The following is a 72,089-nucleotide window of genomic DNA, read 5'->3' as shown; positions in this document are numbered from 1 at the left end:
ATTCACAAATTAAAACTCTAATACCACATGTAAGATTTAATAATACATGTAATCATAATAATAATGCGGAATTAAACTTTACAGGATCTTGAATTCAATACAACTCAAGAATAAAACGAATATACATTTGTCAGCCATTGAATTAGAGAAGTTGAGAAAATACCCCTTAGAGTTGAACCTTTAATTTTGGCTCACCCTCTTCTCTCTGTCTCTCACTTTATTAGGATGACTATAAAACTTAAAGTGATAGAAAAAAATACTCATGATATGAAAGGGGAGTCACCCATCCTTATATAGAGGAGAGAAGAGGGCCAGATAAACTCTATCAAAAGAATTCCTAATCCATCAAGGTTTCCTTTTTATCTTAGAAGAGTGATTATATTAAAATTCTATTTACTGAACTTGATCTCAAATATTGGCTTTATCTATTTGTGGAGTCCAAATAAATTAAAACATGTAGAAAATATGTAGGCTATTGGGCCACACTAGAAAAATAAATCCAACATAGACATCAACTGCACTAACTACTCTACTTTCATATTATGAACCAAGAACCAAACCAAGAGGTTTTTAGGACTGTTCTGCTTCTGGATCTTCTGGTTATGCTACTTATGGTGACCTGAATTTGCTAGAGAAATTGGTCATGAAGACCGATGCATGTTACATTATTGTGGTGGAGAAGGTAATCTACTTCTTTGAATCCCTCGTGAAAAACTTATGAAAGTTTTGCCAGTATTGATGCAAAATGTGTTGGAAATCCTTGGATTTGTTCAGCATGCCATATTCCAGCGGCTAAAGGATATCCAGATATTGCTACAAGGTAACTTTTAAGTTGTTCACACTCAAACATTTGTTCTGATGCTCAGTCAAAGCATCTTCCATCTATTCGTTTTAACTTTTTGGTCCTTGATAGTCTGCAGTTGCTTGAGATTATTATGACCATAACCCAAAAGTCCTGAATTCCAAACTGGTTTCTTCTTTCATCGAACAAGCAGCTTTTCCTGATTAACTAGTATGGATGGCTTTTACATCGTCACCGCTTTAGATTTATAGTACCATCACCTACCAAGTAACACTAGTACGATATGAGTACGTTAACACGGTAAAATTTAAAAAAAAGAAGAAAAAGAATACAGGTCGGCTCGGTACACTTGTAAAAAAATATTTATTTTTAATTTAGAGTAATGCAAAAATTAATTAAATGGTTTAATTTGTTAAGGTCTAACTTACAATTAACATTTAATACCACAAATAAAGGTATAAATCAAAATTGAATGTCAATATATTAAATAACTTACAAACTATAGTTTAATTTTAAAATCATATTAAGCATAAAAAAAAAAAAAAAATCTAGTGAAAGGCGTTTTATTACTGTAATAGAAGAAAACATTATTTCAACTAAGTTATGGTACGACTTGGGTATATACTAAGTATTCAAAAAATTAAGAAAAAAAAAATTGGGTACGTATTTTGTGTACCCGGTACATATGTAGAAGTACTACGAGGTACCATACGACGGTAAATATCCGGTACGGATACGACATATTTTTCGAAGTATCCATGTTTCATAGACGATCACTTATTCATATTTTTTCGACTGTGGAAATTTTTCAAGGAATTTGCATTAGATCTATAGTACCATCACTTATTCAAATTCTTTGAGTTTATGTTACTAACGGACTATTTTAGTAATTTTTTGACTTTTTGGTTAAAATATGAGATAAAAAAAAATTAGTATCTTTGGAGTAACTTTTTAACTTTTTACAAAAAGATGTACAAAAAGTAATGAGAAAATGAAATTTTTGACTTTTTAATATAAGTTATGGGCTTTTAATTTTTTTAATAACTTTTTAATTTTTAGACTAAAATAATTACTTGTCAGACGAGACCTAATAGGCTAAATTTATTACTTTGATTCTTTTCTTTCCACAATTTCTCTCTATTTTTGTAGGTCCACTGTCCAAAGTAAATTATTCAAGGATGTTGGTTGACCAAGGTTGCAGAATTAGATGAGTTTGAATGACGTTATGGCTTGTAAATATTTCTGATCAAATTAATTTTTTTTTAACATGAATTGGGTTACTCTAAAAGTAGCTGAAGTTTTAAAAATTGGGTATTGTTATGGTTGTTTCTATCATAACATTTTATAATTGAAACAAGTTCAGAAATCTTTATTTACTTAACATTAGCATAGCTAGCTATAAAGACACTTTTAAATGTTTTAATGGAAGCCTGTGATATGTTATACGTGTTAATTTTAATTTATCCTAAATTCAATTATATAAGACCCAATTTTTTATTTATCATAAATTCAATTCAGTTATCAAATACAATAGCTTACTCTGATAAAATGTGTGCGCATGGTGCTCGGGATTATGAATTAAGAAGAGATTACACTATCAAGCCGCTTGTTGTGGTTGGCTTCTAGGTTCAATTTAAGTCTAAGGTTCATTTTTTCTATTTGTGGAGCTTCCTGAGAATTGTGCGCTATCTGATGTATGTGTCTTCTTTTCCTAGTCTATTCATATAAAGAATCCAATATATATATATACTATTGTCAATTATGAGTTTCATATTGTTTCATATAGTATTAGACACATAGAATGACGCAGATACTTATGAAAGAAATACACTACATATTAGAAGTTTTATTTTGCAAATATTATATTGTAATGGACTATTATGGATAGCTTGAAATTTCAAAATATCATTTATGAGTGAATAACAGACTCCAAGTAGTCAATTTGAAAGCAATAATTGGATTTTGATTTCACAGAGTGCTTCATTTATTTGCATTTTGATTTCTACACAATTGGAAAGCAGTGAAGTGAGAGTGCTGATTGTGCCATAGCAACGCTCAGGTAAAGGATATATTTTGACTCACATGTCCCTTCAGTTACATTTATATTTGACAAACATATAAATGCATAAATGATGAAATTGTATATTGTACGTGTACGAAATAATTCTTCTCGTATGATTCTGTTGATTAAGTTTGCACAACTCGAAATAACGTTGCTTTGCCATCTGAAAACACAAACGTGAACTAACCGGCAGGTGTGTGTCGGAAACCCCCCCAATGCTTAAGTCAGTAACTAAACAATAGATAATAAACTCTGTGTATTCTAGAGTAAGAATTGGGACACTTGTCTATAAGTCTGGTCATAAGACTTTACTTTGGCACAATCCTAATAGGATTCCAACTCTTCCTATGAGAGTCCTCCTAGGAAGCATACACCCTACTCACTACCAATCAAGTGAGATGGTTTTGCACAATCCTAGTAGGACTCTACTCTCCTTAGCAGAGTCCTCCTAGGAGTCATACTCCTACTCACTACCAACCAAGTGAGATGGTTTGCACAATCTCAGTAGGACTCTAACTCTCCTTAACAGAGTCCTACTAGGAGTCTCATCACTGCAAGCCAAGTGAGATGGCTGAACCCTTTTACCTCGGTTATATATTCCTGACCGAACTGCCTTATCTCGGTCCCCTGCCATTCGGGCCGTGTGATCGAAAGCCGATCAATCGAATGCAACCCTACCGAGCTATACACAGCTCGGCCCTCGCCATTGATGTTACCTCGGTTTGCTACAGAATTTTCTTTACTTCGGCTGTCATTGTTACCTCGGCTCTGTGCTCAACTAAGTAATGGAATAGAAGCATCGACCGAGCTATACCTAGCTCGGCCATCTTTCTTACCAAACACCTCGGCCATCTTTCTTACCAAACACCTCGGCCAACCCTTGGGCCTAGTATTTAGGTAGCTCGGTCAACGCCCATGTCCAGTTTGGTACTCAGATAAAAAGGGACTGAGCTACCCGTCGCCCATACTCCAGCCCTTATCTCGGCCCATTACGCGGCCCAGTTCCCAAAGAAGACTCTTCCTAGCTTGGCCCAATTTGTTTACAAATTACCCTCTCAATTGCCCCTTAATTCCATCTACGTAGCATGATTGAGATTATTTTTCCTCCAGCCGAGCTAAGAAGGCCCCCAATAAGCCTTGTCAGTTGCTCAACATGTCCTTCCACTAATTTGGTACGACGTCATTCCCAGGATACATGGCGTGGCCCCAAAATCCTCGTTCTCCTGTTACCATCGTCATACCGAAAATTTGAATAGCCTTGCTTTTTTGCGTTCAACGTATATATCCTTCGAGTTTGCAATCGTATGGCGAGTCGTTCTTTCTGTGTCTCGCCGAGCAGACTAACTCAGTTTATACTAACCCTGCCAATCTGCTTTGGCTGAGATAACCATCTCGGTCCAGGAAAAAATTTGTTGGTCAAACCTGCTAACCTGTTTCGGCCGAGGTAACCATCATCCCGGCCAAAGAGTTCAAAAATTTGTTGATCAAACCTGCGAACCTGCTTTGGCCGAGGTAACCATCATCCCGGTCAAAGAGTTCAAAAGATTGTTGGTCAAACTTGCCAACCTGCTTTGGCCGAGGTAACCATTATCCCGGCCAAAGAGTTCCAAAAATTTTGTTGGTCATACCTGCCAACCTGCTTTGGCCGAGGTAACCATCATCCCGGCCAAAGAGTTAAAAAAAATTTGTTGGTCATACTTGCCAACCTGCTTTGGCCGAGGTAACCATCATCCCGGTCAAAGAGTTCAAAAATTTGTTGGTCAAACCTGCCAACTTCCTGCAGCGTAGATCCTCATCTCGGCTTAGGAGGGCTAAATGTTGGTTATTCTTGCCAACCTTCTTCAGCGCGGATCATTATCTCGGCTTGAAGAAGAGCTAAATGCTTGGCCATTCCTGCCAAACTTCTTGATTGCCTCCCCAGTAGGGCAAATACTTGTTGGTCAAACCTGCCAACTTCCTGCAGCCTAGATCCTTATCTCGGCTTAGGCGAAGAATTGGTTTTTTCAGCCAACCTCTCCAGCCCAGATCCTAATCCTAACTGAAGGGAGCTCAAAGTTGATTATTCCGGCCAACTTTGAGCGAAGTGTTTGATTTTTTCAGCCAAACGTCCTGCAGCCTGGATCCTTATCATCGGCTTAGGAGAAGTGTTGGTTTTTCCAACCAACCTCTTCAGCCCAGATCCTAATCCTAGCTGAAGAGAGCTCAAAGTTGGTTATTCTGGCCAACTCTGAGGGAAGTGTTTGGTTTTTCCAGCCAAACGTCCTGCAGCCTGGATCCTTATCCTCGGCTTAGGAGAAGTGTTGGTTTTTCCAGCCAACTTCTTTAGCCCAGATCCTAATCCTAGCTGAAGAGAGTTTAAAGTTGGTTATTCCGGCCAACTCTAAGCGAAGTGTTTGGTTTTTCCAACAAAACATCCTGCAGCCTAGATCGTTATCCTCGGCTTAGGAGAAGTGTTGGTTTTTCCAGCCAACCTTTTCAGCCCAGATCCTAATCCTAGCTGAAGAGAGCTCAAAGTTAGTTATTCCGGCCAACTTTGATTTTATTTAGAAAGAGTTGGTCAATTCTGCCAACCCACTTTGCCCCCAGTTGGGCAAAGATTTTTTACTTGGTTAGTCTTTCTTGTCAACCGTGCTAACTTTTGTCGAAGGTGTTCTTTTCGACATCGCTGTTTGTGTCGAACTCCGCCTTAGTGTTCGTTGTGAATCTGGTCACAAATGCCTCTACTAGTTGCGCCCACGAAGCTATGCTACCTTCTGGCAACCTCTCAAACCACGTTAAACCCAGGTCACCAAGGCTGAGGGTAATGGTGCGGTCTCTATTGTCGAAACGAACGGTGAGCTCTGCAACCTTGTTAACGCTTTGTCTGCTGGTTCATAGGCAAGGCGTGGCTCTGGAATTCCAACCTCAACACTCCTATGTGTTCTAGGAACCAATCGTTGTAATGCAGAGACTTTGTGGGGGTCGCGAGCTTGTGTGTCTTTTCTCCTTTGAGCCCTTTCAGTCTTCATTCTCTCAGGCCTGGAGTAGCGTGTCCTGGAAGTCTTTGATTGTGTATTGCTCGACCTGAGGCTTCTACTTTCAGTTTGTGATAGTGTGACTTGTCTGTCACGATCTTCTGAGTGGCAAGAGTGTGTATTGCCTTTTATCTGGTGCTTCATCGTCTCTATGTCAGCCGCCATTCTTCTTATTACTTCGTCTTGCTCCCTTACACGATCTTCGAGAACCTGAGGATCCATCTTCCGCTTCTGTCTATCAGGGCTTTGAGAGCAGTGTGGACTTGAGCCCTATCTTTCTCTTGCTTCTCTCCGCGGATTCCTTCGCTGGGGATCTAATTCGCAATGGGTGGGATAGAAGGTAAACCTTCACGCCTCTCACCCCCTTCGGGTGTTTGCCCATCAATAGCAAATTGCGGCAAGTCTTCATTGTGCGCCATTGCTTTCAACTAGAGAGAAAAACTTGATCAAGAGGTTTTGCTCTTTATAAAATTCCAACAGACGACGCCAATTGTACGAGCACGAAATAATTCTTCTCGTATGATCCTGTCGATCAAGTTTGCACTCCCCTAAACAACGTTGCTTTGCTACCTGAAAACACAAACGTGAGCTAACCGACGGGTGTGTGCCGGAAACCCCTCCGATGCCTAAGTCAGTAACTAGACAATAGATAATAAGCTCTGTGTATTCTATAGTAAGAATTGGGATACTTGTCTATAGGACTGGTCATAAGCTTTTATAGACTTTACATTGGCACAATCCTAGTAGGATTCCAACTCTTCCTATGAGAGTCCTCCTAGGAATCACACACCCTACTCACTACTAACCAAGTGAGATGGTTTTGCACAATCCTAGTAGGACTCTACTCTCCTTAGCACAGTCCTTCTAGGAGTCATACTCCTACTCACTACCAACCAAGTGAGATGGTTTGCACAATCCCAGTAGGACTCTAACTCTCCTTAGCAGAGTCCTACTAGGAGTCTCATCACTGTAAGCCAAATAAGATGGCTGAACCCTTTTACCTCGGTTATACATTCCTGACCGAACTGCCTTATCTCGGTCCCCTGCCATTCGGGTCGTGTGATCAAAATCCGATTTATCAAATGCCACCCTGCCGAGCTATACACAGCTCAGCCCTCGCCATTGATGTTACCTCGGTTTGTTATAGAATTTTTTTTACTTCGGCTGTCATCTTTACCTCGGCTCTGTGCTCAACTAAGTAATGGAATAGAAGCATCGACCGAGTTATACCTAGCTCGGCCATCTATCTTACCAAACTCCTTGGCCAACCCTTGGGCCTAGTATTTAGGTAGCTCGGCCAACGCCCTGGCCCAGTTTGGTACTCAGATAAAAAGGGACCGAGCTACCAGTCGTCCATACTCCGGCCCTTATCTCGGCCCATTACGCGGTCCAGCTCCCAAAGAAGACTCTTCCTAGCTCGGCCCAATTCGTTTACAAATTACCCTCTTAATTGTACGAGCACGAAATAATTCTTCTCGTATGATCCTGTTGATCAAGTTTGCGCTCCTCCAAACGTCATCGCTTTACTTCCTGAAAACACAAATATGAGCTAGCCGGCGGGTGTGTGCCAGAAACCCCTCCGATGCCTAAGTTAGCAACTAGACAATAGGAAATAAGCTCTATGTGTTCTGGAGTAAGAATTGGGATACTTGTCCATAGGTCTGGTCATAAGCTTTTATAAACTTTACTTTGGTACAATCCTAGTAGGATTCCAACTCTCCCTATGAGAGTCCTCCTAGGAATCACACACCTTACTCACTACCAACCAAGTGAGATGGTTTTGTAGAATCCTAGTAGGACTCTACTCTTCTTAGCAGAGTCCTCCTAGGAGTCATACTCCTACTCACTACCAACCAAGTGAGATGGTTTGCACAATCTCAGTAGGACTCTAACTCTCCTTAGCAGAGTCCTACTAGGAGTCTCATCACTGCAAGCCAAGTGAGATGGCTGAACCTTTTTAACTCGGTTATACATTCCTGACCGAACTGCCTTATCTCGGTCCCCTACCATTCGGGCTGTGTGATCGAAAGTCGATCTATCGAATGCCACCCTGCCGAGCTATACACAGCTCGGCCCTCGCCATTGATGTTACCTCGGTTTGCTACAGAACTTTCTTTACTTCGGCTGTCATCTTTACCTTGGCTCTGTGCTCAACTAAGTAACGGAATAGAAGTATCGACCGAACTATACATAGCTCGGCCATCTGTCTTACCAAACACCTTGGCCAACCCTTGGGCCTAGTATTTAGGTAGCTCGGTCAACGCCCTTGCCCAGTTTGGTACTCAGATAAAAAGGGACTGAGCTACCAGTCGTCCATACTCCGGCCATTATCTCGGCCCATTACGCGGCCCAGTTCCCAAAAAAGACTCTTCCTAGCTCGGCCCAATTTGTTTACAAATTACACTCTCAATTGTACGAGCACAAAATAATTCTTCTCGTATGATCCTGTTGATCAAGTTTGCGCTCCTCCAAACGTCATCGCTTTACTTCCTGAAAACACAAACGTTAGCTAGCCGGCGGGTGTGTGCCGGAAACCCTTCCGATGCCTAAGTCAGCAAATAGACAATAGACAATAAGCTCTGTGTATTCTAGAGTAAGAATTGGGATACCTGTCCATAGGTCTGGTCATGAGCTTTTATAGACTTTACTTTGGCACAATCCTAGTAGGATTTCAACTCTCCCTATGAGAGTCCTCCTAGGAATCGCACACCCTACTCACTACCAACCAAGTGAGATGGTTTTGTACAATCCTAGTAGGACTCTACTCTCCTTAGCAGAGTCCTCATAGGAGTCATACTCCTACTCACTACCAACCAATTGAGATGGTTTGCACAATCCTAGTAGGACTCTAACTCTCCTTAGCACAGTCCTACTAGGAGTCTTATCACTGTAAGCCAAGTGAGATGGCTGAACCCTTTTACCTCTGTTATACATTCCTGACCGAACTGCCTTATCTCGGTCCCGTACCATTCGGACCGTGTGATCGAAAGTCGTTCTATCGAATGCCACCCTACCGAGCTATACACAACTCGGCCCTCGCCATTGATGTGACCTCGATTTGCTACAGAACTTTATTTACTTCGGCTGTCATCTTTACCTCGGCTCTGTGCTCAACTAAGTAATTTAATAGAAGCATCGACCGAGCTATACCTAGCTCGGCCATCTGTCTTACCAAACACCTCGGCCAACCCTTGGGCCTAGTATTTAGGTAACTCGGTCAACGCCCTTGCCCAGTTTGGTACTCAGATAAAAAGGGACCGAGCTACCGGTCGTCCATACTCCGGCCTTTATCTCGGCCCATTACGCGGCCTAGCTCCCAAAGAAGACTCTTTCTAGCTCGGCCCAATTTGTTTACAAATTACCCTCTCAATTGTACGAGCACGAAATAATTCTTCTCGTATGATCCTGTTGATCAAGTTTGCGCTCCTCCAAACGTCATCGCTTTACTTCCTGAAAACACAAACGTGAGATAACCGGCGGGTGTGTGCCGGAAACCCTTCCGATGCCTAAGTCAGCAACTAGACAATAGACAATAAGCTCTGTGTATTCTAGAGTAAGAATTGGGATACCTGTCCATAGGTTTGGTCATGAGTTTTTATAGACTTTACTTTGGCACAATCCTAGTAGGATTCCAACTCTCCCTATGAGAGTCCTCTTAGGAATCACACACCCTACTCACTACCAACCAAGTGAGATGGTTTTGCACAATCCTAGTAGGACTCTATTCTCCTTAGCAGAGTCCTCCTAGGATTCATACTCCTACTCACTACCAACCAAGTGAGATGGTTTGCACAATCCCAGTAGGACGGTAACTCTCCTTAGCAGAGTCCTACTAGGAGTCTCATCACTGCAAGCCAAGTGAGATGGCTGAACCCTTTACCTCGGTTATACATTCCTGACCGAACTGCCTTATCTCGGTCACTTGCCATTCGGACCGTGTGATCGAAAGCCAATCTATCGAATGCCACCCTGCCGAGCTATACACAGTTCGGCCCTCGCCATTGATATTGCCTCTTTTACCTCGGCTTACATCTTTACCTCAGCTGACATTACGGTCAACCAGGTTATTTCGGCTCGGTGATACTTTAAGCACCACTGTCAATCTTGACTCTGAGATGACACCCTGCAAAGTTATCCTTTAGCTCGGTTCTCCCCTCACTGATACCTCGGTTTCGTCTGTTTAGACCGAACTAACTACAGTAGTCTCCGACCGAACTAACAAGGACGAGGTCCAACTTGCGAAGCCCAAACACCTCGGCCCATAGTTCGGCCCAAATCCGTAATATGAGATGTCTTCTTGGCCTAAGACCGAGCTACACCAACCCTTATCTCGGCCCATTGCGCGGCCCAACTTCCAAAGAAGACTTTCCTAGCTCGGCCCAATTTGCTTACAAATTACCTTCTCAATTGCCCCTTAATTCCATTTGCGTAGCCTGATTTGGATTACTCTCCTCTAGCCGAGCTAAAAACGCTCAACTCTGCCGAACTAGAGAAGTTTGTTCGGTCTCACAACTCGTTCAGTCCCAATAAGTCTGGTCAGTTGCTCAGCACGTCATTCCACTAATCTTGTATGTCTGATACGATGTTATCCCAAGGATTGGTGGCGTGCTCCCATTAGCCCTGTTCTCCTATTACAGCCGTCATGCCAAAAATTTGAATAGCCCTGCTTTTTTGCCTTCAACGTACATATTCTTCGAGTTTATAATCGTACGGTGAGTTGTTCTTTCTATGTCTCACCGAGTAGACTAACTCAGTTTACAATAACCCTGCCAACTTGCTTTGGCCAAGGTAACCATCATCCTGGCCAAAGAGTTCAGAAATTTGTTGGTCAAACCTGCAAACCTTCTTCAGCCTAGATCCTGATCTCAGCTGATGAGAACGATGTGTTAGTTATTCCGGCCAACCCTCTCTAGCCTAGATCCTGATCTCAGCTGAAGAGAACAAAATGTTGGTTTTTCTAGCCAACCCTCTCCAGCCTAGATCCTGATCTCGGCTGAAGAGAACAAAGTGTTGGTTTTTCCAGCCAACCCTCTCCAGCTTAGATCCTGATCTCGGCTGAAGAGAACAAAGTGTTGGTTTTTCCAGCCAACCCTCTCCAGCCTAGATCCTGATCTCAGCTGAAGAGAACAAAATGTTGGTTTTTCCAGCTAACCCTCTACAGCCTAGATCCTAATCTTGGCTGAAGATAGCTCAAAGTTGGTTATTCCTGCCAACTTCGAGTAAAGTGTTTGGTTATTCCAGCCAAACGTCCTGCAACCTAGATCCTTATCCTCGGCTTAGGAAAAGTAAGTGTTGATTTTTCCAGCCAACATCTTCAACCCAGATCCTGATCTTAGCTAAAAAGAGCTCAAAGTTGGTTATTCCAGCCAACTTAGAGCGAAGTGTTTGGTTATTCCTGCCAAACGTCTTGCAGCCTAGATTCTTATTCTCAGCTTGGGAAAGAAAAAAGTGTTGGTCAAACCTGCCAACCTTTTTTGTTGCCCCCCAGTCGGGCAAAGACTTATTTAGAAAAAGTTGGCCAATCCTGCCAACCTCCCAATTGCCCCCCAGTCGGGCAAAGACTTTTGCGCGGTCAATCCTACTTGTCAACCGTGTTAACTCTGGCCAAAAAGCTTTTTGTCTGGTATCACTGTTGCGCCAGACTCTGCCTTGGTGCGCACCCCATCTTTCTCTACCCGGATGTGTTGGTTCACTCTCTCCATTAGGACTTCCATAGTAAGGGGCGGCGTCATTGTCATTGAATCCCTCAACTTATTGCCAGCCGGCAAACCTCATTTGTACTGTGCGATAACTAGGTTTGTAGGGCAATCTCCAATCTGATTAAAAGTCTGCCAATACCGGTTATTGTAAGACCTCAATGTTTTTTTTGCGCCCATGTCTATGGAGAGAAGCTGGTCAATCTCCACTGGTGTCTTGGTGTTCGTTTTGAATCTGGTCACAAATGCCTCCGCTAGTTGCGCCCACGAAGCTATGCTGCCTTCTGGAAACCTTTCAAACCATGTTAAACCCATGTCGCCAAGGCTAGAAGGAAACAAGATACACATCAGAGCCTCGTTTCGCCGATACACGGCCATAACCTAGCGAAAGTGGCTCAAGTGTATGTAGGGGTCCGACTTCTCCTCATAAGTAGTGAATTTGGGCTGGTGGAAGCCTGAGGGTAATGGTGCGTTCTCAATTGTCGGAATGAACGACGAGCTCTGCAACCTTGCTAACACTCTGCCTGCTGGTTTATAGGCAAGGCGCGGCTCTGGTATTCCTACATCGGCACTTCTATGTGTTCTAGGAACCTATCGTTGTAGTGCGGAAACTCTGCGGGGGTCGCGAGCCTGAGTGTCTTCTCTCCTTCGAGCCCTTTCAGTCCTCATTCTCTCAGGCCTGGAGTAGCGTGTCCTGGAAGTCTTTGACTGTGTATCGCCCGACTTGAGGTTTTTTCTTTCAGCTTATGAAGGTGTGACTTGTCTGTCACGATCTCCTGAGTGGCAAGAGTGTGTGTTGCCTTTGCGCCCCTCTTTTGCTGCCACCCCTTTGCCTTTTATCTGGCTCTTCATAAACTCTATGTCAGTTGCCATTCTTCTTATTACTTCGTCTTGCTCCCTTACGCGATCTTCAAGAACCTGAGGATCCATCTTCCGTCTCTGTCTATCAGGGCTTTGAGAGCAGTATGGACTTGAGCCCCGTCTTTCTCTTGCTTTTCTCTGCGGATTCCTTCGCTGGGGATCTAATTCCGCCATGGGTGGGATAGAAGGTAAATCTTTGCGCCTCCCACCCCCTTTCGGTGCTTGCCTATCAATAACAAATTGCGGCAAGTCTTCATTGTACACCATTACTTTCAACTAGAGAGGAAAACTCGATCAAGAGGTTTTGCTCTTTATGAAATTCCCACAGACGGCGCCAATTGTACTAGCACGAAATAATTCTTCTCGTATGATCCTGTTGATCAAGTTTGTGCTCCTCCAAACGTCATCGCTTTACTTCCTGAAAACACAAACGTGAGCTAGCCGGCGAGTGTGTACCGGAAACCCTCCGATGCCTAAGTCAGCAACTAGACAATAGACAATAAGCTCTATGTATTCTAGAGTAAGAATTGGGATACCTGTCCATAGGTCTGGTCATGAGCTTTTATAGACTTTACTTTGGCACAATCCTAATAGGATTCCAACTCTCCCTATGAGTGTCCTCCTAGGAATCACACACCCTACTCACTACCAACCAAGTGAGATTGTTTTCCACAATCCTAGTAGGACTCTACTCTCCTTAGCAGAGTCCTCCTAGTAGTCATACTCCTACTCACTACCAACCAAGTGAGATGGTTTGCACAATCCCAATGGGACGCTAACTCTCCTTAGCAGAGTCATACTAGGAGTCTCATCACTGCAAGCCAAGTGAGATGGTTGAACCCTTTATCTCGGTTATACATTTCTGACCAAACTACCTTATCTCGGTCCCTTGCCATTCGGACCGTGTGATCGAAAGCCAATCTATCGAATGCCACCCTGCCGAGCTATACACAGCTCGGCCCTCGCCATTGATGTTACCTCATTTACCTTGGCTGACATCTTTACCTCGGCTGACATTGCGGTCAACCAGGTTATTTCGACTCGGTGATACTTTAAGCACCATTGTCAGTCTTGACTCTGAGATAACACCCTGCAGAGCTATCCTTTAGCTCAGTTCTCCCTCCACTGATACCTCGGTTTTGTCTGTTTAGACCGAGCTAACTGCAGCAGTCTTCGACCGAACTAACAAGGACAAGGTCCAACTTGCGAAGCCCAAACACCTCGGCCCATAGTTCGGCCCAAATCCGTAATATGAGATGTCTTCTTGGCCTAAGACCGAACTACACCAGCCTTTATCTCTGCCCATTGCGCGGCCCAACTTCCAAAGAAGACTTTCCTAGCTCAGCCCAATTTGCTTAGAAATTACCCTCTCATATATGAATTCTATAGATTGGTAGCAAATTGTTCTTTTTTATTTTTTAATTTTTGAGGGTGATTGTAGAACGAGTTATTGTAATCAACTCAAGAACTTTATTTTCTTATAAATTTGGAGTAAATCCAATTATGAAATGGTCAAATGTACCAATGACAGATTCAACCCGAGTTATTAAATATGACGATTCACATTTTATAACTCAACTAGAAGTGTAAGCAAGCTACTAGAAGTGAAGCTTTTGGCTCCTCATTTTTTCTATATCCGTTGTTTAACTTGGACTTCCAAGTAAATATTGAATTGCTATCCATGCTTGGCCCTGTAAGATATCAAGTGCATCTTTATGAATTATATAGCTTTTTTTATTGTTGAAGTTTTGTTGTTTCAACAAACATATGTTCATTGTTTTTGTTGTTCTATGGTGAGGATGGTGGTAGTCATTTTTTTTTCTTCTTGTCCTTTAGAAACTCTTTTTCGGGACTAGTTGACTCATTAAAATGCTCAAACGACATTTGGATGTCAACGAAACTTGATACACATGATTACTAGGTACAAATGACTTGTAGGAAAATACCGGACTTCACACCAATTCCCCATTTTGAATTTGGAGCTTAATTTCCGTTTGTGAGAATTTGACATTTAGAAACTTTTTTCCAAAATCAGTTGACTCACTAAAATGATCAAATAGCGTTGGATGTCAACGAAACTTGACACACATGACTAAATAGGCACAAATGACTTGTAGGAAAAGATGAGACTTGAAATCGATTCCCAGTTTTGAATCTAGAACCTAATTTTCGTTTGTAAAAACTTATCATTTAAAAACTCTTTTTTCGAATTGATTGACACACTAAAATGCTCAAACGGCGTCGGATGTCAACGAAACTTGACACACAACTAACTAGGTACAAATGACTTGTAAGAAAAGACGAGACTCGAAACTAATTTACGATTTTGAATCTAGAGCCTAATTTCCGTTTGTGAAAACTTGTCCTTTATAAACTACTTTTTTGACTCGATTAACTCCCTAAAATGCTCAAACGGCTTCGGATGTTAACGAAACTTGAAATACATGACTAACTAGGCACAAATGACTTGTAGAAAAAGACGGGACTAGAGACCGATTCCCGGATTTGAATCTAGAGTCTAATTTTCGTTTGTGAAAACTTATCCTTTAGAAACTATTTTTCCGTACTGGTTGACTCACTAAAATACTCAAACGGTGTTAGATGTCAACGAAAGTTGACATACACGACTAACTAGGCACAAATGACTTGTAGGAAAAGACAAACCGATTCCCAGTTTTGAATTTGGAGCCTAATTTTCATTTGTGAAAATTTGTCTTCTAAAAACTCTTTTTCTAATCGGTTGACACACTAAAATGGTCAAATGACGTTGGATGTCAACAAAACTTGACATACTTGACTAACTGCGCACAAATGACTTGTAGGGAAAAAAGGGACTTGATTCCGGTTTGAATCTAGAGCCAAATTTTCGTTTGTGAAAACTTGTCTTTTAGAAATTCTCTTTTTGAACCGTTTGACACACTAAAATGGTCAAATGGAGTCGGATCGCAACGAAACTTCACACTCGACTAGTTAGGCATAAATGACTTGTCAGAAAAGATGGGACTCGACCTTTTGGCAATGATTATTTATTCTTTGTTGTGTCACCTATATTGCCTTTTTTTTGTTGTTAATCTCACATCTGTTTCATGTCTAGTAGCATAAACTACTAGGGGCTGTTGTGCTTGTGTTTAAGCACAATTATTTGGTTAGATTTCTTATTTTGTATTTATTCGATTATTGTTAAATTATAACGGAATGTGTTCAATCAATACCTGATTCTAATAGTACTACCATTATTGTAGGATGTAATAAAAATTTCTTTAGATAGTTCACATGTACTAATAGTTCAATTGGTGAAGGGACTTCTTATTAGTGACGATTTGTTGTGTGAAATTAATAGAGTTCCAATTGGGCCAGAATATTGCAAAGTCTTTGTCTTAAAAGTGAAAAAGCTGAATGCTTGTTTGGAAACACCATCCCGGGGTCTAAGAACAGTTGGAGAAGCTATTGGCAAATACATTGTGTGGAGCTTTTGTTTTTTTTTTTTTTTTGTAGATGCTACCTTTTTGAGTACGTGATGATATCTTCGCATATCGATATTAGAGTTTACTGTTAATACTAAAACAAGCCATAATATATATATTTTTTTTTTTTATTTGTACTATCGATATTTTTGTTTTATTTTAGATAAAAATTTAAGTTCTTGAATTGTCAAAAATTATAAGTATTGTTGGAGGATGTTTTATATATTTTTGTAAAAAATATTTAGTTGGCACTGTATTGTTACAGGTTACACATATATTATTATTCGTATATATGATTTTGTGGATGTGGATGTGAATGTGGATGTGGATGTAAATGTGGATGTATTTAGAAAATATTAATAATTTGTATATGGAATGAATTAATAAAATATATATTTATTTCATGAAAATAATTTTTTTGCGACAATAATAAACCATTTCTAATGTAATCATCATTTTCTTGCATTTTATTAGCAACGGATTAACTTGCTACATATACAATATTAGTTCAATTCTTTAGCGATTGTTTAAACTGTCGCAGATACATTATTGATTTAATTCTATTTTTTTTGCGACATTTTAGACCGTCGCTAATAATCACTCTGTTTGTTTCTAGTTTTCATAATTCACTTTTTAGAAAATTTTACTTTTTCATTTTTTGTATTTTTTTGTTTTTACTGAATTTTTTTAATATTTTAAACAATTTTTTTAATTTTTAGACACACCTAACATAAATATACTTAGAAAGTATAATATTTGTAAAAAAAAATCTTTAAAAAATTTACTAAATACCAAAAAGTATAATTTTCAGTACATTTTTCGTATTTTTGTATATTTATTAATTTTTTAAAATATTTTTTCATAAATAATTTACTATTTAGATACATCTAACTAAGGTATATTTAAAAAAATAGAAATATTGTTTAAAATTTATAAAATATTCACTAAAAAAATAAAAAAGAAAAAAGAAAAATAAAAAACTCAATTTTCAGAAAACTAAATTCGGAAAACTGAAACCAAACACACTGAATAGTTTTCGCAATGTCAATCATCTCTAAAAAAGTTTTTGGTGACGGCATCCTAAATTGTTGCTAAAAGTGAAAATTTTCTCACTTTTTTGTGTCAGGTTAAACTATCGCGTCACAAATATCTTTTGTTACGCCCCCCTTCTGTCACCCTCCATTTCCCATTGCTATTCCGTCGCAAAAAGTCTTTTGTGATGACATGTGCACCTTTTGTGACGTTTGAAATTGCTGCAAAAGTTCTGCTTTTTAGTAGTGTAGATTTTAAGATAGAAACCTATTTAAGATTAAATGAGAAAGAACTGTGAGAGAGTGGAAGCACACACACCAAAAAAAAAAAAGGATTTTAGTCCAGATTCAGATCTATATTGAAAGGGCGGAAGATTGAGATTTGATGCCCGCAAGAGAGGTGGTGGTTGATTAGTTGTTGGAACTATAGGTATCTCTTGAAACTCTAGTGAGTAGCAAAGGCAAGGTTGCCAATCGGCTGCTTGCCGGTGAACTAGAAAGACAAATCGGATCCTGTAGTTCTGATACCATGTTAAGCTAATTGTATGAAGAGAGAGAAGAAAAAGAGTGAGAAAAGAGAATCTCTGTATATTGAATAATATATTGCTGTATTGTGTATTGAATTATTACAATAGATGGCCTATACATAAGACTTGTATAGAGTGTTAATCAAAAAATATGAGAATAAAAATGCTTATAAAAATATGAAAACTTAACAAATATAGAACATATATTTTAGATATGTTTTAACAGTCTCTTGTTAACAAAATTCATAAATTACAAAGTATATTCTTTACTTATTTTACTTTTACAAGAGATTTACAATCACTTAATTAGAACATGGGGCACAAGTCAATGCTTGTGAATATACACACAACTGGAACAGTCCTATCTTTATGGCTGTTCTATGGCCCTTTATGTGGCTGAAGCACGGTATGAGTGCTAATACGATTAGGTCATGTTTGATTCACAATATTAATAGTGAAGTATTAATAGTCCTAGTAAATTAGTGTGGTATTCACTATCCAATTGGATTAATATCCATTGGATTAATAATCCCACCCCTACCCTATTACTAATAATCCTACAAATTTGTTGAATTAATTATCCATTGGATTAATAATCCTAAACAAAAATGTTAAAACAAATATAGGATAATTGGGCCCACGGATTAATAATCCTAATCCCACACTCTAATCCACCCAATCAAACATGCCCTTAGGGTACGTCGATACGGTAAAATTTTAAAAAAAAAGTAGGGTATGGATATAAGTATAGGTACAAATATGGGTACGGTCTGATAAGTTTGTGAAAAAATACTTATTTTTAATTTAGAGTAATGTAAAAATTAATTAAATAGTTTAATTTGTTACGGTGGTGCTACATGCATCAATTAGTGTACACACTAATGTACTAACTAGTGTTATGATATCATTAATGACCCTATTTATTATACAAATTATAAATACTCAAAACCTCTAAAATTATGCCACATCATCTGTTGATACATTAGTTTGTATACTAATTAGTGCATATAGCATTATTTGTTAAGATCCAATCTATAATTAACATTTAATGCTAAAAGTAAAGGCATAAATTAAAATTAAATGTCAATATATTAAATAACTTACAAACCATAGTTTAATTTTAAAATCATACTAAGTATAAAACTAAAAATAAAAAAGAAGTCTAGTGAAGAGAGTTTTATATCTGTAGTAAAAGAAAATATTATTTCAACTGAGGTACGGTACGACTTACGTATATATTAGATATGTCTGGGTATGTCAAAAATTAAGAAAAAGAAATTTGGATACGTATTTTGTATACCCGATACGTATACAGAAATACCATATGAAGTACAATATGTCGATAAATATCCGATACAAGTACAATATATTTTTCAAAATACCCATATTTCATAAGTGACTGGGTTCTATTTTTTTTAGGTTCGTGAATGGTAAAATGTGAAAGAAGATTCACCAACCCAAGTAAATAGACACACAAACTTAAAGTTGTGGTCAAAATTAATGACATTATAGCTCAAAGGACTTTCCTCTTTTGGGATAGTATATAACACTTGGTTGAAGATAAATGCTTGACCAAAAGATGAAAACGTGTAAAATAAAATATAATACGTTAGGCTGACAGTGGTTGTTGGTCAATAAGCACTTGGTTAATTAATTAAACAAAAGCCTTTGAGAATACATAATTGTAGCTCAAGCGTGTAATAACTTATGTATCCTTTCATTTGAAGCCTTTGATGTATTTACAGGGGATTAGATTGCTTGGACCTCAGGAAATTTATATACGATTAGAATGTGCTTGATAATTAGAGAATTCAATAATACCCTCCTTTTTTAAGTCCCTTTTTATTTTGATTATGGTTGATTTAGTCTTGACCATTGTTAGGAATACGATTAATCTTATCATATCGTGCCATATGGTTATAATCGATCACACACCCTATTGTATCTGACAAGTGAGGCTAGCTCGAGTTGGGACTACTAATCATATTTTTCCACTTTCAATATATATAACTATGTATATATATATATATATATATCATATAAAATAGTGTGCAGAGTGTTGATGGATTCATTCCCACTTAGACCTCAAGGAGCCTTTTTACTTTGGATGATTATGACAGAGAGCAAATAAAATACATCTGGTGGGACGCAATAAAAATAATTGTACCAAAGTTTTGGGTTTCTTGTGCTGATTTTCCAATTGATTAGCTTTGAGGGAAAGCAATGGTAATGGTGATCTCATGGGCTTCAATTTCATTTAAAATTCATATATCATTATAAAAAATGTTGGGTATATAAGATTAGAACAGAAAAAGTGTACGTCATATGCAATGTGGATCACATTTTAACTATACAAAATATTTTCTATGTATATTTTTCACAATATGATTATAGGTTGGACCTACACTTCAATTGTAGTGAAAATTAAAAATCATGATTAATTTTTGTGCTTTAATTGACCACTTAATGCGATATTAACTGGCAAACATAGATTTACACAACAAATCCTTTTCCTTAATAATATAATTAGCACCTTTACGACTTTTGTTGAACCCAAACTTTTGCTTTTTGGGGGGAAAAGAAGAGGAAAATCAAATTCCAATGACAAGCACAAGCACAATAAAAAGGACATGGAAAAGACATTGAAGATATGGACCAGCACTTCCATGTTGAGGAACTATGAATGGTCCTCAAATAATGAGGGGCTTTTTTTTAATTTTTTGTTATTACTTCCACTGTTTTAGAAAAGTAAATGTTACTATGACTAAATTTTGTATTAAATTTACTTATTTGATGTGTATTAGTGCGAGGGGTGTTCGTGGTTCAGTTGCGGCCGATGAACCTTCAATCTGCCATCCGTCTGTCGGATTGGCAAATTGAGAAAAATCAATCAACATCCGTCTCCCGAATTGAGCGAATTGACAGATAAATGCAAATCGGTTTAGTAATTTAAACTTTTACAAATTTTGAACATAATATAACAACTTGTCAAGATTTTTTTTTTGGATAACAATCCAACTCAACATAACCAAAAGATTATCAACTAATATCAATAATAAATACATCTAAGAAAACCATGTATTATCAAAACTATTTCATTACCTTTTTTTTATTCAAAAATTATTTAATTTGATTTTTTTTAAATGATAAAATTAAGTCTTATATTTTCCACACAAAAATATCAAATATCAACATTTGTCATTTAATAAAAGAATTTACAAATTGAAAACAAATTGAAAACACAACAGAATATCTAAACTCTTTTTCAATCGAAAATACAAACAAAATATCACAAATACTTTTGCAACGTATAACATTTTGATATCAATTTAACTCTCAAATATAGTAGAGAAGGTAAAAGAGGTCTTTTAAATATGACGAAGAATTTTTTATCCTTAAATTCATTATTGTCTTTTTATTTTAATACATTCTGTCAAACGTTATATTATATGAGAATCTGAAAACATGAGTTTCAAAGCATAATTTTAAGAATAGGAGTATATTTAGACATCTGATTCAAAACTCTCTTAAGTGAGATAGATAGTTAGGCCATGTTTGATAACTCTCTTAAAGAATGGAATTGATTAACAATTTAGTGAGTCTCACATAAATCCCGTTTGATTGAAAAAGAAAAAGTATTGGTTAATTCATTCAAAGGTGAGATTAACATTCTCATAATAAGTACCTTTCATTGGATTGGACATTGTAAACGGTTTTTTATAAATATCTTTCTATTACTCAATCTCATCATACTTATAATTTGAATAAACTGTATTGAACAACCAAAATGAAATCTCTTTGCACTTGCAAGTACCCTTCATTTTCAAGTCATGTCTGCTTTTGTGCTGATGAGTAATGTTCTACTTTAAGCTAAGAATATGAGCAATGTGCATATAAACCTAAATCAATATTGGGAATCAATTGAGTGAAACGAAGGCATCAAGAGGGACAACCTTAGAATGAGGATGGAGGGCATAAATTTTGATTGTTAGTTTCCAATCGTGTCAAGAGCTTTGGGTGCTAAACCAACCAACTTGCTGTGACACTATCTATATGCCTTGTCTCCATTGGATGGATCCTATTGGTTGTGCAATTCATTGTGTTAATGGCATATTTGGAACTTAAATTTGTCATGAAAAATTATAGAAAAGATGTATAGATTCATTAAGATATCGGCTAGTTTATTGAAACAATAGTCTTGGGACAACAGAAAGTTTACTTGGAAAAAATACATAAAATAAATATTAAAGGGATGAGATTGATTTCAAATATGGGTCTCATTATCTATAATTAAATCTATACCATATATCAATATTCATGATGAATTCTAGATACTTTTTTCTCATATTTTAAAGTTTCTGTTGTTGAAGATGTGTTTTAGTTCAGAAATATCGTGAAAAGTCTAGTGGATATAACTATCACACAACTCGACATTGCATATGTTGTTGGGGTCATTAGTTAATTCATACAAAATCTACAGAACATTATATCTAGCTGTTGTATTTTATGATTAACCAAATAAAAAAAATTCAATTTTAAAAACAAATATATATATATATTCTCATTTTTCTAATCAAACCAAAAAATTAGAAAAAAAAAATCTTTTTTCTCTTCATTTTCTATTCCTATATATATTTCTTTTCTTTTCTTTTTCTACACAAATCCAAGATATAAAGATTAACCCTAGTGCTGTGTTTCATTGTCTTAAACTTGTAATGAGAAAGAAAAATAACAGATTTTTTTTAAGAATAAATTACAAATATAATCCCTAAGATTTGCTTAAAATACGAATTACTTCCGGTGATTATAGAAATTACATCCCGTTCCTTGACATTTTTAATTTGGAAAAATTACTATTTAGTGGTTATTTTAAAAATTTATTACAATTTTATAAAATAGAATAGAATTTTAATTATTAATATTTATACAGTTAATCATTTTTTTGTAATTATTTTTTTTAAAAAAAATATACTCTGTATTGAAATTTTTCCTTTTAATTTCATAACAAATAGCTTCTTTTGTTAATAAATCATCAAACCAATTAATAATTTTTAATGATGTCACAAATGTATTTTAATTAATAATTCAATTAATTTTATTATTGTATAGAAGGGTAATTAGAAATTTTTAAAAAATTTATTTTGTTAAATACAAAATTCTGATAAGATAGCATTTATAACTCTAAACACAAGGAGATGATCTATATTTGAAGTAAATTCGTAGAGGTGTAATCTTTTTATTATTTTTTATTTTATTAAATGAGCTTCTCGAGATTGCTGAGATGGATTCTAGAGTGGACCCCTAAGCCCAGCTGTCTGTCGAGAGATTCTATTACACCCAAAAAAAATGTTCATTAAATTTTTCAGCACATCCTATTAAATTATTTAGGGTTATAATTTATTTTTAGTACACTTTATTTTTCCCCCTCAAATTACTCTTGTGAGGCACACCCAAATAAAATAAATTAAAAAATTTAAATTATTTTGGAAAAACTTTTCTTTTATTCATGTATATATATGGAATCTGATCAGGAAACCCAACACCAGTGAAAGCGACACTGGTTAAGGTGGACAGTGAAGGAGAACAGCATAGGAGGATGACGAATATTCAGCATGTTTCTCATCATTATTGTTTGGACTTTTAGAACCGAACAAAGTGAATTTGTTCGGACTTTCAGAACTGATCAAATTCACTTTGTTTGGCTGTACATTGCCGAAGAAAGTAAAATTGTTTGGTTCTGAAAGTCCAAACAATAATAATGAAAAACAGCCTAAATATTCGCTTTTATGTATAAAAAAAAAAAACAAAAATCAATAATTGTATTTTGATATTTATGTGAATTCTTACTTCTTCTTTAATAAGTTTATTTAAAAAAATGTTTTGATTATTACTTTCATCCACTATTTAATTTTGTTCAAACTTTTTTTCTATTTGCAAGTAACAATATAATAAAAAAGGATAATGTTGATGATAATGGTGAGTTTTTGTGGGGTGGATTGGAGTTTTGGAATGAGGAGGAAAAAAAAAGAGAAAATAATTTAAACTTGGAGAAGAAGAAGAGATTTGATTAGAAAGAATACGTATAATTGATTAAAGTGTATCATTAGAAAAAAAATATATATTTTAATGTTTAATATGTATTTTTTTTATTAATAAATTCATATTAGAATATAATAGAAATTAAATTTTAAAACTTAAATTGAGTATATTAAAATAATTTTTGAATTCAAATAGAATGGCCCTTTCCGTTGAGGCTTTGAGAGCGGCCCACAATGGCCTCTCGACAAGAGTAGTTTTGTTTTTTTAACAACCTCGACAACAGGATTTAACATGGGCCTCTCTTGTGCTGATGTTGGGCTACTCATAATTTAGACTAAAATTTTTCAATTAATAAAAAGGCAAGCATGAGTACTGGTCCAGGCCTTTTGCCCTTAGTAACTGTTTGGGGATTGACTTAAAGAATTTTTAATTTTTTTTATGATGTGAAAAAAGTTAATGTAGTTAAGAATGACATTTTTTAATTGTGTGAAAAAAGGTGAATAACTCGTGTATCTGATTTAGTTTCTTAATGATTTTTTGACTTTTTTTTGGAAGCTTTTTTAAGGAAAAAATTATGTTGACAAATGACTCCTATAGTTCAGGTTTAAAGTTTTATGTGAATTTTCATCTTACTAATCGTATATAAAAAATAAAATAAAAAATGTTAACCACAGCTTCATGGCCGATGGATAACATCAGTATTGTATGCATATAAAGTGTACGAGGGTATATAAAAAATAGACAAAAGTACTTATCAGTATTGTATGCATATAAAGTGTATAAGGGTATATAAAAAATAGACAAAAGTACTTATAAATATATGAAATGTTTGGATAGCGTTTGGTAACGTTTAGATTTTTGGTTTATGTTTACAAAAATTTTATAAGTTAATTTTTGTTTATTTCTAGAAAAACATAAATTACAAACGCGTTTGGTTTGAACAAAATTTTGAAAACATAAACTAAAAAATATATTTGTTCATGTCTAAATATATTTATTTTTTATTATTTATGACAATGGGATCATACACGTTATAATTGAATAAAAAAATTAATTGAAAAAAAACTTAATCGGAAAAAAATTAATTGAAAAAAAACTTATTAAAAAAATTGAAAAAAAATTGTTAGTAATATTTTTAAGTTTCTGTTTAAAAACCAATGTAAACTTATTTTTTGAGTTTACGTTTTTTCCCTCAAATTTATAAACTGAGACAATTATTTATAAATCAAAAAAATTATCAAACAAGTTTTTATGACAATTTTTAAAACTTTTGTAAATATAAATTAAAAACAAAATTGTTACCAAACAAGCCCTCATTAAATTTTAACTTCTTAAATATTATTATATCTTAATCAACTCTCATTGAGGCAATCGTTAGCAAGACTCTTATATGAGCACATACGCATCTTTTGAGGTGTGTGGTGGGTTTAAAATTAAAACTTTTATTTTATTTTATAAATTTTCCGTCATCCCATCAATTCCCATATTCCTATGTTATAGTTGGGCCCTTTTGCATGAACTAGACCCGTTTTCAGATTCTTAAGCTGCATATGAATTGATTTGTTCGTTTTAGAAGTTTTGTATATATATGAGAGGGTAATTTTTGGGAAAATTGGGCCGAGCTACGAGTTGGGCGTTGAGGCCCAAAACGCGGAGGACTAGGTAAAAAGGCCGTAATAAATACTCCGGCCTAGGAGAGCAATGTTACTCCGGCCTTGGGGAGACAAAGTTACTTCGGCTCACAAATGATGAAGTTACTTCGGCTAGAGGAATGGCAAAGCTGCTTCGGTTTTGACAACTTGAAGTTAGGCCAGTTTCGGAATTAGTCCGGTCGTGACTTACAATGGCTAGGTCGGTCAGAACTTATTACTTGGAGGTTTGATCTAAGCACATCAAGGTTGAACAGGGCAGCCGAAGTAAGGAGTTAGAGGAAAAGACCGAGCTAAGGATAGTTCGACCCTCTGTGGCTCGGTATAGCCAATTTTACTTCGGTCAAATGGAAGTTCGGCCATAAAGAAAACCATCCCACTTGGTTTAAGCAGTGGGGGAGGGTGTAAAAGGATAAGCATTATCCTTAGGAGAATGAATCCTAGGAGAACTCTGCATGGAGAAATACAAGTCCTACTAGGATTGTGCCACGGGAAACTTATAAAAGCTCACAAGCATCACCTTGGAGGAGGTAATTGAACACAACCTTTTTGAGAACATAAAACTTTGTCTATTTGTCAAGCTTACTGACTTAGGCATCGGAGAGGTTTCCGGCATACACCCGCCGGCTAGCTCACGTTTGTGTTTTCAGGTAACAAAGCGACGTCGTACGGAGGAGCGTGGACTTGGTCAACAGGATTATACGAGGAGAATTATTTCCTCCCCGTACAATTGGCGCCGTCTGTGGGAAGAACAGACAAGAACAAAAACCTCTTGACTAAGCTTCTCATTTTCTCATTCAATGGCACACATTGAAGACTTGCCACAGTCCGCCGTCGACGGACTAACTCCAGAAGGGGGCGCAAGGCGTGAAGGATTACCTGCTGTCCCTCCCATGGCGGACTTGGAGCCCCAACAACATAATTCCAGGAGGAGTGGCAGGGGAAGGCGGAATGGCAGCCCTCGTCACTCTCAAAGTCCCGACAGGCAAAGGAGGAGGATTGATCCTCAAGCCCTGGAAGATCGCCTAAAGGAACAAGATGAACTAATTCGAAAGATGGCGGCGGACATGGAGGCTTTGAAACGCCAGATGAAGACTAAAGATGTGGCGACAGGAGAGGGGCGCAAGCACAAGACGCCCCCTCGCCACTCAGAGAATCGTAGTAGGAATACTACACCCTCCCAAGGAGAGAGCAGAAGCCTCAGGACAGGCGACACTCACTCCTTATCTTCAAGGACTCGTCACTCCAGGTCTGAGAGGACGAGATCCGAAGGATCATACACTGAAGGAAGCACGTATTGGCCTTCACATTCACACCAAACCAGATCCAGACAAACAGAGCTGCCCAGGTCATCCGACTTACGAACCGTGCTAGAAGAAAAAGCACGATGCAAGGAGGATGCCAGGGCAAGAGATCCACACCGAGTTTCGGCCTTACAACGGTTGGCTCCTCGGACGCATGGAAGCGTCGATGTTGGAATGCCAATACCGCGACCGGCCTACGAACCAACGGACAAGGCATTGGCAAGACTACAGACTTCGCCGTTTGTCCCAGCGATCGAAAACGCACCCCTACCATCAGGCTTCCTTCAGCCGAAATTCAATACATATGAAGGGAAGACGGACCCGTATTCACACTTGAGCCACTTTCGCCAAGTCATGGCTGTGTACAGGCGAAACGAGGCCTTAATGTGCATACTCTTCCCGTCAAGTCTTGGCGACCTAGGCTTGACTTGGTTCGAGAAACTCCCAGAAGGCAGCATAGCCTCCTGGGCTTAACTGGCGGAAGTGTTCGTAACAAGGTTTCGGACAAATACTAAAACACCGGTGGAGATAGACCAGTTACTCTCCATCGACATGGGTGAAAAAGAGACCCTCAGATCTTACAACGGTTGCTACTGGGAGACATTCAACCAGATTGGAGACTGCCCCACCAATCTAGCCATTGCGCAATATAAAAGAGGCCTACCAGTAGGGAACCGACTAAGGGATTCAATTACCATGACGCCACCCCTCACCATGGAGGCCCTGATGGAGAGAGTGCATCAGCACATCAGGGTAGAAGAGGATGGCGCACGTGCAAAAGCAAAATCTAGTGCAACCGTGGTACCAGAAAAGAAGGCCTCAGCAAAGGTCAATACAGTAGATAGGCAGAACAAAAACGGGCGTGGCAGACGAGATAACGGAGAAGACCCAGACAAAAGATGGTTGAGAATCCGCACTGCCATAACAACGGTATTCAAAAAACCAATATATCGGATTCTGAGCGAAATAAAAGACAAGCCTTTTGTTAAGTGGCCAGCCAAGCTAGGGGAAGGTCAGAAAAATTACGATGACAGATCACGGTGCACCTTCCACAAAGAAAAGGGGCACCGAACTGAGAATTGCACGCCACTGAGACAGCACTTGGAAGAATTGGTGGCAGCAGGCCACTTGGACGAATACATTGAAGGAGGAGCACAACCGGCCCCCCAAGATCATAATGACCATCCCAACAGAATGCCAAACGATGCACCACCTCAAGGCATTATCAATGTAATTCATGGGGTTTTTGAACCTGAGCGCGTATGCGAGCTCAGAGGTTCAATCAAGAAGACTGAGCACTTTAGGGAAGTATTAAGTGCCCAACCTGCCATCAAGAAGGGGAGGACAGAGGCAACAAACGTCATGTCCTTTTCGGATAAGGACTTGGAACGAATTTACTGCCCCCATAATGATGCCCTGGTTGTCACTCTCCGAGTCAAGGATTTTGACGTCAAGCGGATTCTGATTGACCAGGGTAGTTCATGTGAGATCATGTATTACGACACATTCAAGCAACTGAAACTGCAAGACAAAGACTTGGCACCTGCAGTTTCTCCCCTGATTGGATTCAACTCCATGCCAGAGTGGCCTGTCGGCAAAATAATCCTTCCAGTCAGAGCAGGAAGTGTAACAAAACAAGTGGAGTTCTGGGTATTGAAGGTCCCCTCCACCTACAACATCATCCTGGGCAGAACATGGTTGCATGCCATGCGTTCGGTAGCGTCATCATACCATCAGGTAATGCGGTTCCCCAATGACGCCGGTATAATTGAAGAAGTCTATGGTGATCAGATCATGTCAAAACAGTGCTTCGCCACAGCGAATGGAAGCCGAGCTGCCAAAGGATACGTTCATTCGGTGGAAGAGCCAGAAAGTAATGAACTATTCGCGGACGTCGGCAAAGAGGCTGATCAGAAAGCGGTGGAAGACTTGGTGGAGGTAAAAATAGATGAGAAGAACCCGGATAAGTTCTTCTTGTTTGGCTCATCGTTGTCCAGCGCTGAGAGATTAGAGGTCTTGGAATTCTTGACCTCTAATATCGAAGTGTTTGCCTGGACGCCTTACGACATGCCAGGCATTGATCCAAACTTCATCAGTCACCAACTCAATGTCCACCCATCCGCCAGACCAGTCATTCAACGCACACGCAGATCGGCACTCCACCACGCCGAAATAGTGGCAGAAGAGGTAGGCAACCTGCTGGAGGCAGGAGCAATAAGGGAAGTGCACTACCCAAGGTGGATCTCCAACACAGTCGTAGTGCCAAAAAAGAATGGTAAATGACGTGTCTGCGTCGACTACAAAACAGTCAACAAGGCGTGCCCAAAAGATAGCTTTCCTCTACCAAGGATAGATCAACTGGTGGACCTAACGGCAGGGCATAACCGTCTTAGCTTCCTGGATGCATACAGAGGCTACCACCAGATCGCCATGCATGAACCAGACCAGGAGGTCACATCATTCACAACACCAAGAGGGTTATATTGCTACAAGGTCATGCCCTTTGGCCTAAAGAACGCAGGGGCGACATTCCAAAGGATGGTCACCAAGATGTTTGAACCATTGTTAGGCAGAACAATGGAGGCTTACATCGACGACATGGTGGTCAAAAGCAAGGATGAGAATGACCATCTTAAAGATCTAGGCGAGATGTTCCAGATCCTAAAGAAACACAAGCTGCGCCTCAACGCGTCCAAATGCGCATTCGGAGTTGGATCTGACAAATTCTTGGGCTTCCTGGTGACCAACCGAGGTATAGAAGCAGACTCCTCTCAGATCAAAGCAATCCAGGAGTTGGAGAGACCAAACTCAGTCAAAGAAGTGCAGCATCTCACTAGTATGGCGGCTGCACTCAACCGGTTCATAAGCAGATCGTCAGACAGATTACGACCGTTCTTCCAAGCTTTAAAAGCCAAGTTTGAGTGGGATGAAGAATGCGACCGAGCTCTGGAAAGCTTGAAGGAGTACATGTCCTCCCCACCACTACTTGTTACTCCAGTACCTGGTGAAGAACTCTTTTTGTACCTAGCAGTTTCTCAGCACGCAGTTAGCGCAGTGTTGGTTCGTGCAGAAGGAATACAACACCTGCCCATCTTTTATGTCAGCAAGACATTGTTGGGAGCCGAAACAAGGTACTTGCCCTTGGAGAAACTAGCATTAGCATTAATGATGGCATCTAGAAAATTGGCACACTACTTTCACGCCCACACCATAGTCGTCCTCACAGCCTTTCCATTAAAAGCTCTGTTTGAAAGGGCGAACTTTAGTGGGCGAATTTTGAAGTGGGCAGTGGAGTTGGGACAATTCGACATCAAGTTCCAACCCAAGACCGCAATAAAAGCCCAATCTTTGGCAGACTTCGTCGCAGAATTTACTCCTGGAAGTCATCATATCTGCCCAGTCGACCTGACTGACACAACCGAACTAGGGACGGAAGTTGACGCCGGAATAGCGCAACCCCTAGTGGAAGGTAGTCAATCAAGCACCAAGGCAAATCACACTAAGGACAACAAGGAAGAGACAAACAAAGGCTCACCAACAGTTCAAACAGAGGACGAAGGACAGACAGCCAACATGGACCTCGAAGAAAACACCATTCTTGACCTCACGACATCGTCTGATCCTTCCTCTTGCTGGAAACTATTCGTTGGAGAGATGTGGAAGCTCTTTGTGGATGGAGCATCCAACCGACATGGTGCGGGGCTTGGCATAGTCCTCATCTCTCCAGACGGCCTGGTTATAGAGCAAGCAATCAACCTTGGCTTCCCAGCATCCAATAATGAAGCGGAGTATGAGGCGCTTCTCGCAGGACTCAAGTCAGCACACTTCATGAAAGCAACCGAAATAATGGTATACAGTGACTCTCTGCTGGTGGTAAACCAAATTTCTGGCGAATACGAAGCAAAGGACGACAGAATGGCCAAATACCAAGAGTTAGTCAGAACAGAGATCAAGAAGTTTGATGTGGTAAGGATAGAACAAATTGGCAGGGAGGAAAACAGCCGAGCGGATGAGCTAGCAGGCCTGGCCTCAATGGCAGATACATCAACCCCTCATCCATTACTCATCGACTTCTTACCAAGACCAAGCATAGAAGACCCCGAGGCAGAAGAAGTATGTTGCACAGAATTAGGCCCTTCTTGGATGGATCCCATCATCCTGTTCCTAAAAGACGGCATCCTACTAGAAGAGAAAAAAGAAGCCAACAAAATAAGGGCAAAGTCGCAGCGATTTTGGATATCTCCATCTTTGGCATTATACAAGAAGTCATTCTCTGGGCCTTACCTCAAGTGCGTTCATCCCAGCAAAGTAGAAGCATTCCTGTTCGAAATACACGAAGGGGTATGTGGAAGTCATCAAGGAGGAAGGTCGCTCGCTTACAGGGCTATTTCGCAAGGATATTGGTGGCCATATATGCAAGCAGACTCAGAGAAATATGTGAAGAAGTGTGAAAAATGCCAGAAATTCGCGCACCAAATACATCAACCAGCAAGAGAACTCCTACCCTTAACTAGCCCATGGCCTTTCGCAATGTGGGGCTTAGACATAGTAGGACCACTTCCAACAGCACCCGGGGGCAGAAAATTCTTTCTCGCAGCAACAGACTACTTCACAAAGTGGGTAAAAGCCGAAGCATTGGCGTCAATCAAAGAAAAAGATGTGAAGAAGTTTGTTTGGCAGAATATTATCACTCGGTTTGGCATACCAAAAGCACTGATCTCTGACAATGGAACTCAGTTCGACGGCAGAATCTTTAGAAGCTTTTGTGAAGAATACAAGATAGAGTTCTACAATTCCACACCGGCATATCCTCAAGCAAATGGGCAGGCTGAAGCATCAAATAAAGTCGTCTTGGATGGACTAAAGAAAGGCTAGAGAAAGCAAAAGGCAAGTGGGCAGATGAACTTCCTCACGTCTTATGGGCTTACCGCACCACGCCTCGACGATCAACTGGAGAAACACCATTCTCCTTAGCCTATGGAATGGAAGCAGTGATCCCACTAGAAGTTGGCCTCCCCACAATTCGAAGCGAAAATTTTGATCCAGACTTAAATGGAGAAGCCATAGCCTTAGAACTCAACCTTGCAGAAGAAAGAAGAGAAAGAGCGTTAGTCCACATCGCCTCATACCAACGAGAGTTAATCAGAAAATACAGCAAAAAGGTGCATCCAAGACAATTCAAGATTGGGGATTGGGTACTACGCAAAGTAATGGGAAACACCTTGATCCTAGGAGACGGCAAGTTAGGCCCAAATTGGGAAGGTCCTTATAAGGTGGTTGGTTTAGCGGGCAAAGGGGCATACCACCTAGAAGACAAGGATGGCAAGGCAATCCCTAGACCATGGAATACGGCCAATCTCAAGTTATTTTACTTTTAGCTTTTCTTTTCAAAACATATGTACTTTTCTCTTCCTTCAATAAAATGAGAAATTCTTTTTAGCACGAATTATTCTTTGTAAAAGTTAGCTTAAAAGACTAAGTATATTGCAAGCATTCTATTCTAAATTAGCTGGAACAACTAACTTAGAGGTTGGCTGGATTAAACCAACACCCTTCCTAAGCCCAGGATAAGGATCCAGGCTGCAGGACATTTGGTCGGAATACCCAAATACTATAAGTTAGCTGGAAAAACTAACTTCAATAGTTGGCTGGAATAAACCAACACCTGTTACTCTTCAGCCGAAGTAAGTGTATGGCTGAAGAGTAGTTGGCTGGAATAAACCAACACCTGTTACTCTTCAGCCGAAGTAAGTGTATGGCTGAAGAGTAGTTGGCTGGAATAAACCAACACCTGTTACTCTTCAGCCGAAGTAAGTGTATGGCTGAAGAGTAGTTGGCTGGAATAAACCAACACCTGTTACTCTTCAGCCGAAGTAAGTGTATGGCTGAAGAGTGGTTGGCTGGAAAAAACCAACACTAGTTACTCTTCAGCCGAAGTAAGAGTGTGGCTGAAGAGTGGTTGGCTGGAATAAACCAACTCTTGTTACCCTTCAGCCGAAGTAAGTGTATGGCTGAAGAGTGGTCGGCTGGAGTAAACCAACACCTGTTACTCTTCAGCCGAAGTCAGTGTATGGCTGAAGAGTGGTTGGCGGGAATAAACCAACACTAGTTACTCTTCAGCCGAAGTAAGAGTGTGGCTGAAGAGTGATTGGCTGGAATAAACCAACTCTTGTTACCCTTCAGCCGAAGTAAGTGTATGGCTGAAGAGTGGTCGGCTGGAATAAACCAACTCTTGTTACCCTTCAGCCGAAGTAAGTGTATGGCTGAAGAGTGGTTGGCTGGAATAAACCAACACTAGTTACTCTTCAGCCGAAGTAAGAGTGTGGCTGAAGAGTGGTTGGCTGGAATAAACCAACTCTTGTTACCCTTCAGCCGAAGTAAGTGGTTGGCTGGAATAAACCAAACACTTTGTACTCCTCAGCCGAAGTAAGCATATCGGCTAAGGAGTGGTTGGCTGGTAAGCATAGATTAAAAAGCCAAAACCGAAATAGAAGTTGGAGTAATAGAAGACATTACAAATGCAAGCATACACACAACAACCGGAATAAGAGTTGCGTAAAATTTTCATTCAAAGAGAAGTCATTACAAGGGGGCTTAGTTCGATTACAAAGAAAAAAAAAAGTACAAAGTCAGGAAAAAAGATCTTCGATCTCGGCATCGAAGGCAGCATCGGCATCAACCTGAAGACCGGATTCAGGAGCAAGAACGTTTTCAGCAGGAAGAATGGTTTCGGCCGGAGCCACGGTTTCACTTGGTTGATCAATAGTTGGACCTTCCACCACAGGCTCCGACCGAACTACCTCATCTGCATTCACAACCGAAGTATCTTCAGGGGCAGAGTCTTTATCAGTGTCTTCATCATCTGAGCCCTCAAGGAACTGCTGTTGCATGGCCTTGGCATACTCCATCAGGGAGTTCGGTATAAAGTAGGCTGGAGGGTTGAAAACCTCGGTCTGAGGATCATGACCGAGCTGCTTAACGGCTCCCCTCCAGCCGCACTTAAAGAACAGCTCCTTGGCAGCATTGCATTGTTGGGCATAAGCATCCTCTGCCCTCTTGAAGCCTTGTTTGTCAGCCTCCTTTACCTTCTCCTTTATTTCGGCATCCTTCTTTCTTTCGAGCTTCACCAGCTCGCGCAGGTATTTGTCCTTAAGAACTATGGCAGTCTTCTGCCTTTCTGCCTCAGCCGAACTAACCAGTCCGGTCAGCCTACTGTTCTCAGCTTGAAGCTCGGCCATTTGCTTCTTGATTTCCTCTACTTCGGCCGACTTCACTTCGGCCTCTGCAACAGCATCCCTTGCAGTTTGTCTGAGTTCCAGCACCTTCTTGTGAGTATGGTAGTTTTTTTGAATTGTCTGGCAAAAGACGAGGACTTCCCATGAGCCGAGATAAAAGTTCACAAAATTAGTAAGAAAAATGAACAGAGCGGCATACCAGGATCATGGACTTCGTTGCAGACCGAATGGACTTTAATTCGGTGTTTAGCTGCTTTCTGTGATGCTCCATATCCTTGGGGAGGCACACTCCCTTAGCCAGGTTAAAGGCCAACTCGTGATCTTTTTCGGCGACAACCGAATCAGCATCCTCGACATCTCGGTTTTTAAAAGTCAATTTTGGTACCCAACGGGTGGCAGTTCGGTTGGTAGGTTCCGGTTGGGGGCTCGGTGGCAAGATTGGTGGAGTAACAGTCTCATCTTCATCAACCAAATTTGGTTCGGACTCACTGGTTCGGGCGCGCTTGGTGCGGCGCGATGAAGACGGTTGTTGAGTGGGGAGGGCCACGACGGCAGGCTGCGTTTGGCTTGGTGACGGTACTTCGGCCTTACTTGTTTCGGTCAGAAGCGCCCTCACTCTGCTCTTCTTGGCCATTTCCTCTTCGGCAGTCAAAGGAACTAATCTTATTTGCGGCAAGTTTGGGTCCGGCTCTGGTGCTTCCTCAAGTAGGAAATCGGTTACTCTTGCTTTTCGGCGCCCGCTATATCGGTACGTCGGTTCAAAATTTAGAAGCTTGGCCCAACTTCTTTCTTTAATCCGTAGCGCGGCTCGCAAAACCGCAAGGTTGGGATAGCTATACAGGGAATGGAGGTGTGCGAAATCTGCAAAAAAGAAGAAGTGTTAGTTCGGTCAGTAGATTAAAAAACCGAGATAACATACAGGGAACAAGACCGAAGTTAAATTACCAGGCTCTCCCATTTTCCAATTTATAGGTCGGCCAGGAACTTGGGCTTGAAAATCCTCAAAATTCCCAGAGACCCAGAAGAAGTCATCGTCATTAAGGTCTTTGTCCGGGGTGTGCTTAACAATCTTCTCTCGGCGGCGACGGATCCTAAGGTAATAGACCCATCCAGCATCTTTCGAGCCGATGGAATATTGATGGAATATTTCGGCAAGGCCAAGGTTTAAACCGGTTTGGTGGTTTAGTGCGGCTATTCCCATAATAATACGGTATGTATTGGTGGACAGTTGGGTGGGGCATAACCTAGTTTGTCTAAGGAACTCACAGATCAACGGTTGTACAGGAAACCGTAGTCCGGTCTCAATTATGGATTGAAGAGTAAAAGGAACGAAACCTTCGTTGTCCCATGGAATGACGTCCTTTTTTGCTAAAGTCAAATGAACGTCATCCGGTATATCATAGTCCTTTCTGAATTCGGCCATCCCACCAGGGGTCTCAACTAAATACCTATACTTACCCATTTGTTGTATAATTTACGGATAAGTTATTTCGGTGCAAAAATCGTGCTCAGTAGCTCGGTTGAGCGCACGCAGGAGTGCCTGGGTAACCTAAGTCTGCAAAGTAAAAAACAGAGGGGGTTAAAGCACTGATCAATGGACCGTGCTACAATTTACAAGCAAGGTATAAAAGCCCTACTTCGGCCTCAAAGAACTGGTTCTTTCATCTGGTCTGGTAGCTCGGTTGGAGCAGGTTGTTCGATAGACCGGTTTAACGTCTAGGGGCAGCTTTCTGAATTCGGTCTAAAAAACTAAGAAAGCTGGTTTAGTCCCAAGGCCTAAATCGGTTGCGGTGTGAGGAAAGTTACTTCGGTTGAGCCCCTAGGGGCGGCTTTCTAAGTTCGGTTTAAGAACTAAGAAAGCCGGCTTGGCCCCGAAAGATTAGCTCGGTTATAGACCGAAGTACCTAGTTCGGTATGTGCACGTTTGTTCGGTGATCTTATCTTGGCTAGAGTGGTTCAGAAGAAACTACTGATATTCCTACAAGTTCTAGTTCGGTTATTGGCTGAAGTGATCTACCAATATTGGACAAACAGTATCCTAGTCCGGTTGCTATGTGATTTTGGATCTAAGGCTGGTTTTCTACATAATAGTTCATACATACATGGGGTTCTACTGGTTTCTTCATAAAAGTACAAAAGCAAAGCAGACAAATGGAGAAAAATGTTTGCAAAAAGCATACAAAACAGAAACGGATGGTAAAACAAATAAAAAAGAGCAAGAAGGGTAGGCTTACTTACCTGATTGAAGAACAAGAAGCTGAAGATGGAGCAGTAGTAGCGATGAAAAGCACAGCTTTGGAAGCAAAATAGATGAAGACAGAGAGAGAAGGTAGGGTATGTGAATACAGATGAATGATTCAGAAAGAAAGGGGTGTTTTGTGAAATATGAGAGAGGGATGAGGAAAAAAAAAAAAAGCGGGAACTGTTTCAAATTCACGAAGCACAAAGACGGCGTGACAGCCGTCCTTAGCCAGCCAAAACATGCCACGTGTCATAAGAATGGGAAGCGTTACAGACACTATGATTGAAGAGACGTTTTTGACCGGACAAAATAGGGCCCGGAGTAAAATTAGCTCGGCTTAAAAGTTCGACGATTTTTAGTTCGGCTGGAAAAGCTTAAAACGACGCCAGCTCGGTTGGTGGATTGGTAATCCCAATCATGCTATGCAGATGGAATTAAGGGGCAATTGAGAGGGTAATTTTTGGGAAAATTGGGCCGAGCTACGAGTTGGGCGTTGAGGCCCAAAACGCGGAGGACTAGGTAAAAAGGCCGTAATAAATACTCCGGCCCAGGAGAGCAATGTTACTCCGGCCTTGGGGAGACAAAGTTACTTCGGCTCACAAATGATGAAGTTACTTCGGCTAGAGGAATGGCAAAGCTGCTTCGGTTTTGACAACTTGAAGTTAGGCCGGTTTCGGAATTAGTCCGGTCGTGACTTACAATGGTTAGGTCGGTCAGAACTTATTACTTGGAGGTTTGATCTAAGCACATCAAGGTTGAACAGGGCAGCCGAAGTAAGGAGTTAGAGGAGAAGACCGAGCTAAGGATAGTTCGGCCCTCTGTGGCTCGGTATAGCCAATTTTACTTCGGTCAAATGGAAGTTCGGCCATAAAGAAAACCATCCCACTTGGTTTAAGCAGTGGGGGAGGGTGTAAAAGGATAAGCATTATCCTTAGGAGAATGAATCCTAGGAGGACTCTACATGGAGAAATACAAGTCCTACTAGGATTGTGCCACGGGAAACTTATAAAAGCTCACAAGCATCACCTTGGAGGAGGTAATTGAACACAACCTTTTTGAGAACATAAAACTTTGTCTATTTGTCAAGCTTACTGACTTAGGCATCGGAGAGGTTTCCGGCATACACCCGCCGGCTAGCTCACGTTTGTGTTTTCAAGTAACAAAGCGACGTCGTACAGAGGAGCGTGGACTTGGTCAACAGGATTATACGAGGAGAATTATTTCCTCCCCGTACAATATATATATATCATTCGTGATTAAAAAAATAGAAAAGAAAAAGAAGTTATCAAATAAGTTTTTATTTTCAATAATTCAGAATTTATAATTCGTGATTAAAAAAATAGAAAAGAAAAAGAAGTTATCAAACAAGTTTTTATTTTCAATAATTCAGAATTTATATATATATATATATATATATATATAAATACTACAGTACCAAATAAAACTTAAAAAGTTGAGGTGCATACGGTAATCCTTCGGCCCATGCGAGTTGGGCTTGGGGTTGACTCTGGCCCATTGTTTTTCTACCAGTCCAATCACATTACTCTCACAATTTTTTGGAAACTTATCCGTAAGTTTCATATATAAAGTTTAAAATTTATCTAATTTCAAAATAAAATACTTACACCAATTAGATATACATATTTGTAATTGTTACCAAAATATTTATTTATTTTTTTTATTTTTATAGACACTGCTACATCCTACCACCGTTGGACTTCCGTCAGACGGTCATCAAAAACTTGTCGGAATGTTCAGCATCACTGGGAAGTAGCCGTTATATCGCCGAAAGTTTGTCAGAGTATTGCTGCAGTGTTTTCAACATCACTGAAAATCGCCGGAATGTCCAAAACGTTCTCAAAACATTAAAAATATCGTCGGAGACTCTCCGAAATATCCAAAATATTGTTAAAAAAAAAAGAATAAATAGAGAAATTAGAAGAAAAAAATATAGCAAAATGTACTAAAGGACAAAAAAAAAATGTAACAACAACAAACAACAATAATGGGGGGAAAAAAACATATATTATTTTTCAATTTTTGTAGGGTTTAAGCAAATAATCTCCAATATTTTTATCAAACTGAAAAGTAAGTTTTGAAACTGTAAAAATTTATTAAACATTTATTCTTATTAATCAAATTGAAAAACTTGTTATGAAACTGTAAAATTTTATAATTCTAAAGCATATTATGAAATTGTAAAATTTTATAATTTTAAAGAATATTAAAATTTTACAGTTTTAAACCATGATTCATTGCAACACCAAAAAAATTAAAACTAAAAAATTTTACAGTTTTCACCGCCTATAACTAAAACTTGAGAACAACTTGTTCAGAATTTGAAAATGTTCTCTATTAAAACAGGAAAAGAGAAGTGTGTAGCAAAAAAAAGATAGAAAAATTGAGAGATCGAATGAAGGAGACAAATATAGAGAGGGGATTGTACTCCGACAACTATTTTGATTTAGATCTAGCCTGATTTGATACAGATCTACTCAAGCTTATCTTCTTCACTGAAAACTCAGTTCCTTCGCAGACGGTAAGGGTGAAGTAAGGAGTAGGTGATTGCTGGTGAACCACAGTTAATAATGGTTGTTGGTCGCCAGTGAGTATATATCAGGAAAAAAAAAGAAGAAGAAGAAGAAGAAACAAAACGTGGCCGTCGATCACCAATAGCGGGAAATCAAGAAGAGAAATAGACAGATAAGAACGAAGGCAGAGAAGAAAAAAAACACTACAAGACTTTTAGATATAAACAAAAAATTGTGAAACTAAACAGCCCACTTGTCTTTAAAAGAGGACTTGTTAATAAATTACCCCAAATTTTTTTTTTTTTTTTAAATAACAATTGGTTTACCAATCACCTTACCTTATACAATTAGTTTAATGAGTTATACTATTCATACTTGTTACTAATGATAAAATGTAACGGCACTGATTTAGTGTTCTAATTTGGTAACACTAATGCCAGCTCTAATGAGCTGGCAGTGTACAAAAAAAAAAAAGAAAGTCAAACTATCACATTATTAGTAGAGTCTACATGGTGTCACATCATTAGTGGTCAATTAGTGATCTTCAATTAATGATCTGAAAACACATTTTTTAAAATGTAATCATCAATCCTGATCAACGGCACATCAAGTAGACTGGATTGTTGGATATGACATGAGTAAGTTTTTTTTTATTTTTATTTTATTTTATTTTATTTTATTTTAATTCTAGGTCAAATTTGAATTCTAGATCTCAAACTTTTAAAGTGGTGAAACAAATATGACGCCTAAAAATTTGACCAATTGAGGAGAACTTATGTGCCAAGGATAAATGGATGTCACTTTTTCATTTAGAAGATTTGTGCTCTAAATTTACTTATTTTTGAAGAAGTAGCTTCTTCCTTTTTAAATTTGTTTTTGTTTTGTTTTGTTTATTTTTTATTTTTTTTATTATTTAACCAGCTACATTGGACATTTCCATCCTTCTTTCTCTTCCTTTTCCTAGTGAGGAGACCAATTTTTATTGTTCTCTCTCATTCAATACAAAGGGATTATTAGCCTAGTAGATAATATGTTTAATCAAATATGATGTTTGAATTCAAGTCTTATCATTACACTATATAATTTCCCATTCTTCTATTCTCCCATCAACTGATTATGAAAATTCTTTTTTTAACGAGAGAAGTCTAAATATGATGCTTAAATTCAAAACACAAGAATTACGCTCTCTTACCAAATATGATATCTAGATTTTGTTTCCCATTCTTCTATTCTCTCTTTTACTAATTAAATTAAATAAATTAAAAACATTATTAAAAAAAAAAATCTTTCTTCAACGAGCCCATAAATTGGAGTAAAGCATAGCACATAAAAAGGCCACGTTTGGTAATATTTAAAGTTGGCTAAAGAAAAAGCATCCCAAATTCAGCTTGAAAGAAGTTCGTTGTTTCGTAAGAAAAAGTAAAAAAGCTGAAAACTTTACCAAACAAACTTTGTCAAAATACAAGAGCCCACAACAAAAGCTAAAAAAGTTGCAAAAATTTATTTTCCAAACGGAGCCCAAGTGAAAATTGGAATTGGATAAGAGCACCAAACAAGTACCCAGACATGTTGGCAATTCTGCTTCAGTCTCCTCTCACTTCTCACTTATCATTTTGTTGCAATGAAATTGGAAATTTTAAGACAGCCTTGGTGTAGAAATCAATTCAATATATAAATCAGTAAAATCACAAAACACCTTTACAATGAAAACATTTAGAAACTATGTTCCCAACAAAATAATAATAATGAAAACATTTACGATGTGTTTGGTTAGAAGATTTGGAGAGAGATTTGAAAGGAAAAAAAGAAAAGATGTGTGAAACTAGGTGAAATGTAAGTATATTTTATTCACATTTCACCTATATTTTTCATTTTCATTTTTAAATATCTTATCAAATCTCTCAACCAAACACAGCCTTAGAAACAAAATCTCAAGCCATGAACAAAACATGCATCAAACACAAACACAAACACAAACACAAACACACCAATGAGTAAAAGCAAAATGTTGGTTCACAACAGCAACAATTATCATTCTTCTATCAACCTAAGTCACCTCGTGTTTGGCGCCTGCGACTTTTTCTTGCTTTGCTTTGTCATGGGGAGTGAAATGTCGATGAATCCAAACTTCTTTCTCTGCGAGAAGAATTGCTTGTGAACAATCCCCTCTTTCACACCCTTTTTAGGTTGAAATATAAGCCCGCTTTGTTCACGAAGCATTTGACTTAAAGATGCGTGTTGTCTTTCATTGTGACCTTCCACATGACTTCCCACCATGAAATCATCTTGCAGAATTAGCTTCCTGCTCAGAATATCACCAATCGAAATTGTTGACCTTAAAACAGGCACGGTTTTTTCTTTCATTAGGTTTGATTTGTTCCCATCGAGCAGGTGAGAATCACAATGACCATAAGATGGACACGAATTTTTGAATTTGAACATGGAGTGGTGTCCCGGTTCTCTTATTTCACCGTGTTGTTCCATTCTCCCACCAAAGAAGGCCTCTTCCGTGACAAAGCTTCTTCTACTTGCAGCCTCTATTTTAGCTTCTTCTTGAAACTTTTTCCCCTGCTTAACTTGTTTCATTGTTTCCTCTGCTTTCTTTACAATAGCCACTTCGGATACATTTGATTCATCAATACGACACACGACATCCCTACCTCTCTTCTTAGACATCTCGTCAGCTTTTTGAGCTTTCTGGGCTAAACAAGAGTACTCTTCAAATGAAAGAGTTATGCCCTCACTGCACGATTGAGCATTCATTTCAGCAAAAGCAACGTCTTCAACTGCTCTAGCCGCCTCCTCCATCTTTCTTGCCGCAATCAACCTCATCTCAACCATATTAATACTTGTTTTCGTTTGCTCAATCTCCGACATTGCCTTCATTACCTCGTATTTCGCAGCTTCAGCTATTTTTTTGAACTGGTCAGCCTCGAAATTCAGTTGTTGGAAATTCCTCAAAACATTGGTTGAATTCTTAGAATTGCCTTTAATTTCCCCATTGTTCACTAACTGCAGCTTCGCTCTTGCTCTATTAAGCTTCTCTTCCATGGACAGCACTCCAACACAATTTGGTACCTTCTCGGGGGGCTTCTCAATAGAAACTTTCTCTTTTTTCATTTTGTTATTCAAAGACTCGACAGAAGCTTGAATCGCTGCAAGATCGTTTGTACTCTTGTTCAAGTTCAATTTTGCTTGATTTAGCTCCATTACAATTAAACCAGGAGACGGAGCAGGGCACAGGGTCAAACTTTGCGATGAGCTTAACTCAGGAGGTGTCACGCACTCGGACACTTCTTTCACCAACTTCACTTTTAACCCTTCGACGAATCTTTTTGTGGCTTCAAGATCTTTTAAGACATTGAGTGTTTCCATTTCTTTCACAATAAGATCTTTCTCCAACTCCGATGCTTGCTCCTCCACTTTGTCTAAATCGTACTCAATGCCATGCTGCACATAGATTTAATGTTATTGCAAAGAATATTATAAGAATCATCGATCACTACTTAAGAGTAGAGATTATATGATGTTTATAAGAAAAGTAAATATGTATTCATTGTGGAATCGTGAATAAAATTATCTTATTTTGTGTTTGGCGGCTGAGAATCCATGCCTTGGAATTAGAACCGGAGACCATCTTGGAATTTTGAACCAAGATGATCTTCAAATACTACGAATCCAAGGCATTCTACGCTGTCAAACACAATATTTGAGAAAATTAATTCTAGTTCCATGTACAACTAATAAAAGTTTTCAGTTCAATTTTGGATATCATTTCCAAAAAGATCTAGTGGAAAAATTCTACTTATAATTTACCAAGGGTATTCAAACTAGATAAAAATAGATAAGTAAAAAAAAAATGCAATTTAGTCATTATTACCAAGAATCAGATCAAAAGAAAACTAGGGAAAACTAATTTGACAAACCATTCTTGATTTATTCGAAGTTTTCTAAAATTACATATTTTAGGAAATACTAGAAAATTTGGAAAACTATATCAAAATGGGCAATATATTCATGATAATGTGTAACACAATAACTATACACATAAAATCTAAGAGCAATGTTACGAATTATAAAACATGAAATATTTTAAGAAACTAATCCAAAATTATTACATAACTTACAATAAAACACTACAACTAATCTAATGGAGAATCTACATGAAACCTTTTAATGATGGAAAATTCTACTATGCACACCCCTGTATGCATCCCTAAATTATATCATTTTCTTTTTTAATTAATTTAGTTATGATTAATTTTTTTTCTAAATGACATTTTACTTATGTCTCGTTTATTGTTTAGTCATGATTATTATATTTTTTTAATTATGACTCGCAAAATATAAAATTATATTATTTTTTTCTTTAATGATACGGTGTATCCACTCTTAATCTTGCTTCATATTTTTTTATGATGCCTCACATTATTAAAAATTTAACATTGAACTTCAAAATAAAAGCAGGACTAAGGAAATGTTAGAAATTAATATTAAAAAAAAGGAGCTGAAAAATGAAAGCAAAAAATAGTAGTATTAAACAAGGAAAAAGAGTTGAAGTTACCTGAGCAGCAAGTCGGAGCAGGTGATGGGGGATCCAAGAGGCGCTGCCTTCGAAACGGGTCACGGCCTCTTTAACCGACCCGAATGGAGGTGACGTATCGATTTCAGCTCTGGGATTGACGATCTTCTTGGTGTCGGAGCCAATTTCGGTCGCCGGAGCTGGCTCTGGAGTTTGGGCCATAGTTTTCAGCGGAGAGAGAGAGAGAGAGAAGGCTCAGAAGTTTAGGAGAAAATGTGGGTTTTGGATTTGGTACTTCAATTCTGTTGAAGAAGTTTTGTGACTGCACTTTTACCCCCTCCCTCTCTCCTATCTCCTCTCTCTGAACTTTTAAGTTTTAGGAGTGTGAGTGTGAGCGTGAGCGTGAGTGTGAGTGAGTGAGAAAAGAGCTTTTTTCTTTAACTTATGGGATTATTATGATGATGGTGGTGAGAGGACATGGAGGAGGGTGAGAATGATGATGGTGTTGGGTTGGGGGTTAGTGTGGCTCGGTAAATTAGTTTATTTTTTTGATTATTTTAATTTGGATGAATTATATTGATCTCTTGAGGTTTAGTCCAATTATATTTTATTTCTTGATGTTCTGAAAATTACGTTTTTACTTCTGTAATTAATAGTTTCATTTCACAAATCCTCATATTTATATAAAATTCAACAACTTTTAAAAAAAAAACAGAGAAAATTATATTGAAAAAATATGTAAAGCAAAGGAAAAAAAAAAAAAAAACAGAAGAAGTAAAGTAAAGCATGAAAAGAGAGAGTGTATGAATTCAATAATTTTATTATGTCTAAATAATTACAATGACAAGGGAGGTTAGTATAATTTTTCAAATGTCAGGGAGTGATATGTATTAAACCCAAACCTCAGGAGGTATAACTGTAATTTATCCTTTTAATTTTGATTGAAATGTTTGTTTAGATTGATTGATTTATTTATTTTTAATTTTGTGAGAGAAAAAATAAAATAATTATAATTTAAATATAATATTTTATTTTATTAAATTTTTTAATTTATTTTATCCTTTTATGATTAATTTAGTCAAAAAAAATTAACATGACTTTCATGCCAAACAACACCTGTCTAAAGAGAGATGATTGGTAGCCAATGCTCCTTTCTTTGTCATTAATTAATACTGTATTTAGTTGGAGGATTTAAGAAGAAATTTGAAAAGAGAAATGAAAAAAATAGATGAAATATGAAAAAATATATTTACATTACACTTAATTTTATACATATATTTTTTTTCTTTTAAAATTTTTCTTCAAAATTTTTAATCAAACACAACGTAAAGGAACCCCGGCTAGTTCTCGCAATCTCTTTTGTTAATTTTAGCAGTATGGACAAGCAAATCAAAGGCAGCAAGTCTACCGACGTATAAAATTACCATCTCTGACATTTGTTTAATTTATTAGGTACGTCAAAAGTTAATTTTTTTTATTTTTTATTTTTTTAAAATTGCATAAGAAAAAATAAAAAGTTAAATATGATTCAAGTTTTTTGACTTTTAACTCAATTGTCAAAATATGTCATTATTAGAAATGTCATATTAAACTTATTTAGGGTTATCATTAAGAAAAATGAGTCAATCAAACATCACATAAAATAAAAATAAAAACTTTTTATATAGTAATTAAAATAATATTATATTAAATATTACAATAAATTATAATTAATATAATAATATATATATGTAAATTATAATTAAATCACAATTAATATTATAATAAATCATGAGCCAACACTACAAACGTCATGACTGATAGGCATCTAATGCACCCACCATAAAATATAGATAAAATAAGTTTAATAAATGAGAAGGACAGCTGATTCTATCTCGTAGGTTTATACATTTAAAGTTCAAGTCATCAGAGTGATTATGATCATATTGCTATAATAGATGTTACCATGTTGTAATGTAACATACTATCTACCTTTTATGATCAATTTTACTGTTTAATAGATATTATTAAAAGGTTTGGATTCCCTTCCGTTAATGATCGGTCAGTTCATGATCAGATTGAAAGGTGTTTGGCCCTGTGAGGGTTCATCATAGATCCCGTTTTAATAATTTGAATCTTTTAATATGTAGAACTTATTGATTATTATATACTTATAAAAAATCACATTAATCGGATATCGATATCTACGTGATCAAATCAGTTTTGTATAAAAAAAAATAAGCGTAAAAAAATAAACGATTGATAGAAATCTGATCCGATAAAATAACTATTGATATCCGAGATGTTTTATAGGCATATAGTACTCGACGAATTTTACATATTGAACGGTTCGGATTATCGAAACGAAACTCGTGATAGGTCCTCACAGGTCTAACAACACCTTCCAATCCGATCACCGATAAGAGGAAACCCAATCTCTTATTAAAATTGTTTTATGTGATTATCTAGTATTGTTGGCACTTGAAAATTAAAGTTGTGCAGTGTATGTGAACAACCGTTCTTTGGCGTGCGAGTAAAACTTGGTGCTGATGGGCGATGAGACCGAACAAAAGAGAGCCCTTTTTGTTTTATTTTTGTTTTTTCGTTAGAATTATTGTCGTCAATCAATATTTACAAGAATTTTGTTGAGAAAAAAAAAATACTATTAAAAATCTAACAATAAGATTTTAACTTCAACATCATAAATTATTACATTTTTCTATAAATCACAAAAAAAGTGATATTGAAATTTGTTATCAAAGTATGCAAATGATATTGAAATTGGTGGCAGCGGTAATTGTGATGGGGTGAAGGTAACAATGATAGTGGTGGTGTGGGGATGGGACGGTTGGGGGTGGTGGTGATGGTGATAGTGATTGTAGATGTGATAACTATGGCAGTGGAGATGTGGTGGTGGAGGTGATATTAGTAATGGCAATATAATGTGATTGATAAAATTTTAGTTCAAAAAATATTATCTTTTAAAAGTGAAAAATATTTTTCACTTAAATAAATTTATTTTTTTATTAATTTTTGTTTTTCATTAATATAAAAAAAATTATAAAAAGTATTTTCTATTCAAGTAAAGAAAGACAGTATTAATTAACAAATTGGCATGTGTGGGCCAAGAAAACAAAAGTTGGATGTGGACCCAAGATTTTGCTTTGGTCCATCTTTATGGAAGGGGTGAGGAAGGAAAGCTCACACGTTTTTAAAAGGGGCACGTTGATACACAACACACGTATAAGGTTTTTTGAGGTTTGACCAAAGAAAAAACAAAAGCACAAATAAAAAAGAGCAACCACAACCACAACCACAAACACAATCATCAATTTCACTTTCACATAACAAACACTCGAAAAATGCAGGTGGGCACTCCACAATTTGATTGCCGCAATTTTGTGCTTAATTGCAGGAATCAAAGTGCAATTTCAAGTTTCTAGTATGATTCGTGGCTCCCAATCTCTACCCAAAAGTTTTCTAATTTTTAATGTGTGTAATTCTAAATAAATAAAATTTAATTAATATTATACAAATTAATAAATTTTATTAAAAAAAAATCATTCACATGAATTATTTCTATATTTTTTTAGGTGAATCATATTTTAAATAACAAACTTTGATTATGCCATGAATAAGAAAACGTCATAAGTTTGTATAATATTTGATACAAATAAAATAAAATAAAATTGTTTGCTCATTGTGATGCTCTCATTACAAAACATTTAGAAGGAAAAAAAAAAAAGCATCATTTAGATATTATTTCAATTTTTTTTTTCCCTTTACTCCATAAAAATTCTCTTTGCATTAAAATTTTTTTATTGTTTTTTTTTACTTGGTTTGATTGTAGCCAAAAAACGAATTTATTGGCTAAAATTTTTTACGTTCTTGAAAAAAAAAATTAAAGTTTATTTGACAAAATTATTTCTCGCAAAAAAAAAAAAAAAAAAAAAAACTCATTTTAACTAATTTAAAAGGTTATTAGAAAAGTTAAAAAACTAGAAATGTGATTAAAAAAAAATAATCCACATTATCATTAACTTTATTGTGGTTCATTTTTAGTTTTTTTTATGAAAATAAATTTATTCACACAATTTTTTAGGTGCCGTTTAATAACACTTACGTTTTCAGTTTTCTGTTTGTATTTATAAAAATTTAAAAAGCTCAAATAAAAACTTATTTGGTAAAATTTTTAATTTATAAATCAATGGTCTCAGTTTATAAATTTGGCCAAAAATGAAAACACAAAAAATGTGTTTCCATTTTCAATTTTCAATTTTTTTTTTTTTACCACCTAACACTAGCCACCACCCACCACCATTTTCCACCACCGTCTTCCGCCACTACCCCCACCCACTCGCTACTACCTGCCACCGTCACCCACCCACCACCACCACCACCACCACCACCACCCGCCACTTATCCACCACCACCACCACCACTCACTCGCTACCACCCACTACCGTCACCCACCCACCCACCACCACGACCACCACCCGCCATCTACCCGTCACCTACTCGTCACCACCGGTCATTCGCCACCCACCTGCCATCGCCACCACCACCCACTCGCTATCACCCACCACCCGCTACCGTCAGTCACCTACCCACCCACACCACCCACCATCGACCCGCCACCACCGACCACCATCGGCCATCCGCTACCCACCTGCCACCACCACCCATTACCACTACCACCACCCACTTGCTACCACCCACCACCCGCCACCGTCACCGACCCACCCACCACCACCACCCACCACCACCCGCCACCACCCACCCACCATCCGCCACCCACCTGCCGCCACCACCCGCCCACTCGCTACCACCCACCACCGTTAACCACCCACCCACGATCACCACTTTCCACCACCGTCTTCCGCCGACACTTGCCATTTCTCACTCTTTTTTATATTTTTAAATTTTTTAAAACATTTTGTCAATTACTAAACGCGTTTGTAGTTTATGTTTTTCTAAAAATAAAAAAAAACAAAAACTAGTTTATAAAATTTTTGTAAATATAAATTGAAAACGTAAACGTTACCAAACACATTAGTGTGTGAACAAAACATAAAATATGATTGATAATTATTTGTATTGTAAAAAAAAAAAATTAGAGAAATATCCTTCTCAAACTTTGTGTAGTAGGAGAAGTCCAAGATATTTTTTTTATTAATTAAGATCCCTTAATGAAATTTATCTATGATCATACTAGAGAAATTTCTTCTTTGTGTTGAGGCTGAAATTTCTCTGAGTCAATTTGCTCTACAAAAAATGTTAAGAGACCCCAAATACTTATAAACATATTATGTATCATTTATCTTATAAAATTTTAATATTAAAAATATTAAAAAAAAATTCCCCTATGTAAACCCATTATTTTGCACCAATTAAAACTTATATATTGTTCATACATTAGATTATGTGAATAAATTGGATTTGCTTTTTATTTAATCCCAAAGGAATCCTTTATCTTCTTACAGCTAATGTGGGGTTTGAATTGAGAGCTCGGGTCCACATTTTAGTGGGTTGCTTTACTGTGCTATGCTTTTTATTTTTTATTTTTTCACTCTCATTAGTGACCCAAATGAGATTAGTTAGATACCTTTGGAGGGTCAGCTTTGAGTGATCTCAGTTGCGTTCGGTGAAATTTTCTAACTATATTTGAAAATAAAAATTATATTTTGAGTTTATAAGTTTTAGAATTATAATTTAAGTGTGAAAAATTTATTTGGCAAAAGAGTTTTGAATTGAGTGATAAATTTTTGACGTGACATATGATATTTGATATAAAAACTTACAACTCATAACCAAATATATAACTCAAAATTCTATTAAAACACATACAAAAATTTAAAAATTTAGAAAATATTTTTTCAAATATATAAAAATTAAGATATGTCAATTGCAAGCAAAAAAAAAAAAAGTTGCACTCTTCCGATCAACCGGTGGGACAACTGATTAGTCCAAATTTCCCGTTTTCGACCGCATTTTCAAAAGTGAACGTGAAATTAAGTTTTGAAATTCGTAAACAAGCATTGTGTTCAAATTAAATTCTGAAACGTTAGTTCTAGAGCTATACCAAACACAACCCTCATTTTTGTTATTATTTTCTTTATTTATTTATTTTTTTACAAAGATACGTTTTTTTACAAAGTCAGATTACAACTAAAAGGGTTCAAGGCTGCTCTATCAGCTTGAATTGTTGACCTCTCCCTTATCACACTCTAAGGTATAGCTATTAGACCATTAGCCAAATTCCAATGTCTCATTTTTGCTACTGTAAAAAATAGGACTGTAAACGAGTCAAATTGGGTTTAGTTTTAGAATGTTTGGACTTATTTATTAAGATTTTAACGAATTCGAACTCGAGTCCAAGTTTCGTAAAAATTTAACAAACCAAACTCGAACTGAGTTGGTTTAGGCTTGGTTCGAGCTTGAATCTGTTTACAAACCTTAACGAGCCAAAAAAATTATAAAGTCATACTTGCGTATGAGACTAAAATTACAGTTAAAACTCTGATTATACAATTATATATACAATGTATATAAACACACTAAAAAAAAAAGTCAAAATCTTACCAAAATAATAATATCTACCACTACTATCATATAAATGTATATTTTATAGTTAACTATTATTTACATATAAATAAATTTAGCTATTATTTACATTTATATTATTTAGATATATAAATAACATTTTTATTCTATTTTTTATATAGAGTTTTATAATGTGACACATTTTCATAAATCCCTTTTCACTTAATTATGTTCCATTTAGTTCACATTATTGTTTTATATTCCAATAAGTCCTATGGGTGACATAGTTACCAAAATACCCCTAATAATATTTACATTTACAGTGTAAATGTTCCGTAATGTGAATGTTGACATGTCAATGTGAACATTCACATTATAAAATATGAATGTTCATATTACCAAATTGCTAACCGTTAAAAAAAATATTTGTAAGGATAGAAATATTCATAAAATACTTTAAATATGAGAATTAAGATGGTAGATCAAATGTTCAAATAATAAGACTTATTGAAATTTAAGAATATTTTATGGACTAATTGGGATACAAACACTTAAAAAATAATTTTCTAATAAATCTCCCTTTTATATTTTTAATATATAAATAATATAATTATTCTATTATTTAAATGGGGTTGGCTTTGGTCCAGTCCTTAATCGGACTGGACAGTGCTGTTGGGCCCGTGGGGGCCCACCACGGGTCCCGTTTTAATAATCTGAACCGTTCAATGTGTAGAACTCGTCGAGTACTATAAGCCTATAAAAAATCACGTTAATCGGATATCGGTAGCTATGTGATCAAATCAGATTTTTGTCAACCGTTAATTTATTCACTGTCTATTTTTTTTATACAAAAATGATTTGATCACATAGCTACCTATATCCGATTAAAGTGAATTTTTACAGGCTTATAGTACTCGACGAGTTCTACACATTGAACGGTTCAGATTATTAAAACGGGACCCGTGGTGGGCCTCCAGGGGCCCAACAGCACGGTCCAGTCCGATTAAGGACTGGACAGAAGCCAAGCCCTATTTAAATAAATGTTAAATGAACCAACTAACAAGCCGAAATAAAGAGTCGAGTTTTAATATGTTTGGATTTATTTATTAAGATTTTAAAGAGGTTGAGTTGAGTTCGAACTCAAATGCAATAAAATTTTAATGATCTAAGTTTGAATTTTATCAAACCAAGCTTAAACATGTTCATAAACAGTTATTCATTTGCAGTACAAAATAAAGCTTTATTCACAATTTTACATTTTTTTTTAAAAAAATTCAGTTCAAGAGAATGATGCAGTAGCAGGAAACTTATGATTCCAATGTTGTCACACTAAATGGTGCATGTGCTGTTGTTCTTTCATCTCATTGTTTTTACCAAATTATCACCGGATTCCTACTCATTACTAATTTCTCTGTCAAACGTCTTTTTTTTTTTTTTTTTTAATAATAATTAATTATTACTGGATTATCATCATTGAGTTTTTATCACTTTATGTGAATTGGCACAATAAACTGCAAAAGAAATCAATTTTAATTTGGACTACCATTGATTACCATTGATTGATCATATTCAAACCTCTCGTACGTTCGTATGTTTTGTATAACGTGCCATGTTTAAGTTGTCATACTCAGTTCGTTGTACCATATATGCCCAGAGCACTAAATTTCAAGCTTCGTTCCATTAATCACTCAGGTATGATTTGCATACAAATTTTAATTATAAATGAAAAAAGAGTTTAAAAATAATACAAAAACCTTCATTGAAAATTGTCTTCAAAACTGCTACTTTTAGCAAAGCGATCGATTCTTTTAAGATGCAATTGATCCCATATTTCTCAGAGAGGTGGGATTGAGTGCAATTGATCTTTCACTTAAATTGATTGATTGCTAGTTCATTTTTAAAACTCAAGGTAGTTTTAAAAGTTGAATATCTACAAATAACTATTCAAAAATATTTTTTTGTCAGCTTGATTATCGTTTTACACAATAAAAGTTCTCTGAACTCTAGAATAATTATGAGTGATAACTCTAATCATTGTGAATTTTTTTTTTTTTTTTTGAGTTAGATTTGAAAATTTTAAATTTTTTGAGCTATTGATTCATGATTATGTTTGAATTTTAAATAGTGAATATCAATCACAATTAAACAATCAATAATAAATCAATACAACGATGCGCCTCCAATTGTGATAAAATATCACTGGCCAAACCACAAAACAATCTACTAAAAAAGCAAAAAAGAATTACACATTTATACTCTCAATTACCTAACAAATCCATATCCGAATTGAACTGACCCTGATGTGCCTCTTCCACCGCGGTCTTCACCACGGAATTATCTTACTTCAATGTTAAATCCATACCACTGTTGTCGAATATACGATGATAAGCCATTTCAGAATCTACCAAAATTTCAGAAAGTTTCCTAGAATCCACTGAAGGACACCACTTTCTTTTGTGAATAAAAGAACACAAACAAATCCCTGGATGATATTGGCCCTGTTTGGTAGAACTGTGGGAAAGTGCTTATAGCTTATGCCTCAACAGCTTATAGCTTATAACTTTCAGCTTAAGCTGATTTCCAGCTTATTCTTAAAGCATCTCCTGCCCCACTCAAAGAATAAGCTGATTTCTTATTTCCAAAAAGCTATAAGCTATAAGCTATAAGCTATAAGCTATAAGCTAAACTAAACACATCAAAATAGTTTAAATTAAGCTGAAAGCTGAAATAAGCTGTAATTAAGCTCTGCCAAACAGGCACATTAATATGAAGTTCATAAATCCATTGATCACTCTCAAATTATCAAGGAAACACATAAAAGAATACCCTTTAATATAGAAAACCTTGGTAGCTTTGCTCTCCAAGAATTTAGACAGCCTGAATTTTAAAAATAACAAATTGTGCATTTTATAGCAAACTAGATCGTGAAATCCACCCGAGCGCACATTTCACTGCCCAAGCGATGTAAGTAAAGGCGGTGCAAAATATATAGGCAGATCGCTCGAGCACAACTTTCATCACTCAATCGCAACTTTCACCACTCGAGTGGTAAAACTTGCTTTCCCGAAATTTAGGCGCTCGGCAAAATTATTGAATGATACCATTCACTACTCCAGCGTACAGTCGAACCACTTTGGCTTTAGGGGTGCTGTTCCTCGATCCCGCCTGGGCGCTGCCTCAAACCCACTATGGGGCATTGGCCCCTGGACTCCTGCGAGCTCCCCATACGTAGTTAGCGATGTGACAAACATGAAAGCCTCAAGATCACAAACTCCTCTGTATAGGCATAATTTGGATTGAATTCGTATCTAAACACTCACATCCTCATTGAAACGAAAGAGCGAATAAAATTACAATTAAAAAGAATTTTGTCAAACGAGATTGTAAATTACAAAAATCTAATAAGTTTTTTAGAAACTTTCAAAAAATTACATTGATGTTTTCTACACCCAAAGGCCGATTAGGTATTAGAGCCGCTTGAGAACGGAGATCGTGACATGGCGTTTGTGGTGTCCAAAAGATCAACCTGATTGGGTTAAACTATGTTCATGGAGTTTTTACAGGTTATCAAAGTTAAGACCTAGGGATTAGTTGAAGTACGCATAAGGTGGTTAGGACACCTGGTTACCAAAAAAAAAAAAAAAAGAAAAAAGAAGTTAATATAGATGAATTATTGTAAAAGTTTACATTTGTATTTTGTATTCTTAAATCTTTTAGTGAATTTTATTTGGGTGTTGGGATTGTGATTTCTTCTCTTATTGGGTTTTCCATGTCAAAATATGTTGGACAATCTTTACTGTATTTCGAATAATTTAAGTTTGTGTACTTAACAACAAACAAAAGAAATAAAGGAAAGGAAGGAGAATGTTTGATTACAAAAATCAAACTAGAAAATAAAATAAATAAAAACAAAAACAAAATAAAAAATCTAAAACAAAAAAATAATAAACCAGAAAATAAATTAACAATTTACTTGATTAATTTCTTGAACAAATTTTTGATCAAGTCTAGTGTTTAACGCTGTATCCTTAAGACAGATTCATCATCTCCACGATGCTTTTAGAATGTGGACGTCTATCTCCCAAGATAAAATGATCAACAAAGAATAAATGCAGCACTACAATTTATTTGCTCAACGAACACACTTAGTGTATACATTATTTCTCATAGAAAATAAATGTAATTAATGCAAGAAAATATGCAGAGAGCAAAAGCAAAATTATTTGGACAAAAATTTTGAGTGAAAAACAAATAAGGGACTTGTCTTATTTATAAATGCAGTAGTACCTTTGTAGTTTGAATTAAACAGGTAGCATACATGTTTGAACAGGTACTTAACATGTTGGGTTTGAATTGAAACTATTTGGGCTCAAATTTGAATTCGGACAGATATCAACTTGTACAGAATTCCAACCGGGTTTTTTGAAATTTATACAGATTCAATTCTGTCCAGGTGGGGAAAAACCGGACCCAATTTTGAATTTAATTTTTGAAATTCAAATTCAAAAAATTAGAATTTAATGTTAGAAAAATAAAATTCAAATGTTGTTGGTCCAAAAAGATAGGTATTTGGCCGGACAAGCCCAACCCAACCACGTACCCGTGCCCAAGCCTAGTCCAGCCGATCGGACGGCGGCGGCGCGCGCGCGTGTTTATTTTTGGGTCCAATAGGTCTAGCCCACTTTACTCATAACCTCCATCTCTACAAAACTAGGTTGCCCCTTGGGGCCTACCCCAAGTTCCAACCCTAAACCTTATAAACCCACTCAAAGTTTCCCACCAAATCAATGCGAGACCAACCATTATTCAAGCCTTTATGCAATTTCAACAAAAACTCCATTTCCATAGAGCTTTCTTTAGCTTCAATTTTCCATTCACCCGATAATGGTTTTGAGTAACCAAATATACCACGTGAATCACAACGCGGCATAGAACGCGTTACCATTTAGACCCGCGAAATTTGATATATGGATCTCACCTAAAAATTAGACTAAAGTTTAGAAAAAATTATGTTTTTTTTCCCAGATTTTTTCAAAAACCATTTCTAACAATCCCCCACATGAATGTAATTTGATGATAATGGAAAATGCAACAATATGCATAATTTGTCGAAAGAGTATAAATCGAAAATATCTTGCATCAGCATAGGTAGCTTTCGGCTTTGAACCTTTCCTAGTGATAACTATCGGACTTACTAGCTAACCAATGGACGCAATGCCTTGAATTGTTCAGCCGTTTGTGTAAGCCAAGATAATAGATTTCACACAAAATATCTTTTGACACATCGTGGTTCTCACGGTTGTATTCATTTTGGCCTTGAACGCTCCTGGTTCATGAGCGCTTCTAGAGAATTTAACCTCTTTATTCTCATAGAATTGGTCCCAGTTCGACACTCATATATGTGATTCTTATTGTGAGTATCTCTTATACTCATCTTGATTTTATGCCTAAATCAAGATATAAGTAATCATTAAAAACTAAGCTTATCCTTAGACCACTGCATATAACACATGTTGTAAATATCACTCTCACCATAGGAATGGGTAGGGAATTTTAATCCCTTGGCGATTTCTGGCAAGCCACACAAAACTTAGTTGTCCCTTTGAACTTAATTCTTGAGATCTCCAGTCATACAAGTAGGGTTACCATCATGATGACTCTTATGTAATATGCTTTAATCCCATCCCCTTCGATGAACTATACACTTGCTCTTTTGTCAAACCTTTTGTTAACGGATCCGCAATATTCTCTTTAGATTTTATATAATCTATTGAGAGTATTCCATTTGAGAGCAATTGCCTTACAGTATTATGTCGACAATGAATATGTCGTGACTTACCATTATACATATGATTATGTGCCCTACCTATTGCGGATTGACTATCACAATGAATGCAGATAGTTGGCACAGGTTTTGGCCACATTGGAATGTCTTTTAAGAAGTGATGAAACCATTCTGCTTCTTTTCCTGCTTTATCTAAAGCAATGAACTCAGATTTCATTGTGGATCGTGCGATGCATGTTTGTTTCGTGGATTTCCAAGAAACAACAGTGCCTCCCAAAGTAAAGACACATCCACTAGTGGATTTTGAATCTTTAATATCCGATATCCAATTGGCATCATAATAACCTTCGAGTACTACTGGATATCGAGTAAAGTTTAAACCATGATCACGGGTAAATCTTAGATATCTAAGAACTTGAATGATCGCTTTCCAATGGTCTTCTCTGGGGTTACTAGTGTACTTACTCAATTTACTGACAACATAAGCTATATCAGGACGAGTACAATTCATTAGGTACATTAGGCTTCCAATGATTTGGGAGTATTTTAACTGAGACACCGCATCACCTTTATTTTTCGATGAATAAATACTGATGTCTACAAGTGTTCTAGCTACATTCATATCATCCTTGATATATTTACCAAGAATTTTCTCAATATAATGTGATTGAGATAATGTATATCTGTCAGATGTTTTAGTAATTTTCATTCCTAATATTACATCTGCGACCCCCATATCTTTCATGTCAATTCTTTTGTTCAGCATTTGCTTAATTGATTTGATCATGTTTTGACTGCTTTCAATGATAAGCATGACATCCATATAAAGACAAACTATGACATATCCTTGGTCAGTGTTTTTAACATAGACGCACTTGTCACATTCGTTTATCTTAAATCCATTAGTAAGCATTGTATGATCAAATTTTTCATGCCATTGCTTAGGTGCTTGTTTTAATCCATAAAAAGATTTTACAAGCTGACAAACTTTCTTTTCTTGCCCCGGCACTACAAACCCTTTGGGGTGCTTGATATAGATCTCTTCATTTAGATCACCATTTAAAAAAGATGTCTTAACATCCATTTAATGTATCTCTAAATTATACAATGCTGCTATGGCTATAACGTAACAACCCTCGCTACTGTTTATCGATAAACTACTGATTACCATTAAACTGAACTGATTATAACTGATTATGTGAACTGAATAAACTACTGAACTGACTGACTGAAATTGAAACTGAATTGACTGAGTATATCTGTTCAATTGTATGTCTATCTGTTTGATTGTTTGATTATCTGTTTGTGTTTTTATGTTTGAACTGCTAATTGAAGGCCTTATCGGCGGCCGAGCCGGAAATCGATTAATGTTTCATGATCCTCATAATTTATAGGATTTTATGGTATATTTACCTGAAAACTGATTAGGTATGATTAAATTAGATTAAATAGTGCTAAATTACGAGAGTTGCATTATTTACCAAACTAACCCCTAGTGGACCACTACATCAAACTTTGTTTAAGCCTTAGCCTTGCATTACAAAACATTTCCTCAGCCTCTTTTGAGCACACCACCGAACTAGAGAGAGAGGAAGTGAGAGAGTTGAATTGTTCTAGAGAATTGGCTTGGAAGACTTGAAGGGATCATAGGAGAATTGCCTAATTGGACTTCTATACTTGTAATTGAAGCTCTAGGTGAGGAATTCAACCTCTCATTGTTGTGTTTAAGTGGATTCTTGCATTGTTCATGTCTAAATTGATGAATTGAGTCATGTTCTAGTCCTAGCATGTCAAATTGAAGCTCATTCCATGCATGCATGTTTGAATTGTTGAGTTGTGAGTTGATTTCATGGTAAAATGTTACATGCATGTTCATATTGTGTTTAAGTCCATGATTTCATCTTGTCCTTGGGAGAATTGGCTCACTAGAGCATGAAATTGAAGCCTTGAATTGAGTTAAACTCATACATGTCATGTTTGAAATATTGTTCATGAAAATTGGTTTCAAATTGAGTTTATTTGAAACACCCTTGGGCTTTGATTTTGCAAATTGAACTTTGAATCATGTTACAGTATGAATTTTGATGTGTTTTCTGGAAAATTGGCCCAAGAGGATCGAATTTATGGTTTGAAAACTTGGTTTTGAGCTTGAGGTTCAAATCTGGAATTTCCAGAATCTGGACTCACGCTCGAGCGGGGTGACTGGCGCTCGAGCGTGGAAATCGTGCTCCTAGTATTTTTGTTCTGTTTTGAATTCCGCTCGAGCGGAAAAAGTGACGCTTGAGCGGGAAACTATGTCTCGTGCTCGAGCGGGTGTCAAGCGCCTAATTGAGCGGGATTTTCGCCTATCCAGCACTTTTGATTGTTTTGCAGAACGCTCGAGCGGGTAAGCATACGCTCGAGCGGAAACCTTTGTCTGCATGTCCGCTCGAGCGGAGTAACCTACGCTCGAGCGTGACCCCTGTTTTCTGAAAATTCGGAAAATGCTTTTAAAGTGCATCTTTACATCCTCATCTCATTCTAGGCATCCTTAGGCCTAGTTCAAGATATTTTAAGGAGGATATAGATGTAGAAACACACCGAGGCATTAGGGATTAAGCTGTTATCTTTCCCAACTGTGCAGCTTAGCGTGTGTTCAATCTGTTAACTGTGTAGGGTTGGCAACTGGGGAGACGCGCTTTAGTTTACTGTAGCCCAGAACTCTGTGAGTAACGATTGTGTAAAGATATGTTCAAAAATGATTATTTTCTAAACAACTGAACTGTACTGTTTCTGAATTGAATACTGTTACTTAAATGAATGTATGTCTTGTATATTGAACTGTATTGTGGCATCCTTGGCACCTACTGTTTACTGTTACTGTTACAGAGATCTCTGTCAGTTCCTTTGTTGGAACCACTACTGTTTACTGATTGATGGCCATCACTACTGTTCGATCTTTTAAGACCTACTGTTTACTCTACTGTTATGCTAATGGATGTACCACATATGACTGCACTGTCTGAACGACTGAAATACTGAATCGATGGACTATTTTCATTACTGTAAGGACATTCATTCTTAACCCCTTTACGCATTGTGTTATTCACTAGGCTTTAGCTCACTGCTCATATATATATGTAGGTGTACAGGCACCAGACCGCGGCTAGAAGCGTCGAGATAGACTCCAGTTTTGTCAAGCCAACCTACGTGCCTCACTGCGAGGTTTCGAACCTGCCATGCTTTGGCTTAGGGGTCTTTTTATTCTCCCCTTCTGTACTGTTTTGAGAACTGAATAGAATGTATTGTACTATACTGTTAACAGGGATTGGATCCCTGATTGGAAAGATTGTATATTTGTACATACTGTTTTGTCTGACTGTATATCTTTGAATGAAAAGTCTTTTTGCATACAGACTGTCACAGCTCATTGGGCATTGTTTATTTACTGTATTGGCTTCTGCCAGCCCCTGTACTCTATATTACTGTATTACTGTTAAGCAGGCCTTCGGTAATCTCGGATTACTGGCCGGTTACAGTGCTAAACCCCTAGGGGCGGGTTTGGGTCGTGACATATAAGCATGCGGATAGATGTTATTCTTATCATAGGAGAGTATATGTCAAAATAGTCCAGACCTTCCTTTTGTCTGTTACCTTTTACTACAAGTTTTGTTTTATACTTGTCTATTGAACCATTTGCTTTTCATTTTTCTCTTGAATATCCACTTATATCTAAGAAGTTTAGAATCAGGTGGAAGATCCACCAATTTCCAAGTATAATTTTGCAAAATGGATTCAATTTCATTATTGATAGCCTCTTTCCATAAAGGTGCTTCAAGACCTGTCATTGCTTCCTTAAATCTTTGAGGTTCATTTTCTAACAGGTATGTCAAAAAATCAAGATCAAAGGATTTTGATGTACTTGCTTTCTTACTTCATCTTGGTTTATCATCAGTTAAATCCTGTTGGTCGAGACCATTACTAGTCTCTTGTGTTTAATTATCATTAGTCTCTTAACTTTGTGTACAATCATAAGTTTTTTTTTTCTGTGAACTTAATTTCTGTCCTTTCTTATAAGGAAATACATGTTCAAAAAATATAGCATTCCTTGACTCTATAATAGTATTCACATTTATATCAGGTATTTCTGATTTATAAGTCAGAAACCGATATGCACTATTATTCTGAGCATAACCAATAAACACACAATCCACTGTTTTTGGTCCTATCTTTGTCCTTTTCAGAACAGGAACTTCAACTTTTGCCAAACACCCTCACACTTTTAAGTATTTATAGGAAGGTGGTCGACCTTTCCATAATTCATAAGGAGTGCTATTGGTTTTCTTGTGGGGTATTCTGTTAAGAATATAATTGGCAGATAGTATTGCTTCCCCCCACAAATTTTGTGGTAAGCCTGAACTTAGTAATATGGCATTCATCATTTCTTTAAGGCTTCTATTCTTTCTTTCAGCAATTCTATGCTGTGGGGAATAGGGTGTTGTAGTTTGGTGAATAACGCCATGTTGTGCACAAAATTTATTTAATGGTGCATCATATTCACCACCCCCATCACTTTTAACCATTTTAATAGTTTTTCCGAGTTGATTTTCAACTTCAGTTTTGTAGAGTTTAAACATTTCTAAGACTTCATCTTTATTTTCTAAGTAAGTATATATAACAATATCTTGTGCAATCATCAATAAATGTTATGAAATACTTTTTGCCTCCTCTAGTTTGAACAAATTTAAGATCACATATATCTGTATGAATTAATTGTAGAGGTTCGATTTTCCTTTCAATCAATTTAAATAGAGCTTTAGTTAGTTTCGCTTCTACACAAATCTCACATTTGTGATTAGGATCAATTTCAAACTTTGGTATATAATCCAAACCAATTAATCTACGCAAAGTATCAAAATTTACATGTCCTAATCTAGCATGCCATAAATTCAACTCAAGAATATAAGCAAAAGATATATTATTCTTATTCATAACAAGTTTTAGTGCAACCGTCATTACATTCAATTTGAAGAGACCATCACTCATGTATTCCTTACCAACATACATACCACTTTTTGTTAATACAAATTTATCAGACTCAAAGACAAGTCTAAAGCCATTTTTACTTAACAAAGAACCATAAACCAAATTCTTCCGGATGCCTGGTACATGAAGTATGTTGTTGAGGGTAAGTTCTTTCCCTAATGTCATCTTCAAGATCACATTTCCTTGTCTAGCCACAATAGAAGTAGAAGAATTTTCCATGAAAAGTTGTTCACCATTTGTAACCTCATTGTAGGTAGTGAACGTCTTCTTGTCCACACATATGTGATGAGTTGCCCTAGTGTCAACCCACTATTTCTTGGGATTTTCAACCAAATTAGCCTCAGATACCACAGCAGAGAGATTGATGTCATATACCCCATCAGAGATGTAATCTAATTCTGTCACATTGGCTTGATTGGTGGTCTTCTTGCTTGTACTTCCGCGTTTCTTCTTAGGGCGGCGACAGTCAGAAGCTCGATGTCCAGTCTTGCTATAGTTATAGCATTTTCCTTTGAACTTCTTATTGCCATTGTTGTCGCCTTGTTTAGGACCATCTCCAATAAACTTCCTCTTTTTGTTATGTGGTTTGTGCACTTGTTCAACCATATTAGCCTTAGACTTAATCGGATTTTTACCATTCCTTTTTTCAGCCTTTCGGTTATCTTCCTCAATTCTCAATCTTATAATCAATTCATCCATGGTCATCTCCTTACGTTAGTGTTTTAAATAATTTTTGAAATCTTTCCAAGCTGGTGGTAACTTTTCCACTAAAGTAGCGACTTGGAAAGACTCGCTAAGAGACATACCTTCAAAATGAATATCGTGCAAAATTATCAGAAAATTTTGAACTTGAGAAATTACCGTTTGGGAGTTTACCATTACAAAGTCTAGAAATTTACCGACAACAAATTTCTTTGTACCGGCATCCTCTGTCTTGTATTTTTTCTCCAAAGAATCCCATAATTCTTTTGCTGTTTTCAGAAAGTTGTAAACATTATACAACATGTTGTCAAGGCCATTGAGGATGTAGTTTCTACAGGAAATCAGAATGCTTCCAAGCGTTTACAGCGGCAACAACTTGCCAATCACTTTCATTCTCTTTAAGTACTGGAGCTTCTTCACAGAGAAATCGGGCCAAATTTAGAGTTGTAAGATAGAATAACATTTTCTGTTGCCATCTCTTAAACTTAGTACCGTTAAATTTTTTCGATTTTTCTCCATGATTTATCGGAACTTGAACATGGTTCTGGATATGGACCGGAGTCGTTGTAACGATCGGATGTAGAGTACTACTTTCAGTAGCCATAATATCTGATTACAAAAATCAGAAAAAACCAAAACACAAATTAATCTTCTAGTTACTAAAATTAGAAAATAAATTATAACACAAAATAATTTTATTTTCCTTGTTACTAAAACTTAGAAAAATAAAATACCACAATAATTTTTTGTAACACAAATTAATATTCTGCAATTGTTAATACACCTGTATATTACTACTAGTTGTCAAAAAAAATAAACAGTATATTACTACTATTTATATTTTCCAACCAGAATATTACTCTGTGAAAGCACAAAAAATTAAATACAATGAGGACACCAAAAAATGATCTGTCTTAAGATTATTGGATAATCTTCTTTGTATTCCGAATAATTTAAGTTTGTGTACTTAGCAACAAACAAAATAAATAAAGGAAATGAGAGAGAATGTTTGATTACAAAAATCAAACTAGAAAATAAAATAAATAAAAACAAAAATAGATTTTTTTATTTTGTTACAAAAACAAAATGAAAAATCTGAAACAGAAAAATAATAAACCAAAAAATAAATTAACAACTTACTTGGTTAATTTATTGAACACATTTTTGATCAAATACAGTGTTTAACACTGTGTCGTTAAGACAGATTCGTTATCTTTATGGTGCTTTCAGAATGTGGACGTCTATCTCTTAAGATAAAATGATCAACACGAATAAATGCAGCACTACAATTTATTCGCACAACGAAGACACTTAGTGTGTACATTCTTTCTCATAGAAAATAAATGTAGTTAATGCAGCAAAATATGCAGAGAGCAAAAGCAGAATTATTTGGACAAAAAATTTGAGTGAAAAACAAATGAGGGACTTGTCTTATTTATAGATGTAGTGGTACCTTTTTAGTTTGAATTAAATAGGTAGCATACCTGTTTGAACAGGTACTTAACCTGTTGGGTTTGAATTGAAACTGTTTGGGTTCAAATTTGAATTCGGACAGATATCAACCTGAACAGAATTCCAACCAGGTTTTTTGAAATTTAAACAGATTCAATTCTGTCCAGGTGGGGAAAAATCAGACCCAATTTTGAATTTAATTTTCGAAATTCAAATTCAAAAAATTAGAATTTAATTTTAGAAAAATAAAATTCAAATATTTTTGGCCAAAAAAGATAGGTATTGGGCCGGACAAGCCCAACCCAACCACGCACTTGAGCCCAAGCCTCGTCTAGTCGATTGGACGACAGCGGCGCGCTCGTGTATTTATTTTTGGGTCCAATGAGACTAGCTCACATCGCCCATAACCTCACTCTCTAAAAAACTTGGGTGCCCCTTGGGGCCTACCCCAAGTTCTAACCCCAAGCCTTATAAACCTACTCAAAGTTTCCCACCAAATCGATGTGGGACAAACCATTATTCAAATCTTTAGGAAATTTTACCAAAAACACTATTTCCATGGAGCTTTCTTTGGTTTCAATTTCCCATTCCCTCGATAATGGTTTTGAGTAATCAAATATACCACGCGAATCACAATGCGACATAGAACACGTTACCACTTAGATCCGCGAAATTCGACACATAGATCCCATCTAAAAATTAGACCAAAGTTTAGAAAAAATTCTGTTTTTTTTCCAAATTTTTTCAAAAACCATTTTTGACAAAATACTGTGCTATTGTTTAGTTTGATTTATGGTGTTAATTCAAACAAAATTTAAAATTGGCTAATTAATCGATTAAATAATAATTCTATGAAATTAGCTTATTCACGCTTCCCTAGAGACAATTTATTTAGATAGGTAAGGTAGTTGATCTAGTGGTCCATAAAGTTGTCCCTTGGGTAGGGCTGCAAACGAGCCGAGCCGAGCTTTAGTATGTTCAGGTTTGTTTATTAAGATTTTAACAAGCTCGAGCTGAGCTCGAGCTGAGCTCGAGCTTAATAAAAATTTAACAAACCGAACTCGAGCCGAGTTGGCTTAGGCTCGACTTGAGCTCGAGCCTGTTCACGAGTCTTAATGAACCAAAAATTTTATAAATTAATACTTGCATGTGAGACTAAAGTTACAATTAAAACTTTGATTATACAATTATATATAAAAAATATATATAAACATACTAAAAAAAAGTCCATATTTTACTAAAATAATAATATCTACTACCATTATTATATAAATGTACTATCTATAGTTAACTATTATTTATATTTATATATTTTAAATATTTAAATAATATAAATCTATTATTTTTTTATACATATTTTTATATTATTTAATATATAAATAATAAATATTAAATGAGCTGAGTTTATGAGCTGAGCTTTAGAATGTTTGGGCTTGTTTATTAAAAATTTGACAAGCTCGAGCTTGAGATCGAGCTCAAACGTAAAAAAAAATTAACGAACCGAGTTCGAACTAGCTCTTACCAAGTCGAATTCGAGCATGTTCATGAACGGTTCAGTTCATTTGTAGCCCTACCCTTGGGATAATAAAAACATCAAAGGTTCAGGATTAGTTAGTGGAGTGATTGCCACCCTTTCATTATAATTTAATTTAATCTTCTAACATGTTATCATATGACAAAAAAATAAAAATGAAAATAAAAATAAAAATAAAAAAATCTATTCAGATTCTAATATTTTAATATCTCAAAATAAATTGTTCTTGAAATTTATGTAAAGTCATTAATAAATATAGTAAATTACTAGTCATTAATGTTTTTTACATTACACGATATAAATAATTGTATAAGAATAAACTAATAAAAATTGAATAACATTTTTCGGGATCCAAATGCAAAAAAGAAGATGGATAAGGTGGGTGATGTGTTAACCTCAAAGCTGAGCTTCGGCCCAATGTTTTAGTAGTCCGGGCCTGTAAAAGTAGAAATTGGGCTGACCCAAACTTTGTCCGCCCATAGAGATGGTCCATATCTGAATTGATTGTGAGCCTGCTTGTCGCTAATAAGTTTGCAACCGAGTCAAGCGGAAATGAGTTTTGGAGGCATTGTCTAATTAACAGGATTAATAGTGAAAAGATTATTAATCTCATTAATTAGCATAAAATTAGTTATCTAATTAAATTAGTGAGATAACCATTTATTATGTATTGATTTTGTTATACTTTTTTTCTTTCACACTTGAAATAATAATCTCTAACTACTCTCAAAATTAAAACTTTGCCAATTTCGTTGCATTGAATATCCGCCATACATGTAATCCAGTAAAAAAAATTACAATGAAATATGGGATTGTGAGTACATACTAATAATCTCAATCCTATGCTATAATTCTTATAATCAAACATGCCCATAGTGTCTTAAGCTCGGTTCATTAAAAATTAATCAAGTTTGAACTTGAACCAAACTTCAGTCCAACTATATTATTGAGCTCATGCACAACTCAAGCTCAAGTCAAACTTACAAATTGAGCTTGAGCTTGTTTCAACTCAACTTGATTAAATAAACAAGTTGAACTCAAGTTCAAGTCAAACTTCAAAATCAAGATGGAGCTTCGCTTAAGTCAACTCAATTAGATTAACAATTTGAGCTTGTTTATTCAATTGGATTAACAATTCAAACTTGATTAAATTTTATATATATACTCTACAAATTTTTTATATAGAAATATTTTTATATGGGACAATTTTATTTAAAAAAAAAAATCCATCTAGTAAAGAATAAAAAAATGAGAGCCAATGCAACATAATATCCATCTAGTAAAGAATAAAAAAATGAGAGCCAATGCAACATAATTAAATGGTTAATTGCATGTATAGTAGAAAATATTGTACAAATAAAATTTATACAACAATGACATTTATAAAATTATGAGTTTGATCAATGAGTTTTTCAAAGTTATATTATTTTGTTTAAAAAATTTAGAAAAAAACTTCATAGTATATAATAATACTAATCATGTCATCGAATATTTTCCCAGAAGTAACAACTTTGAAGATATCAAAGTTGTCCCAAAATTTTCATTGTATCTAACATGAATCTAATTGATAAATAAGCTATTACGGTACAATTGATAGATAGGGGTGTAAAAATGGTTTGTGATCTGTAGGGGTGCGATCATACCAGCACTAATGCACCGGATCCCATCAGAACTCCGCAGTTAAGCGTGCTTGGGCGAGAGTAGTACTAGGATGGGTGACCCCCTGGGAAGTCCACGTGTTGTTGATCAAAAAAATGGTTTGTGATCTGTAGGTGGCCTGAGATTCGCCTGACCCCATTAGGCCCATTTAGACCCTGGGCCCGACCCAGCCCGAGACCCTAAGCCTGGCCTTGGGTTTTCATTTTGAAGTCTAGCTTGATTTGACCAAAAAAAAATTTCACATTGTAGACTGCCCAACCCACGGCCCACTTACCCCCTCCAATAACTCTTTGCTATCCAACGGTAAAAATTCAAAAAAAATAAAATAAAAAATAAAAATAAAAATGATATTCAAATGGTTTGCTTCCAATGGTAATTTTTTTTTTTTTTTTTACAAGTTGACACCCTCCTACTAAACTCCTATAAATATCCCCCTCTCACATTTTCTTTCTTACAAACAATTCTCTTTTTCAAACTCTCAATCCTTATCAATTCTCAACTCTCTCAATTAATTTTGAAGTCTCATCCCTAGGTAGCAATTGCAATTGTGCAAGAATAAATTTTTATCAGAAGAAACTAATTTTTATATTGTATTCGCCAGTCGGTAATATTAATTAGTTGAATTAAATTTATTAATTACTCATTTTTTTACATTAATTATTTCTTAACATATATTAATTGTTATTGTTAACTCATTATTTAAATTAATCGTTATTTCTTATATATTATTTTACTTACATTACTGTAGATCCTAATATTCCTAATGTTTATGTCGATATTGATGCATATGCTACACAACATGAATCTATTGATTCTCCTTCTAATATATCTAATATCCTTCTTCCAACATCTGGATCATCATCTAGGAGCACGACTAGTACTGTTTGGGATCATTTCAAAAAAATATCTGTAAATAATCATGATGGTATAATTATATTTAAAACAAAATGTAAATATTATGCACATTTACTTAGTGATACATCTGCAGGGCATACTAGTCATCTAAAAAAGCATGCTAAAAAATATTTACAAAATCAACAACTTGATATTAGAAGTCAAATGCAATTAGGGACTTAATTAACTAGTCATTTGTAAACATTTTTATATGATCCTGTGCGTACACAAAATTCTATAGTTGATTATATCATTAAAAAAGAATAACCTTTTACTACTAGTGAATGTCACAATTTCTTACAAATGGTTCAAGAAAGTTTTGTACCACGATATCAAAAGTTTTTCAAAAAAATACTAGTAGAAAAAAGATTTTAAAGAAATTTGAAGATATTAAAAATGAATTATTTGACATATTAAAAAATTTGAATAGAATAGTTTGTTTAACATCTGGTCTGTAGTCAAATAATGGTTTAGAATATCATTGTATCATTGCACATTTTATTGATAATGATTGAAAATTAAATAAAAGAATTATTTCATTTAGATTAGTTGAACTTTTATACATTGGTTATTCGTTTGGTGTAGAAATAAGAAATGTATTATATGAGCAGGCTTTGGAAAATAAAATATTACCATTAGTTTAGATAATGTAACATATTACAATTAGACTGTAGAAATCAACTTTACAATTACTTGTTGGTGGTAATTTATTTCATATTCGTTGTTGTGCCCCATATTTGAAACTTGATTGTTAAAGAAACTATGCATATATACGAGACTTCTGTACTAGTAATAAAAAAATGCGGTTGTTACTATTATGTTTTCCGCTAATCGAATTTCAGAATACAAGAAAATTTGTCAACGAGAAGGTATGCAATTTAAAAAATTAATTTTAGATATAGATAGCAGGTGTAATTCAGCATATAAAATGTTAAAAAGAGCTTGTAAACAAAGAAAAATAATAAATTTATTTTTTGCAACAACATCAATAGGAAGAGTACTGACTCCCATAGAACTTAATTAGTGCCAAGTAGCCTTATATAAAGATTTTTTGAAAGTTTTTTTGATACTGCAACAAAATTATTTTTTTATATATATCTTACTTCACCATTTGTTTTACATATGTTAGCAAAAATAATGAAAGTTTTCGTAAAATATATGGGTAATGAATATTATATAACTATTATTGAAAAAAAAATTTGATAAATATTTTGATCCATTGCTTCATCTTTTAAGTTTAGTTATAATAATTGGTCTTAGATATAAAAAAATTGGTTTACAAGAATTTTAGAATGTATTTTCATTAGTCAAAAATAATTTTCCCCTATTATGCAAACATACATAACATTATGTTAGTCATAGCATGAATAACATGATTTTGATGATTTTTTTTATAATTTTGTTTTGATTATGTTTTGATTTATTTGAAAGAGTTAAATTGTTTGAAATATTATAATAAATTTAACATCATAATTCATCATTGATTTGTCTTATTTATGTTTGTTAGAGGCCCAAATTTCAGCTCAAACAAGCAAGAAGTGAGTAGTAGAACAAAACAGCAAAGAGCAGCACAACAGGAGGATAAAGCCAACCCCAGGTGGTCGACTGGCCGGTCGACCGAGCAGACGACCGGACTGTCAGTCAGTGCAAAATCTACCTAGTTCAGCTCTAGTTCACTCTATTTCACACCAACTGTCAGACCAACAGTATGCTCGACAACAGCGGTAGTCAACCTTCACAACTAGGACTCGACCAGATGACTGGGTGGACGACCACCTAATGCAAATGGTCACAATGGACATCCGGGTGGACGACCACCTTGTGCAGAGTTATCAGATTTTGTGAACTAATAAAATAATAGTTTGCATCAGATACCCATCATTTAACGGGAAAATCTCACATAGGCTAGAGACAACTACTGAGCATCCATTTGTATATCATCTCACCCATCATCACATCTCCTTAACAGAAAGAAGATGATGTTCTTGTCAGATAGAACAAAGCACTGAGCTCTGCTATACATTCAGAGCTTTTGAAGTGAAGAGATAGAGAAGAGTGAACAACAAACCAAAACATTTTCATATCATTCATCAATCACATATTCTCTCCACCCTGAGTACTTAAAGTGTTCTTTATCTGAGTTTTACATTCATCCTTTAGTGTGGGGGCATATTTTTGTGAATGACAACACATGGCCAAGGTGGCACCGAAGTGCCAGCCAAAGTACCACGTGTCTTGGTTATGGCGTCGAGGTTATCTCGGCTAGGCCGAGGTTATCTGCAGAGATACTGGAATCCGAGATGAACGGATTAGGGACAAGAGTCCTAGAATGGGGGAGAACCTCAGTCTGGATAAAGATAAAGCTCTTAGAGAGTTTATCTTTATCTATTTGAGAGTTCAGGATGAGCATTGAGCCAGAGTCCAAGAGAAACTACGCTTCTACAGGGATCAGGTTAGTGCTGGCTATAAAAGTAAGGCACCCTCGTGGGTCAGTGGTATGCTTTTTGCATTCTGGCTAGTGAGTTAAGCACTGTTTGCTATCTTTGAGAGATAATTGAGTACTGACTTGATCGTCGGAGTGCCCCCGGGTGGATGAACTACCGCCGGAGTCTTATCTTTCTATGACAGGTTGTTTGGGTGCAATCTATTCTGCTGGGGTTCTCTAGCTGAGTACCTGTTTGGCAGTGTGGTCAGAAATCAACACCCACAATTTGGCGCCGTCTGTGGGAATCGTAAGGAGAATAGATGGCCAACGACGGGTAGGAAAAAAGAGTTGGGGGTGACATCCCTAGTGAGAGTGGCAAAAACGCCGATCCTAACGTAGAGGAGGACAACTGCAACGAAGAACCTAGGGATAATAATCCCGGAGAAAAAGATGTTAGCCAAGAGGGAGACATACCGAAGAAAGCATGTCAGGGCGGGTATTACAACGAAAGCGACCTCCAGGTATGGAAGGATAGATGCCTGAAGAGGGACGGCGAGATGAAGGGGATGGTAAACAAATTGACGGACTTGTAATCGGTTGTCAATTTCATGATGCAAAACAATGTCATATAACCACCGTTCCCATTGGAGGACACGCCGATTCCAGCGGCCAAGAACGATGCCCAGAAAAGGGGGCAGAAAGCAATCCCCACAGTCCTCTAACATGACAGGGCGATTGAGCATTCTCATCGGCCTTCACGGGAGGTTGAACGAGGAGAATCGATGAGAGGAGAGTCTCATAGGATACATCTGGCCAAAGAAACCTACGCCAAAGAACATCGGCATGTTCAAGGGAGGGAGCTTTGCTTTGACACGACGAATGGAGGGAGGTCCAAGAGGACTCACAATGACACCGGAAGCAGCACACCAAAAAAGCTGAAATCCGTTGATAGCCGAGCTTCTAGACGGACTAAGGAGGATTTGAGAGATTACCTCTAGAGGAAGCGATAGAATGTCGAGGTAACGTCTCCTATCCAGCCGAGAACACCGTTCTTGGTGGAATTGGACAAGTTTGAGGCCTATAAAAGGTTCCATATGCCGAGATTCCAGATATACGACGGTAAGTCTAATCCTAATTTTCATGTTGGCTTGTATTTAAACTCAATGGCACTGTATACCAGGAACGAGTCATTGCTCTGCAAGGTGTTCCCCTCATCCTTTGGGGAAATCGCATCAGACTGGTTTCACAAGTTGCCGAAAGGAACTGTGAAAAGTTGGGAAGGCCTGGCCGAGATATTTGTGGCTAGGTTTGTTACAAACAAACTACAGCTGTTGAGGGTAGACTCCCTGATAGCTTTGAGAATTGGCGAGGATGAAAGTCTCAGGGCTTATGGTAAGAGGTATTATGAGGTATTTAACTGAATACCAGGGTGCAACCAAGAGATAATGGTCGTATTTTTTTAGAACGGCCTGAACGATGACTGTCTGCATCGAAAGTCATTAGCAAAGACATTGCCAAAAAGTATGGAGGAACTTATGGCCAAGATCGAGAAATATGCGAGAGTAGAGGAGGACATGCCACGGACTAAGGCGTCAAAGCAAGAGAAGATGAGCGGCTCCCTGAAGCGAGACTGAGGTAATACGAATTTTAATAGACAAGAAACATGACTAAGGGCTGCCTAGGCAATCACCATAGTGTTCTGGATCCCGATTTACAAAGTCCTGGAAAGAATAAAAAACCAGCCTTACTATAGAGCACCAGAGAAGATCCCTGGTGAATTTATGATAAGGAGCTTGGGAAAACACTGTGCCTACCACAATGAGGATGGGCACTTGACTCAGGGGTGCAGAGCCCTAAAGATACATCTGGAAGACCTTGTGAGATAAGGTCACTTAAGGGACCTAGTAGATAAGGCCAGAACAAGGGAAGAGCAAGCAAGGCTGCCCCAGGCACCAGCAGCACCACCTTCACCAGCACCACAACCGCAAGCAGACGGACCTCGAGTGATCAATGTGATTCACTCGAGGGTCAATGAGAACAAGGTATGTGAGGAGACTCAGAGGGTGAGACACTTACAGCATGTGTATCAGGTCTAGCAAAAAAGGCCTAGGGCAGACGAGTGCCAAGGACCAATGGTTTCCTTTACTGAAGCTAACCTAGACATGGTGTAACATCTACACAATGATGTTTTGGTGATATCCTTGAAGATTGGAGAATGCCAGGTAAGCCGTATTCTAGTTGACAAGGCAGCTTTTGTGACATCATGTATGTCAGATGTTACAAGGAGCTTGGCCTTTACTAAGATGATTTGGAACAGTCCAACAGTCCAATGGTCGGGTTCAATGGAACGCCGACATGGCCTTTGGGGGCAATAAATTTGGAGGTGCAGGCGGCACCAGGAAAGTGAGCACAAAGTTTACAATCATTGACACCCCCTCACCTTACAACGTTATCTTGGAAAGACCGTGGTTACACGCAATGAGGGCTGTTCCCTCAACATTGCACCAACTATTATGGTTCCCAACAGAACAGGGAATTGAGGAGATCAGAGGAGATCAAGCACAGGTGAAGAATTACTCCATGGCAGCAATGAAATCCACCTGTAACGTACGAGAAGCAGACATAACCGAGATTGAGGATGAGGACATAGAGGTCCTGGATGACGTCGGCAAAGAACCAGCCGAGAAAAGTGAGGAAGCCCTGAAGAAAATTCTAGTCCAAGAAGGGGATGATGAGCGTTTCTTTCTTCTCGGCTTAGGATTGGCTGAGGAGGAAGAAAGGGAGTTAAAAGCCTTCCTACGAGCAAACATTGAGGTGTTTGCCTGGACGCCATACGAGATGCCAAGCATTGACCTCGAGGTCACTTGCCATAGACTAAATGTGGACAGGTCGGCTAAACCTGTCATTCAACGAGCACGGAGACCAACGTTGATGTATGTTGATGCAGTAGAAGAGGAGGTGGGAAAACTGCTGGAGGCCAGAGTTATTCGAGAGGTAAACTACCTAACTTGGTTGTCAAACACAGTAGTTGTGAAGAAAAAGAATGAGAAGTGGAGGGTCTGCGTAGACTTCACTAGCTTGAATAAAGCTTGTCCTAAAGACAGTTTCCCAC

At 36.9% G+C, this 72,089-nt stretch overlaps 1 protein-coding gene and 1 non-coding gene across 2 annotated transcripts; one reads left to right on the top strand and one right to left on the bottom strand.

Annotated features, from left to right (window-relative positions):
* Positions 1-40,104: 40,104 nt before the first annotated feature.
* Positions 40,105-43,752, bottom strand: LOC114296079 (WEB family protein At2g40480). Its single transcript, XM_028240379.2, has 2 exons — positions 43,022-43,752; positions 40,105-41,907 (listed from the first exon to the last, which is right to left on the bottom strand). Exons 1-2 carry the CDS (start codon positions 43,199-43,201, stop codon positions 40,510-40,512), a joined length of 1,578 nt encoding a protein of 525 aa, XP_028096180.2. The 5' UTR covers positions 43,202-43,752; the 3' UTR covers positions 40,105-40,509.
* A 21,876-nt stretch (positions 43,753-65,628) lies between these two features.
* Positions 65,629-65,747, top strand: LOC145806341 (5S ribosomal RNA). The gene has a single exon (XR_014349317.1). It is a non-coding gene; the product is annotated as a 5S ribosomal RNA (ribosomal RNA).
* The last annotated feature ends 6,342 nt before the right edge of the window (positions 65,748-72,089 follow it).

This window comes from Camellia sinensis, chromosome 1 (assembly GCF_055761805.1).
Source record: "Camellia sinensis isolate YWXY chromosome 1, ASM5576180v1, whole genome shotgun sequence".
Lineage (NCBI taxonomy): Eukaryota > Viridiplantae > Streptophyta > Magnoliopsida > Ericales > Theaceae > Camellia > Camellia sinensis.
This window is presented reverse-complemented; position numbering and strand designations above follow the sequence as displayed.

What these genes read in the sequence shown, in the direction of transcription:
- LOC114296079 (XM_028240379.2), bottom strand. Translation starts at nt 43,201, where the DNA reads ATGGCCCAAACTCCAGAGCCAGCTCCGGCGACCGAAATTGGCTCCGAC. An exon ending in TGCTCCGACTTGCTGCTCAG is followed by an intron (nt 41,908 to 43,021) that starts GTAACTTCAACT and finishes ATCTATGTGCAG; the next exon opens with CATGGCATTGAGTACGATTT.